Consider the following 56,049-nt stretch of genomic DNA (forward strand, 5'->3'; position numbering starts at 1 on the left):
CTTCTTGAAAGGCTTTCCACTAGATATTGGAACATTGCTGCGGGGACTTGCTTCCATTCAGCCACAAGACTATTCGTGAGATCGGGCACTGATGTTGGGCGATTAGGCCTGGCTCGCAGTCGGCGTTCCAATTCATCCTAAAGGTGTTCGATGGGTTGAGGTCAGGGCTCTGTGCAGGCCAGTCAAGTTCTTCCACACCGATCTCGACAAACCATTTCTGAATGGACCTCGCTTTGTGCACGGGGGCATTGTCATGCTGAAACAGGAAAGGCCCTTCCCCAAACTGTTGCCACAAAATTGGAAGCACAGAATTGTCTAGAATGTCACTGTATGCTGTAGCGTTAAGACTTCCCTTCACTGGAACTAATGGGCTTAGCCCAAATTATGAAAAACAGCCCCAGACCATTATTCCTCCTTCAAACTTTACAGTTGGCACAATGCATTCGAGCAGGTAGCGTTGTCCTGGCATTCGCCCAACCCAGATTCGTCTGTCAGACTGCCAGATGGTGAAGCGTGATTCATCACTCCAGAGAACGTGTTTACACCACTCCAGACGACGCATGGCATTGCGCATGGCGATCTTATTCTTTTGTGCAGCTGCTCGGCCATGGAAACCCATTTCATGAAGCTCCCAAATCAAATCAAATTATATTTGTCACATACACATGGTTAGCAGATGTTAATGCGAGTGTAGCGAAATGCTTGTGCTTCTAGTTCCGACCATGCAGTAATATCTAACAAGTAATCTAACCTAACAATTTTACAACAACTACCTTATACACACAAGTGTATAGGAATGAAAAAGAATATGTACATAAAAATATATGAATGAGCGATGGCTGAACGACATAGGCAAGATGCAGTAGATGGTATAGAGGACAGTATATGAGATGAGTAATGTAGGGTATGTAAACATTATATAAAGTGGCATTGTTTAAAGTGGCTAGTGATACATTTATTACATCAATCTTTTTCATTATTAAAGTGGCTAGAGATGAGTCAGTATGTTGGCAGCAGCCACTCAATGTAATGTGATGGCTGTTTAACAGTCTGATGGCCTTGAGATAGAAGCTGTTTTTCAGTCTCTCGGTCCCCGCTTTGATGCACCTGTACTGACCTCGCCTTCTGGATGATAGCGGGGTGAACAGGCAGTGGCTCGGGTGGTTGTTGTCCTTGATGATCTTTTTGGCCTTCCTGTGACATCGGGTGGTGTAGGTGTCTTGAAGGGCAGGTAGTTTGCCCAACGAACAGTTCTTGTGCTGACGTTGCTTCCAGAGGTAGTTTGAAACTCAGTCGTGAGTGTTGCAACTGAGGACAGACGATTTTTACGCGCTACGTGCTTCAGCACACGTCAGTCCCGTTCTGTGAGCTTGTGTGGCCTACCACTTCGTGGGTGAACCGTTGTTGCTCCTAGACGTTTCCACTTCACAACAGTTGACTGGGGCAGCTCTAGCAGCGCAGAACTTGTACGAACTGACTGGTTGGAAAGGTGGCATCCTATGACGGTCCCATGTTGAAAGTCACTGAGCTCTTCAGCGGTCATGGCAACGGAACATTTAGAATGAACGACCATAGACAAAAGGACTTAACGACTGGGTCGATACTCTGGCAATCGAACCGAAAGAACGAACAACCAGCCGACTTGGGTAGTAACCCTAGATTTGTGTCGGGACTATATCTCGTGGAATAATTAAATAGTATGAATAAATTCATCAAAATAATGTTTAATGAAAATATGTCAATCATTATTTGAATATGTTGGTAATCCGTTGTATACAAATGATAATGCCATCGAAGCCGGTGTTTGGAGGATATATTAGCATGGTTTGCTAATAATACCCGTGGCAATATATCCTCCAAACACCGGCTTCTCTGGCATTATCAGTTAATTAAAATATTATACAACTTATCAGTTTTATTTGAGAATCTATGTTAAGGAATATATACTGTATATAATGCTAAATGTCACAGCAAATTCTCCAATGTTAAATAAACTCTGACAGTGCTAAATTCAACAATGTGCCAGTGTCTATACGGGTCCACACTTTTTAGTGTTAAATTAACACTGTGCTTAGTGCTGCCGCTTTTATATCTGTCAGTGTTAGGGAATACAATAACACCTCATATAGTATTTTTAACAGTAGGAAGTGTATATAGTTTACACCAATGGTGTTTTGCAATAACACCTCATATAGTATTTTTTACCATTACACGAAGAGGTCCATATTGACAGGACATTACAATAATATGTACAAGTCTTTATTACCACATGCTCTTTCGTAAGCATTTATTTAGAATTGGCAGTAGACATGCGTAAACTTTAATTAACATAACCACAGACCACTTAAAATAGTATAACACTTCCACTCACGGGTTGCCAAAAATAATTTCTTGAAAGCCACACCCCAACTAAGCCACGCCTACAATATAATTTCCCAGTGTGGCTTGTATTTTGAAATGAATTGTAGAGTTACCACCCATGACTGGATTTGTTAGTGGTTGTTGAATTTGTTCATTTTCAAGACATGGTTGTTGAAATCATTCATTTTCAGTCCTGTGCACTTCACCAAGTGAATTCCTACTGTCAGGGGAATGTTATCATTAAAATTGAATTGTTTATGAAAATACATTACATAATGCCTTACTTTTATGGCCAAGTTTTACACAAACACAGTGGGGTTAGGAACCTCCTGGTTTACAGGCCACACCAGGCCTGCAAGTCTCATTATGCTGTCTTACAAAGGGATGAGTAATTCCTATTCGAATCTAGCCAGAGTTAAGACATCCAACAGCTGGAATTTTTATTCACCCATTTTTATTCACCCGCAACCTGCATTCAGAATGACTGTCAGGGATAGGAGCATTAATAAAAGGAGACTACCTATACCATTTAAACTGGAACAACCATTTCAGTAACAGGTGCAATAAATCAAACTGATTAGATTAGTTTAGTTTATTTATCTTTGTGTAGCATAAGATTTTGAAATGAATCAATGTACATGCAAAAACACTGACATTAAAAACAATCCTTTTTTTTCTGCAGTAGAGAATGCTGGGAAATATGATAATGATGGGAGTGAATTTGATGGTAATGTTTTACTCTCCACAGAGTAAAACTGACACAATCACACTTGAAACTGGTTATTAACACCAACAATGGGTTTATTTTAAACCACAGATTCAATTTCACTCTTGAACCAACAGGTAACTGTGGTCAATTTGCTGTGTACTTTCCCTCTTTAATGATATAAAGCAAGTTGGCTATTTATGGATTACCTTCCATAATAATCTGAAATGTCAGATAATAGCTCAATCAATTGATTAAATAAAGCCTTAAAACTTATCTGGTATGATTAAGCAAAATGACGTCCAATAACGGCACAATTCTTGAGCCTCCCGGAGAATCAGCTTTCCTGTTCACATTTTGCCCAATCTTGCCACCCCCCTGCATAGCGTTGTACGCTAGAAGAGATAAAAGGGTTGAGAATAAGTGAGCGATTAATGTTTTAAATAACTGATATAATGAAACAGTCCCTGTTTTTCATAACTACAGCATAATAAGTAAATATTTCCTTGTAATTGATCAGATGTTTTGGTACTGTATGTGGCACTTCCCCATGGTGCTGAGCATGCTGGGTAAAGCACTGATGTGTAAGGAAGTGAGATAAAACAGGGAGTTCCCTAAATGGGCCTTAAACAAAATTAAGTCAAGCTGAATTGTATTTTCTACAGCATGAAAAAGCCTGACATGAGGAAATCTCTAAAGTGAGAAGTTATTTCGAGCCTATGCATTTTGTCAATATGATATAGGCCTGCAATGTATAGTATGGTACTACTAGTAGTGTGTGGATAATGCAGTCTCTCACTCTTTATATCCTAGAGAGACGGCTTGGTCTAGGGTTTTTTGGCTCCTGATCCCAGCCAGGCAGGAAAAGACAATGTGGTCTGTCGGCTGGGGCATGTCTCCACCATACTTCTCCTTGAACTCCTCAGGGTTCAGCTGGAGGGCAATGTTCACCTGTCCCACTGAAATGGAAAAGAACAGTATACAACAGAATTGCGGCATAAAGAGTAGACTTTTTTACACAATTGTGTCCTATGTTTAGAATTTCTATCTGCAAATCTTATCAGTAGCCTATGTCCCTAACAGTGTCCTAGGAATGTCAAAGAGTTTGGTGGAAGTCCACGAGAGCTACTAGAAATTGTCATAACGTGTTCGTTTGCATTGAAATGCATTTGTTTTTGTTCCAGAAAATCATATTGTAAAAGGAAAAAGGAGAGCCGCACAAAGATGCAATAATTTAATAACCAACGTTTTGACAGCCAAGTGGCCTTCATTAGGATAACACTGCGGATCACTAGTTTATATATACTGAACAAAAATATAAACACAACATGCAACAATTTCAATGATTTTACTGCATTACAGTTCATATAAGGAAAATCAATCAATTGAAATACATTCATTAGGCCCTAATCTATGGATTTCACATGACTGGGCAGTGGCGCAGCCATGGTGGGCCCGGGAGGACATAGGCCCACCCACTTGGGAGCCAGGCCCAGCCGATCAGTTTTTCCCCACAAAAGAGCTTTCTTACAGACAGAAATACTCCTCAGTTTCATTAGCTGTCCGGGTGGCTGGTCTCAGATGATCCTGCAGGTGAAGAAGCCGGATGTGGAGGTCCTGGGATTGTTTGGTTTCTATGTGGTCTGTGGTTATCAGGCCGGTTGGACTTACTGACAAATTCTCTAAAACAACAGACACGGCTGATGGTAGAGAAATGAACATTAAATTCTCTGACAACAGCTCTGGTGGACATTCCTGCAGTCAGCATGCCAAATGCACACTCCCTTAAAATGTATACATCTGTGGCATTGTGTGTGACAAAACTGCACATTTATGAGTGGCCTTTTACTGCCTCCATCACAAAGTGTACATGTATACTGTAGTTTGAAAGGACACACACAGGTGTCTGTAATCGTGGCCGGTTGAAGCTTGACTTCATTGGTGGATTTACAGATATAAATAGAACATATAACAAAGCATGAATGATTACATATGATCATAAGCAAACAGGAAAACGTTAATCCAGAGGCAGCGCTCCTAGTGGCCGGGGACTTAAATGCAGGGAAACTTAAATCAGATTTACCTCATTTCTATCAACATGGTAAATGTGCAATCAGAGGGAAAACAATTCTAGACCACCTTTACTTCACACACAGAGATGCGTACAAAGCTCTTCCTCGCCCTCCCTTTGGCAAATCTGACCATAACTATCCTCCTGATTCCTGCTTACAAGCAAAAAATTAAGCAGGAAGCACCAGTGACTCGGTCTATAAAAACGTGGTCAGATGAAGCAAATGCTAAGCTACAGGACTGTTTTGCTAGCACAGACTGGAATATGTTCCGGGATTCTTCTGATGGCATTGAGGAGTACACAACATCAGTCACTGGTTTTATCAAATAGTGCTCCGAGGACGTCATCCCCACAGTGACTATACATACATACCCCAACCAGAAGCCATGGATTACAGGCAACATTCACACTGAGCTAAAGGGTAGAGCTGCCTCTTTCAAGGAGCGGAACTCTAACCCGGAAGCTTATAAGAAATCCCGATATGCCCTCCGACGAACCATCAAACAGGCAAAGCGTCAATACAGGACTAACATCGAATCGTATTAAACCGGCTCTGACGCTGGTCGGATGTGGTAGGGCTTGCAAACTATTACAGACTACAAAGGGAAGCACAGCCAAGAGCTGCCCAGTGACACAAGCCTACCAGACAAGCTAAATAACTTCTATGCTCGCCTCGAGGCAAGTAACACTGAAACATGCGTGAGAGCATCAGCTGTTCCGGACGACAGTGTGATCACGCTCTCCGTAGCCGATGTGAGTAAGACCTTTAAACAGGTCAACAATCACAAGGCCACAGGGCCAGACGGATTACCAGGACGTGTACCGCGAGCATGCGCTGACCAACTGGCAAGTGTCTTCACTGACATTTTCAACCTCTCCCTGTCTGAGTCTGTAATACCAACATGTTTCAAGCAGACCATCATAGTCCTTGTGCCCAAGAACATGAAGGTAACCTGCCTAAATGACTACCGACCTGTAGCACTCATGTCTGTAGCCATGAAATGCTTTGAAAGGCTGGTCATGGCTCACTTCAACACCATTATCCCTGAAACCCTAGACCCACTCCAATTTGCATACCGCACCAACAGATCCACAGATGATGCAACCTCTATTGCACTCCACACCGCCCTTTACCACCTGGACAAAAGGAACATCTATGTGAGAATGCTATTCATTGACTACAGCTCAGCGTTCAACACCATAGTGCCCTCAAAGCTCATCACTAAGCTAAGGACCCTGAGACTAAACACCTCCCTCTGCAACTGGATCCTGGACTTCCTGACGGGCCGCCCCCAGGTGGTAAGGGTAGGGAACAACACATCCACCACGCTGATCCTCAACACAGGGGCCCTTCAGGGGTGCGTACTCAGTCCCCTCCTGTACTCCCTGTTCACTCATGACTGCACGGCCAGGCACGGCTCCAACACCATCATTAAGTTTGCTGATGACACAACAGTGCTAGGACTGATCACCGACAACGATGAAACAGCCTATAGGGAGGTCAGAGACCTGACCGTGTGGTGCAAGGACAACAACCTCTCCCTCAACGTGACCAAAACCAAAGAGATGATTGTGGACTACAGGAAAAGGAGGACCGAGCATGCCCCCATTCTCATCGACGGGGCTGTAGTGGAGCAGATTGAGTGCTTCAAGTTCCTTGGCGTCCACATCACCAACAAACTAACATGGCACCAAGACAGTCGTGAAGAGGGCACAACAAAACCTATTCCCCTTAGGAGACTGAAAATATTTGGCATGGGTCCTAAGATCCTGGAAAGGTTTTACAGCTGCACCATTGAGAGCATCCTGACGGGTTGCATCACTGCCTGGTATGAAAACTGCTTGGCCTCCGACCGCAAGGAACTACAGAGGGTAGTGCGTACGGCCCAGTACATCACCGGGGCCAAGCTTCCTGCCATCCAGGACCTCTATACCAGGCGGTGTCAGACGAAGGCCCTAAAAATTGTAAAGACTCCAGCCACCCTAGTCATAGACTGTTCTCTCTGCTACCACACAGCCAGCGGTACCGGAGTGCCAAGTCTAGTTCCAAGAGGATTCGAAATGGCTTCTACCCCCAATCCATAAGACTCCTGAAGAGCTAATCAAACTGCTGCTACTCTTATTATCTATGCATAGTCACTTTCAGAACTCTACCTACATGTACATATTACCTCAATTACCTCGGCACCGGTGTCCCCGCACATTTACTATGTACAGGTACACCCTGTATATAGCCCCGCTATTGTTATATACTGCTGAGGTTTCATTATTTGTTATTCATACCGCTTACCTTTTTTTGGGGGGGGGGTATTTTCTTAAAACTGCATTGTTGGTTAAGAGCTTGTAAGTAAGCCTTTTACTAAGGTCTACACCTGTTGTATTCAGCACATGTGACAACTAACATTTGATTTGAGATGGAATTTGGCTACATTGGCCTACAAACATTATTTATAAAGACTATCAAAAACACAAGAATCACAAGAATGGCTTCAGATCAAACTCTACGTCATATTGTACCATGTTGCAGCACATTTTACAATATGCAGATTCGTTCTTTAGAGGTTGAAGTCATGAGACAGGTCCTAATGAAAAAGATAACTCACGAGGTACGTTGATTGACCCCGGGATGTTTCCGTACTCTCGGAGTTCCCACGGCTCCCGGACAACTATTACTACACTTGTTCGGGTTGCGAGTAGTTTCTTTAATGTTTCGTAAGAGACATCAGTTTCTGGCATTTGGGATGAGCTGAAACTACGTAACACGTACTCTTTGTGGGTGGCACGGATATCTGAATGATGTAAAACAACGGTTGTTGACTAGTGAGCAAAAATAAGCATTTTGAATTAGTTTTATAGTGTAAAAGCGTCAGTACAAAAGTTTAAAATTAGGCCTCTCATTTTCAACTTTGCTAATTACACAGCCTTAAGATTAGTTATTCATTTCAACACATGCCAAGCAGACTACATGATGCACATCGGGAGTGAGTACCCAATGTGTTTGACAGTGCTCTTCTTGAGGCTGGAATCGCTGCAGCAAGCTTTCTGAGCCATGTCAATATTTACACATGTAACTAAATCAAAGGTTTCAAAACGGCACTACTGTATTGTTATGCGTGTTCACTGCTCCAGCACGGTCGTTTTCTTCTTCTTTGGGTTTTATGACGAACTACACCACCAACTGGACGGGGGTAAAACATTTACAAAATAAAATTCAACCCCTCCTGTCTCAGCCTCCAGTATTTATGCTGCAGTAGTTTATGTGTCGGGGGGGCTATGGTCAGTCTGTTATATCTGGAGTATTTCTTCTGTCTTATCTGGTGTCCTGTGTGAATTTAAGTATGCTCTCTCTAATTCTCTCTCTCTTTCTCTCTCTCGGAGGACCTGAGCCCTATGACCATGCCTCAGGACTACCTGGCCTGATGACTCATTGCTGTCCCCAGTCCACCTGGCTGTGCTGCTGCTCCAGTTTCAACTGTTCTGCCTGGGGATATGGAACCCTGACCTGTTCACCAGACGTGCTACCTGTCCCAGACCTGCTGTTTTCAACTCTCTAGAGACAGCAGGAGCGGTAGAGATACTCTGAATGATCGGCTATGAAAAGCTGAGGTGCTGACCTGTTGCACCCTCGACAACCACTGTGATTATTATTATTTCACCCTGCTGGTCATCTATGAACATTTGAACATCTTGGCCATGTTCTGTTATAATCTCCACCTGGCACAGCCAGAAGAGGACTGACCACCCCTCATAGCCTGGTTCCTCTCTAGTTTTCTTCCTAGGTTCTGGTATTTCTATGGAGTTTTTCCTAGCCACCGTGCTTCTACACCTGCATTGCTTGCTGTTTGGGGTTTTAGACTGGGTTTCTGTACAGCACTTTGAGAAATCAGCTGATGTAAGAAGGGCTTTATAAATTTGATTTGAACTCCATGCGGGAAGCAAAAATTTACATAAATCCACACGCACTTGGATTTAAGAAAGGAACAAACATATATACATTCCCGTCCCTTCAGTCTTTGTGTTATGGCGTGTACTGGAGGCGAAGTCAGGTGCAGGAGAGCAGAGTATAGTTAACAGGCGCACATTTATTTTCCGTTCCAAAACGAGAGCACTACAATAATCAAACGCGCTCAAAACACGGAACATAAATAAAAGACAAGCGCATAAATCAAACACCACATAACATGAAACAATTACACACAAAGACATGATGGGAAACAGAGGGTTAAATGCATGTAGATTGATTGGGGAAATGAAATCCAGGTGTGTATGGAACAAGTCAAGACAAATGGACATATGAAAAATGGAGCGGCGATGGCTAGACAGCCGGTGACGTCGATCGCCGAACGCCGCCCGAACAAGGAGAGGAGCCGACTTCGGCGGAAGTCGTGACACTTTCAAAAACTGAAATACCCTACTCAGGCAGAGAAAGTATGGGTAAGTGCATACTTGGAGTGTGTCTGAAAGTGGGCGTTGCAAAAAAAAGTGGGTGGATCAACAGCCATGGGTGTAACATCAGTGGGTGGATCAACAGTGATGGGTGTAACATCAGCACTCCATTATTGGTTAGACCAGCCATAGCCAGGTGCACCGTGGCTTAATGTCACCCGGAGCGAGCGGACCACAGGGGAGTGCCATCACTTACCCCTGGTTCTAGGGCTCCTTTTGTGCCTGCTTGCTTCTCAAGTTGTTCTTCCTCCCTTCTGCAGATCCAGAACCAGTCCCAGCACCAATCCAGATCCCATTGGCCGGTCCCAGCACCAGACCACGAGGTGCGGAGTAGGGAACAAACACCAGACCTTCACCCGGAGCAAGCGGACCACAAGGGAGTGCCACAATTGACCTCCAGGTCTAGGGCTCCCTTGTGTCTGCTTGCTCTTCAGGTTGTCTTTCCTCCCCTCTACAGATCCCGACCCAGCCCCAGTTCCCAGGGCTGGGTTCCTGTTTTCTCAGAGGCCCACAGTCCCAGCACCAACCCCTGGATTTCCAGCCATGTTACGACCACCATTTCTAACCTGGCCCCAACACCAACCCAGGTTTTCCTGGTCCCAGGCCCAGCACCAACCCTGGACAGAGCACTGACCAACCAGAACTGCCACCTTCATCCAGAAACTGCCAGCTCAACCCTTCCCCTCCCCATAGACACATTGTGGACTGACTGACGGACTGAATTGACTGACAGATTTTTCTCATTCCTGTTTTTATTTAATGATTGCTTTGTTTCTTTTCTTTTTTCCCCCTCTTTACTTTCGTTTGATTGGATGACTATTTGGTTTGCTTAATTTTAATTGATTACTTATAGTTTGAATTGTTGATTATTTTGAATTTTGAATTAATGTTGGACTGAATTTTTACTTGTTGAACATTTTAAACTGTAATGAATTTTGGAATAACTCTTGCTGCTGGTGATTCTCTGATCCACCTCTATGCAGTCGACACCATTCTGTATACTTCTGGCTCTTTGGACACTGTGTTAACAAACCTCCAGACGAGCTTCAATGCCATACAACTCTCTTTCTGTGACCTCCAACTGCTCTTAAATGCAAGTAAAACTAAATGCATGCTCTTCAACCGATCGCTGCCTGTACCTGCCCGCCCGTCTAACATCACTACTCTGGACGGTTCTGACTTAGAATATGTGGACAACTACAAATACCTAGGTGTCTGGTTAGACTGTAAACTCTCCTTCCAGACTCACATTAAGCTTCCTATTTTGCAACAAAGCATACTTCACTCATGCTGCTAAACATACCCTCGTAAAACTGACTATCCTACCGATCCTTGACTTCGGCAAAGTCACCCAACTACCTCATCCCCATATTGTTTTTTTGCTCCTTTGCACCCCAGTATCTCTACTTGCATCTTTCATCTTCTGCACATCTATCACTCCAGTGTTTAATTGCTCAATTGTAATTATTTCGCCACTGTGGCCTATTTATTGCCTTACCTCCTTAATCTTACTTCATTTGCACATATTGTATATAGTCTTTTCTATTGTGTTATTGACTGTACGTTTTTTTATTCCATGTGTAACTCTGTGTTGTTTGTGTCTCACTGCTTTGCTTTATCTTGGCCAGGTCGCAGTTGTAAATGAGAACTTGTTCTCAACCTCCCTACCTGGTTAATAAATAAAAATGTTTACATAGCAGGTTAAGATAACTAATGTAGCAGGTTATGAGAATTAACGTGGCAGGTTAGGATAATGAGGATACGGTTAGGAAAATGGTTAGGTTTAGCTAAATGTAGCTCTTCAGATGCAAAATCGTTCAATCTCAGAAAGTGTTCAATTGCAAAACAATCAAGTACCGTCCTTCTAACTGACATGCGCAACATTGCGCGTGCGCCGAAGTGTACGTATCACACAAAAGACAGTAAAGCGAACTTCTCAAATCAAATATGTAGTATGTTTACACAAGCATATGTATTTCCTTTAACCTGTCACACATACGCTGAACATACATATTTTTTTAAGAATAAAGCCCCATAATTTACTTTCCTACCATCATAACTTCGCTTTTCCTGCTAGCTGTGTTTAACCTGAACGAGCCACCGTATTGCGTCGCCATGTTGACTTCAGCAATTTGACCATGTGACTTTTTGTGGGTTCAGATGCTAGCTTTCGATGTTCCCGACAGTTTTAGAAAGTCAAGATTATAACTGAAACTGTATTTTGCGTTTTGGACATTAGCTACAAGTATTATATGGACTTCATTCGAGTTTCTTGTCGTGTATGACATACAATAAAGTTCTCAATCGTTTGAAATAAGCTACAACGCTACAGTGTGTTGACATATTAGCTACCTAGCTAACTTGCTAGCTCATTGGCCAGTTTAAGGGCAAAATCAAAGAGGTGAGTGGTTTCATGTTAGCAACATCATATTTTTTTAATCTTCAGAGGCATTGTGGCATGCCAGCTAAGTAGCTAGTAGTAAAAACGCTTTTAAAACCACGAACTCCCAAGTTAACTTGGCTAGCTAACGTTACAGTCTATATGGCGACCAATTTGACAGTACTAGTAGCTACCTGTCACAGCTACCTGTCACGTTAGTTAACTTGTCATGCACTGCGTTAGCTAAACGTCACCGTGGCTTGACTTGGTTTTATATTGTTATATTAAGTGTAACCCAGTTAAAATAGATTTGGAAACACAATTAAACGTATTATTTTGTGTTTTTGTAGCTATGGCCTTCTACAAAATAGAGCTGTGTCATATGCTTTTACATCATGTAGAAATTGATGACTGTATAAATTAGTTGAATGAACCATTGTCGACATCTTTACAGAACAAAACAGATTTCAGCTATTGTCGTTTATATTATTGTGTGTGTGACTGTGCCCTCCTAACGTTAGTTCACTCTGAAGACCAGGCATCATCAGTCTGGCCACTTTACAGCTCTTACCCACACTAGATTAAACGAATTCTAATTTTGGTGGCAATTCAAGACCATGACTATGTGATTCTTTGAATCTGGTGGTGTGTTGGGGCTGGGCTGAAACAATAGCCTGCACATACAGCAGCCCATCAATGCCAGAGATGCCCAGTAAGTAAGTAACCTTGTACGAGTTAGAATAGATATCCTGTTTTTGTAGCGTGAGGCATGTTGATGAACAAGTATATCCCCTGGACATGACGCTAGTCTATCGCAGGTCCTTACCCCCAATCTATCTACTTAATGGGGGGTGCCAAGCAGAGACACACTGGGTCCCATTTTTACTGGCTTTGGTATGACTCGGTCAGGGATCGAAATCCCAACCTTCCAATCTCAGGCGGACACTCAAACCACAAGGTCACTGAATTGGTTAGAGTTGCCCAGCAAAAGCTCTTAGATTTGCCTTCAATGTTTTCTCTTGGCCCGGTTGGTTTTGGGCACTGCTTAAAACCCAGAGTAGTACTGATATTCCTATGTCTCTCCAATCTACAGCTACAGATGCGGCTAAAGGATCCCTTCTCCTTGAAAGCTGCCGACATGACTAAGCGGACTAACAAGCCGAGGAAGCCTCGAGATGAGGAGTCGTCGGACGAAGTTAGCGGTAAGATCATGGGAAGCTCATGCTCCCTGTTGTGATGAAAAAAACATATGTTTCTATATAGGCTGCCTAAAGAAGTTTAATTGACCCAATAAGCCTTCTGCATGTTCTGCTCTAGTAATGGCTAGTCCAATCATGTCTGATTCATTCTATGGCAGGGGATTCGTGTAGTTCAGATTATGCCTTTATTTGACATCTATTGTAAATCTTGGTCATTAAGGGATTTGTAGATGCTGGGTTAGCGAGCAAAATCTATGTGACTTCGTGCTCCTCAGGGCTGACCTGCCAGCATGTCAGCAAGGCGGTGGACCTGAGCTCAGTCAAGAAGGCAGTGACCTCGAGCATGTGGTCGATGTGTTCAGATTGCCTGAGGGAAAGGACTATGATAGATGGAGAGCCAGCCAGTGGCCACGACATCCTCGTATGCCTCAAGTGCGGCTTTCAGGTGAGCTTGGACTTTGAAAGCTTTTATCTAAGGTGGGAGGATGAAGGTTTTGTCAATATTTTGATGTATGAATTGCTGCACTTGACATGTGTTTCAGAAATTAAACACTGTTTGTTTCATTTGTAACAATCTGACCGGGAAAGTGTATGGATGGTTGTAGCCTATCTAAGAAATGGTGATCCAGTGATCTTTACCCCTTTCACAGGGCTGTAGCCAGTCAGAGAGCCAGCACTCCACCAAGCACCACCAATCCCTCCACCCTGAGTCCCACTGCATCACCATCAGCCTCGGCACCTGGAAGGCCTGGTGAGGACCCTACAGCAATACATGGAACATACAGATTATTACAGGACAACACATTTATTTTTACAGCCATTCTGCCGTTCCAAATAGGCTAATGTAGCACTATTCCTTTCCCTTTGTGTTCGTTGTAAGCAGAGGATCTTGAACTGAAAAGTTATTTGAATATTTACGTTTTGCCTCAGAATAACTCCAGTAAATGTTGTGAGCAGTAGTTATTCACACCACCTCAAAGAATGACAATTCCGTATCAGTAATCTGATGGCTTTGTTTGTTGCTCTCTCTATCTCTCCAATTCGTTCACAGGTGTTTTGAATGTAATGAAGAGCTCTCCACTCACTGCAATAAGAAGGCTTTGGCCCAGACCCTGGACTTCCTACAAAAGCACTCTGTCAAGGCAGCCTCAGGTAACCCATTCAACACACCTGACAAGGCCACGGGTTGCCAGCCACTCAATGAAAGGTGATCAATTTTAGGTATATTTGTGTAGACTAAGAGAACAGCAGGCTACCACCTGAAATGAAAAGGGGTGGGTAAACAGTGCTATACCGTACAAGGTGCTACTACAACTCCCACTTCTTTTAAAATTTAAATATGAATGTTTCTTGGCTTTGACAAAGGCGCTGGACTGAATGAAAAGCTGAAGAATTTAATAAATGAGTACCACTATCCCAAAAAAAAGATTCTGTCTTCTAAGGCTAGAGCCTAGATTTCCAAGAAGCCACTTCAGCTTCCTTTCACTTCTGTGTATTTTGAGTGCAATTGCTATTGTTTTTTTTACAATATGTGCTAATACATAGAGATACAGGTTATTACTGAATGCAGAAATCCTCTGTGGAGACTCTTCTCCTCTACAAACTAACATTGGTGCCAGTAACTCCATTGATGTTCACCTGAAGGTGTGGAGTTGATTGCAACACACCAACTCCCCCTGGTGGCCAAGGCTTTTTGGATTCCAGAATCCAGACACCTTTTTCTTTGCAGCTGTGGCCCATAAAATTGTTAACTAAGGATGTGCATCACTACTTTCATGAAAGATTCGATACACATCTAGCTGCATGGGCTCCGATATGATACAGGAATGATGCGTTTTACTTAGAAATGATTCGGTTTGATTTGGGGTGCGAATTAATGTGAAGCGATTCGATGCACTAAAATGTATTGCATTAACACATTTCTATTTAAATTAATTTCTGCTGCTGAAGGGAGCACAGGAACTGGATCTGTCTGAGGTTACTTCTTTAAGCTGAGTGGCCCTCTCTCTCTCTCTGTGTGGGTGTGTGTGTGTGTCCATGGTGTGTGTGTGTGTAGGCAGCTGAGCCCAGACTGAGCATCTACCACCCCACTATCAGATTAGGGGTGGTGGAAATGTATGCTTTTTGTCCCCCTACTTTTTATCTGAAATCACCATCACCCACTAATTAACTTGTCATTTTTACAGATTCAAAATGTTTTGAGCTAGTACTATGTCAATATTTATATTTAGAAATTAGCATGGCATTTAGCCAATTAATATTATTTAGCTTTGGATTTTACCCTGTCTCGAAAGCGAATGGTTTAGACAGGGTTCGTCAACTAGGTTATGTCTCGGGCCAATTTCTTTCTGAGCTAATAGTCTGCGGGCCAGAACATAATTAGTATATAAGTATGTTAGCACAATTAGTTGGTCTACACTACAAATTGAACAACATTTTTAACACATCTGATTAGTACATGATAAATTCAGTGACAATAACATAATAATTTTGATCTGATCACGCTCATAAAATCACCATGCCTCTATTCAATTATTATTTTTGTCTTTTTCTGTGTGTTGATTGGTGGGGAAAAACAGGTCTACGTAGCCTACTGTAGACTACACTACTTTTTCTAATGTCAACATTTGTTCAGAACAATTAGCTTGATAGCAAGAGAAAATGTCGCTCTCAAAAAGTATCAAAAGAAAAGTGGATAATGAAAATGGAAGTTTCAGGGAAGATTGTACAGAGAGATATGCGTTCATCTTACCATATTTTCCCAATGCCAAGCCAGTGTGTCTTAGTTGCAATGAAAATGTCGCTGTTTGCAAAGAATTCGATCTCAGACATCATTATGAATCTCAGCATGGAACTTTCAAAGTGGCCTTCCCGACCCAGACAGAGGCCCGACGCAGAAACATTGAAGCCTTAACTGCAAGTTACGCACACTGCTTTTTGGGTATTCTGTCACTTAAACAGGTTAAATCTGCAGTTACAAGGAAGAGGGAAAACTGTTGTGGACATGGTGGATAAACTTGAGGCCTTTACTTCGAAGTTTGAGTTGTTCGATTTGGACTTGTCATCTGGAAGGCTACTGCACTTCAGCACACTGAAGAAACGACTGCAGGCCGCAGTATTGTCACAGAGGTGGTGGAAGATTTCATCGAGCACCTGAGGGACAGCTTCTCCACCAGATTTGAAGACTACAGCATGCCCAAAGATATCAGTGCGTTAGTACGTGATCCTTTCACAGTCCGCCCAGGTGGAGAATCCTCCTCCCTTGCTAAGAAAACGATACTCTCGCTGGATGAGGCCTCAATTCAAACTGAGCTGATTGAATTCCAGACATCCAGTCAAATCAGGGATGCACTCAGGAATGCCGAGTGCTGTGTTTTGGGTGGGATGCTCAGAGGAATACAGCACAATAAATAAACTTGCATTTTATGTGCTAACAATGTTTGGATTGACTTACACCTGTAATAGTACTCATTTTCCTCTGTACGCAATATAGACTCACGACAGGAACCGGCTTTCACATAAGTCAATCGAGGTCAAAAGCACATCCATCTCACCCGACATCCACAAGATCGTGACCGAGGGAAAATACTACTTTTCCGATTGAGTAAGTAGCTTAGTGGCCTATATGACTGTATTTAGTAAATATTAACATTATCGTGAGTGCTTATCCAGGGATATTTAGGTCTCAAGCTGACAGGATTTTCTGTTTGTTCTGTCGTTACGGGAACAGGCTATCCCGATACCTTTTTTTCTTTTAAATTATTGTTTTATTTATGCTACATTTTTGTCCGGTTAGGCCATATATTTTTTTTTGTGGAAGATGCTGTTAAGCGTCATAGTCTAAGCCTACCTCAGCCAGTTGTTATTTTACATAGGCATAGGCTCGGAAGAAATAGACTCCAATTAAGCCCTCTTGTTGTTTGTGAAGTCAAATTAGAATGAAGATTATTGTTTAAATGAATTACTCGACTGGTGTACTTTTTCTCTATGTTGCCGTGCAACACTTCCATAACAAGTTAGCTATATTATCAGCACCAGGCGCTGTTCACCTCCTATTGATTGCACTGCGGTTGCAGCTTTACGTTTCAGCAGCACAACAAAATGTTCCGCTGCCTGCTTTATTAGTTGACTGTCTCCTGCATTCTCTCCTTATGAATTAGGTTAAAATGTAACTTTTTCATTATTTAGGTAGGGTAACTTCCATCTTGGGACATTGCATTTGGGAGTTTTTGCATCTCGGGTGCGAGATAAAAAATAAATCAAAAAATATATATATATTATTTATTTATTAATTTTTTGTTAAAAACATATTCATAATTAATTTGGGGGGCCAGTTGGGGAACCCTGGTTTAGACCGTTTGGAATTTAATGTCTGACCAATGAATGCGAAATGATTGCTGTCCTTTATGAAGTTACGCTGTTCATGTAAAAATGACCAAATACACTGACACTTTAAAGCAAAACTATTTCTTATGATGAACCTGAACAATCTAAATAAAATCTGAATAATTGAAAACCCCAATGGCAGTTGGATCGGAGTTGCTGCTTCCACTCCCGTAGGCTACACAACTCCGGTAAAACTCCAGTACAATTGTCTACAGCGCATTTGGTAACAGTGACCTAACAATTTACATTAGTTGTCACTCAACTAAAACAACACTGTGTGCACAGTTGTTGTATGCACTTACATGCATAAAGGTTCGATAGGCTACTAAATGAAGGAGAGGACGCAACAGTTCAGTCACAACAGATTTTTAAAATGTTGTATTTATTTTTGGAATAAAACAATATGAGTAAAAAACATCATTAGTGAAGGCGATTCTTAACATTTGAATTGGTTTTCTGACCGATGCATGCTTAATTTGGATCGGTTTGTACTGCAACAGATGCACTCATATCTTACGCATCAGTCCCCGGTTCAAATGTTTATTGGTGAGTCATTACATCCCTATTGTTAACCATCATGTTCCGTATAGGTCAATAATCCTCTGAGAATGTTGCATGTAATAACAGAGGTATTACTGTGCAAATATGTATACTAATAATTTGCCGTGATTGCATCAGGTTCAAGAATGTTTTCAAAGCTTTGTTACAGCACATTTCTGCATTTAAAATATGCACTGAGGTGTGTTTTAAGTTCACGGAAGCTGTGATGGCCTCCCCATTCATGTTGGTCAGGGCCACAGTATGGCTTAACTGCTGACATCACTGAAATGAAAAGCTGCTGTTTGGAGGCCACACAGGTGGCAACAACTGAAAACTTGTAAAGCTGATTCATTGTACAGCTTTTTCTCCTATTGAAATGATATGTAATAAGCGATTTGGTAAATTATTTTGTGAAGGGGCTTGTACAGGATTCATTTCCTTGGACATTTCTGTATTCTGTCTTTTCTGCACTCACCATGACTGTTTCCTGATTCTGCCTCTTCACAAAAGTGGTTTTGTAGCCTAGCCATGCGTATCCCACACTGTACAGACCAAGCCAATTCCACCTTATCCCAGCCAGCTGAGCCACCCTCACCCAGTCCACCACATTCTCCTAGACCCCTACCCCCATCTCCCGTATGGTAGATTCACATTCCTTGTGATGCCCTGTTTAATAAAGTTCCCTGGCCTAAAGACTACCAACTGCCCTTACTGATCTGCCCTGTGGATGTCTCCTGCCTGTCCTGAGCCTCCTACCTCCAGCTCTGCTGCTCTCCCTCCCGCCTGCCCCATGTTCATGTCCAAGCTTAGGCTGGTCCACCACAGTCAGTCAGTCAGGCAGGCTGTAGTGTTGCGGGAGTGACGCTCCAGTTCCCTGCCTGTGCCGCATGGCCACACTCATTAGTGGCATTATTCGCTTGAGCGACGCTCCCCGGCTGGGTTCCCTGAAGAACGAGAGCAGCTGTGTGGGGTCCGGCCACTGAGCTGAGCCCCCCCCCCCCCTCTCTCTCCCACAATCCCTCCCACCTCACTGTGCCCCCTGTCCAACGCTGCATGTCTCAGCACCTCTGGGAAGGGCCTGTGGGTCATGCTTGTGGGAGCCAGGGTCCAACAACGACTCCAAAGTGCTGGAGATAAACAGCTGCAGCGCGTTCCCAGGGATGAACACACTCAATGACTGGACACACACACACACACACATTCCTTCAATTGACAAGCATTTCGCTTTACCCACAATAACATATTTTAAACACGTGTATGTGACAAATACATTTTGATTTGATTAGAACTGTATAGAATGTGTGAATAGGTACATTATATATATTTTTTGGTATCTGAGTTTGTTTGTGTTGGGCTTTACAAGTCTCTTCCTGTGTCTTAGAAATCACAGAATGGTGCTGTACCTCCAGTATTATTTCCCCAGCTTCAAGGGCACTGCGGTTTGAACATACCAGTATCCAATTAGATTCTCCAGTCCTCCTCTCACTAGCCTTGACAAAGCGTACAGAACTACACAGAACTGAAATTCCATCTTGTTCCCTCATAAATTACTTTCACTCTGGTTGTGATGGCAGATATGGGCATTCCTTTTCATGAAACATGGTGTTCTCTCTAGATAACTTCCTGTCACCCATCTACTCACTCAGTGGAATAGACAAAACCTGCACGATGCATCAGTCACATGTCGATGTCCCTGATCCTTTGTTTTTTGATCAGTCCCTTTGAGTCTGTGGGGGTGGCAGGGGTCCAGTGTTGAGGGGTCACAGAGGGTGAACACTGCTGGGCGCCAACATCCCTCCCTTTACCTTTACATTACCTGTTACCTTTCTTCCCACCTGATTGTTCCACACTGGCTGGGAGAGAAAACAGGCAGCCATTGTTGTTGTGAAAATGGACTGCTGCTGTCAGATGGGGAGCTGGTGAAATTGCATTTCTGCTTGAAGGCCAGGTTTTTAGGCAGAGTCTGTTTTTGTATTCTCTTTTTACCATAGACCCCAGGCACAAAAGAGCCCCAGCAAGAATTTTTCTAAATCCATAATAGTTTTTACAACAACAGCTCAGGGAAGAAAGAAAATCTATTAACTGTACTCTCTCACCAACAAGGCCTTCAGCTCAAGTACCAGAGTCCCACTAAAAGGAGACATGACCTCAGGGAGCTAGTCTTCGGCTTTTAACACAGCTGGGGTGTCTTTGTGGAGGAAATTAAAATGTTTCCTTTGAATAGGCATCAGAGCTTGGTGCTCGCTGCGTTTTGCCCATTATTTTCTGGTAGTGAGAAATGTTTCCCCCTCTCTTTTGTTATTAGTGTACTTGCAAGGACACACACAATTGTATGGAATCTTTACTTATTACTATTATACTATTATATTTTTCTTCCACATGCCTACTCATATACCGAAACCGATGGCTATACGTTTAATAGATTGCTTGTGCTTTTTGAGCTGATACTTTTAATTACATTTTTAAGACCAGCATACAATCTCATAACGTCTCTATGACCACAATATTTCAGTATTTAATGGTCAATAGAATTTTTTGAACCACAGCTCGATTTCTAAAGCTGATGACATAGAAATGGGGATTCTTCAATACCAAACGAGAGAACCCATGTCAACTTTTTTAAAGGGACAGTGCAGTCAATAACATGATTTTCATGTTTTCTTAATGATATTTCCCCACTATGAGGTTGAAATAACTTATGATAATGCCATTTTAATAGTGTAAGAGCTTTTTGTATTTGAATTTCAGCATGTTTAGGTGGGATGGAGTTTTTGGCCCACAGCATGACATTACAATCTGATAGTATTATTCTGACAAATGACCATGTCATAATTTATTTGCATAATGTATCCTCGTACTTTGAAGGGGTAAGCGGGGTAGGCTCTAGACTAGAGTCTAGTTGATCCTATCTGCCAATCAGGGCTGTGTATGTAGAAATATTGATATTTGTATCGACATACCGACGCGATCAGTGTGACGACCCTCCCACTCTGTCTGCCGAATTCTTTCTCTTTGCTCTTGTTTTCCTTAATAGGATGTCGGTGGGCGGAGCCGGGAGGGTCGTCAGAGAAATGGGACATACCTGGGCTCGGGTGTGTCCCAGGATAAATGCACCTCTTCCCCATTCAATGGGGGAGACTCTCTCTCCATGCAGACACTTTTATAGATTTTGTTGTGGTATTTTTGTGGCCTTTTGGTTGTTTGCTTTGGCACCTTTCAACACACCGCATTATCACATTTATGCATGCAAAACACTCACCTACATTACTGATTACACACACCATTGTTAATTGTATCGAGTTCACTTGAATAAATATATTTTGTTATTCCTTGTCTCCACGTTGTCTCCCTTTTGTTACGAACTTCGAGCCGGTTCGTGACAAGCGGGGGCTCATCCAGGATAATATGGTTGGTTCCTAGACATTTTGGCGTATAGCATTTTGTTGCATTATGATGGATTAATACTAGTGTTGTTTGGCTTACTAGTATGTGTGTTGTGTTTGGGAGAAAACGGGGAGTTAACGTTAAATTCTGTAGGTGCTTTGTTTGCATCTTTTGTTAGTTTTTGAGTTTGGTAGGCCCAGTATTGGTTGCCTTTGTTTGTTTTTTGGTAAACTTGCCACTGCGGTGGATAGTTGTGTGCTGCGTTGGAGAGAGTACATTGGTTAGTTTCCAGGCCCCTGCCCAGCCTGGAAACTCTTGTGCTACTCGCTGTTGGGACATCGGTCTGAGGTGAGTACAGTCGGCTGTGTACCTCAGCGGGAGATTTGGATAAGGTAGTGATACTTGCTACCCAGAGCTCTATAGCCTTTTTCCCCTGTTAGGCTTAGCAATGCGTTTCATTTTGGAATACGTTGAGCATGGTTATTTTGTTCTATTTTTGTGTGGTGTCTGTGGACTGAGCAGTTGTCTCGGGGGCACATCCGTGGCTTGGGGGAATCTGCCAGCGTGCTGGGTGGTTTATTTCCTTGCCAGCGGGCTACAGTGCGTAATTACCCACCGCAATTCTGCACGAAGACTAGGGTTGAGTTACTGTAGGTTTTGGGGAAGCTCCATATATATCTCATCTCTCTTCTGTGGTGCCCAGTGTGATTGTCACTTCTCTTGTGGTCCGGTCTATTAGGTTAATATTGAAGGCTAATCTGATGGAGAGTGTTATTCTTGAAGTTACCACTGGGGCAGCCTCTGCTGAGGACTCGCCGTCTCCCCGTAACGTTACAATGGCCACTCCATCTGTTAGTCCTAGTAGTCTTCTTTTTGAACAGCAGAAAGAACTGCTTCTGTTACAGCTAGAGCATGATCGTGAGAAGCTAGAGCATGACCGTGAAAAATATGAAAAGGAATTGGAATTTAAACAGGATTTGGAGCGTGCTAAAATCAAGCTGCAACAAGAGCGACTAGAGCTGGTTAGGGAAGTTAAGCTCTCAGGGGAGAGTTTGCTCTGGGAAGGTGACACAGATTTACCTAGGGGTCGTTCCTCTTTTGGTCGTGCCCCGGACACATTTTGATATCGTTGGGAACTTACGGTTGTTGCCTAAATTTAATGAGATGGACCCTGAGACATTCTTTTTGTTATTTGAGCGTGTTGCTGACGCTAGGAGTTGGCCTGATTCTGACTGCACTTTAATGTTGCAGTGTGTTGTCTGGTAAGGCGCAGGAAGCATATTCAGCTCTTAGTGTAGCCGACAGTGTCAGTTATGATAAGGTTAAAATGGCTGTGTTACAGATTTATGAATTGGTCCCTGAGGCTTCCCGCCAACGATTTCGAACTTTAAAAAGGGATAATAAACACTCATGTTGAGTTTGCGCGAGAGGTATCTTCAGTTTAATCGCTGGTGTTCCGCCTCTGCAGTTATGACTTTCCAAGGGCTGTGTGATCTGATTATGCTAGAGCAATTTAAGGACACAATCCCTGATCATATAGCCACGTACATTAACGAACGAAAAGTAAAGCCTACCGCTGAAGCTGTGGTTTTGGCGGACGAGTATGTTTTGACTCACAAAAGTGTCTTTGCAGAGCCCTGTATTTGGAGTGAGTGGGGGTGTTTGGAGATATTTGGGCCTCGCTCACCGAGATACTTTGGTTCACGGGCAGAGATTCAATCAACGAGGGTTGAGCCTGACTCCCGTGGTAAAGCTGACTTTGGTCAAGTGTGTCACTACTGTCAAGGTTCAGGTCATTGGGAAAACGAATGTCCGGTTCTCAGGGCTAGGGGTAAATTCAGTACGTGTGCTTACGTTAAATCTAAGCCTACGGCGTTGGCTGCGCCTGTTCCACATCAGTTCACTCCTGACACATTGTCTCGTGCTCAAGGTGATGTGAAAGTCCATATTGACCCAGACTATTTACCTTTCATTACGGAGGCTTTTGTGTCTGTTAGGAAGTAAGACCCCAATGCCAGTGAAGATCCTGAGAGACACAGGTGCCTCTAAATCGTTTGTGTTGGAGTCTGTTACCCTTCTCTGCTGAGACTGACTCGGGGAATAGTGTTATAATTAGGGGAATAGGTTTGAACACACTGTCAGTCCCATTGCATAAACTGATGTTGGATTGTGGACTGGTGACAGGTGAGGTTGTTGTGGGGGGTGCGTCCTTCATTGCCTATTGAGGGTATCAACGTTATCCTTGGGAATAACTTGGCTGGTGAGCGTGTATGGCCTGTCGTTTTTTCCATCTCTAGTGGTTTCCGCTAAACCGTCATTTGTAGGGATTCCTGATGAGAGTACGCAGAGTTTCCCAGAGGTGTTCTCTGCGTGTGCAGTGACACGTTCTATGAGCCGTGGCGACCCGGTCGTTGCTCCGGCTAACGAGAATACCACAAAGAAATTTGTCACTACTTTCCCTGTTATCCCGTTATCTGTACCCCGCTCCGATCTATTCAAGGCGCAACGGGTTGACCACACATTAGAAGAGTCGCGTGACCAAATTGTGCCTGTGGAACAGTTGGGAGATGTCGCCCATGGCTATTTTCTGCAAGAGGATGTCCTGATGAGAAAGTGGGTGTCTCATGGTAGTTGTTTTCTGGGGGAGGCGATTAGTCAGGTTGTTGTACCAATTAAGTTTCGTGAGTTGGTTTTGACAACTTCCCACATTGACATTTCTGGACATATGGGTGTGAGGAAAACCTACAATCGCATATTAAGACATTTTTTGGGGCCTAGGTTAAAGAGGGATGTTTCTAAGTTCATCAAAACTTGTCACACCTGTCAATTAACTCTAATTTCACCTCTAATCTGTTTGGTCAGGTTCTCCAACAGCTCCATATTAAACACAATTTGTCTAGCGCCTGTCACGCGCAAAGTCAAGGAGCGCTGGAACGTTTCCATCAAACACTTAAGTCTTTGAGAGCTTATTGTACTGAGATGGATTGGGAGGAGGGGTTGCCTTGGTTACTGTTAGCCGCTAGGGAGGTTTCACAGGAGAGCACGGGGTTCAGTCCAAATGACCTTGTGTTTGGACATGGGGTGCGTGGACTTCTATCTGTTTTCCAGGATGACTGGAAGTCTCCCGAGCCACCTCAGTCCCTGTTATCTTATGTGTGTGATTTCTGGCGACGCCTGTACGCCGCTGGTGAAATGGATAAAGAGAAGCTAATATCTTCACAGGAGAGGATGAAAGGCATATTTTTATCGGCGAACTGAGCCTCGTCACTTCAGTCCAGGTGACCAGGTTCTTGCTCTGCTGCCAATTGTTGGATCTTCTTTCAAGCCAAGTTTCAAGGTCCATATACGGTAGTGCGCCTGTGCACTGAGCATTTAAATGGCAAAAGGAGGCTCAGGGAAATAAATAATACAAATATATATTTTGAGTTATTTTAATGAAAAACACAGTGATGATTTAAAAAATAAAGTGAAAACGACTGCGTACGGGCTCTAATATGGCTGCTCCCACCTCAATTTTGCCATTCATACAAAATATATTCGCTATTGTTTCAGCGAAAACTTTAACTTTCTAGTTACCGGTGTTATTTTTTGTGTTTAGAAAGAAGAAAGCTTTCACCGGGTACAGCAAATGTTTTTTTTTTTTTCTTGACAAATAAACACAATTTGTACTATAGAAATATTTCCCTCCCAAAAGAGACAATAAATACCATATTGTGCAATGCATTCCAGTTATGTAATGGAGCTAGACACTCTTTCTCTTTTTGACATTTTGGTTTGATGTGTTCAGCCTTTTTCATCTAGGACCTTCAGCCATGAGAAAACAATCTATTTATTCTATGTGCCCATATACATGGCATCTCTGAAAGGATACAACTCAACTCTTACCATGTGACATGTTGGATAACCCTCTAACCCTGTAGCGTTACATTTGGCTAGATTTTCTGTTTTTTGTGGGCCCTGGTCAACCCGTAAGACCCTTGTTTAAATCCAGGGTTCCTGTTCTACATGTGATGTAGTGTTGGTCTACAGTCAGTCTGGGTAATGTCCATAAGAAAAAAGCTTTTACCCTGGTGGTCCCTTTTATGAAGCTAATCAAGGGTGCTTCTGTAGTTTTTCCCACCACTGCACACTAATGTAGGCAAGCAATGTGGCCAGCAACAGCTTGGAAAGTGTGTGTGTGTGTGTGTGTGTATTTGCATGTGTAGGTTTAACATAGCAGTGGGCTCTTTTGGCCTCAGATGGCAAGAAAGCAGGCTTTTCATGCCCTGCAGTCACAACAAATGTACAAATTAATAAGACATTTGGTGTTGCCCAGCCTTCCCCTTGACTGCCTGTTTACTGCTGTATGACGAGAGCTGTCCTTGGCTCTCCACTACGGTCCCATTCTAAATTGTGAAATTAGTCAAACATGCCTCTTACAAGTATCTGCTTCAGTGTTTTAATGTGAGGACACTGCTTCATAGGCTTTTGAGGAAGTATGTCAAATGAGAGGTCATTTATCTTGTCTGTTGATAAGTTAGGTTTTGGATATCAATTTTTCTTTAGCCTAGCCCTATGCTGTGGCTGGTGTATTCAAGTTTTCAACCATAGTTACAATACTCTGCTCTAGACTAATAGCTACTGTAGTGATTATTCTATGTCAACATCCCGAATATGTTTCATACAGCGCATCAATCCAGTGAGTCTTGTAAATTCAATTTATAGTTCAAAATTGTTTGTGGTGGAATGGCGGTATATTTGATCATATGAATAACCTCTATCGTCTTGACAGATTTGCAATTTATTTTGTGAACAATTGTTTTTATTAGATTACAAAGGCAATACAAAAATGTTTTTTTTTGCATTTTCCAAATTTTTAACCCCGCCACCCTAATCCCTAGCAACGCATACTATAAAAAATGTGACTCCAACATAACCACGTCCTGAAAACAAGCCAACCATTTCCTTATATGAAGGTCATGTGGTGGCAACCAGTGCTGAACAAGTTTTTTTGGCAGCCAAATCTTGCACTGTTTGTTATTCAGCTGCATACCTGATCTGTCATTAACAGAAGAATTTGTTCAAGGGGTACAGTTTTATCAATTGTGTCAGAGAGAATACTGTCCTCCAGAACTCATCAGGACAATCCCATATCATATGTTTATATGTGCCAAGTGTATTGCGGGAACATAGGTCACAGTTTGGGCTTGGAGTCTGTTTTGCATGAAATCTTACAAGTGTTGTCAAGTATGACCAATGAGCTTCAAATGTATAAACTGATCGTTTGGGTTCTTTGAGTGAAATATATTCTCCTAGACATTCTCCCAATCAATAGCCACATCAGTAGTCATATCCTTAAACCCACGCTTTAACAATTGAAAGATCTTTCCGCTTTAGTAATTGAAGATGAGAGTAATTAACTGACACATCAGAATTAATTTTTACATTCCCGTCCAATCACAGGATGCCTTCCCAAACGCATACCCCATGAAGCAGATGCTAAGCTACATGACTGTTTTGCTAGCACAGACTGGAATATGTTCCGGGATTCCTCCGATGGCATTGAGGAGTACACCACATCAGTCATTGGCTTCATCAATAAGTGGATCGACGACGTCGTCCCCACAGTGACCGTACGTACATAAGCCATGGATTACAAGCAACATCCGCACTGAGCTAAAGGCTAGAGCTGCCGCTTTCAAGGAGCGGGACTCTAACCCGGAAGCTTATAAGAAATCCCGCTATGCCCTCCGATGAACCATCAAACAGGCAAAGCATCAATACAGGACTAAGATCGATTCGTACTACACCGGCTCTGACGCTGGTCGGATGTGGCAGGGCTTGCAAACCATTACAGACTACAAAGGGAAGCACAGCCAAGAGCTGCCCAGTGACACGAGCGAACCAGACGAACTAAACTACTTCTATGCTCACTTCGAGGCAAATGGCACTGAAACATGCATGAGACCAGCTGTTCCGGAAGACTGTGGGATCACGCTCTCCGCAGCCGATGTAAGACCTTTAAACAGGTCAAGATTCACAAGGTCGCAGGTCCAGACGGATTACCAGGACGTGTACTGTGACCAACTGGCAAGTGTCTTCACTGATATTTTCAACGTCTCCCTGTCTGAGTCTGTAATACCAACATGTTTTAAGCAGACCACCATAGTGCCTGTGCCCATGAACACTAAAGTAACCTGCCAAAATGACTACTGACCCGTAGCACGCACGTCTGTAGCCATGAAGTGCTTTGAAAGTCTGATCATGGCTCACATCAACAACATTATCCCAGAAACCGTAGTATTGCACTCCATACTGCCCTTTCCCACCTGGACAAAAGGAACACCTTTGTGAGAATGCTATTCATAGACTACAGTTTAGCGTTCAACACCATAGTGCCCTCAAAGCTCATCAATAAGCTAAGGACCCTGGGACTAAACACCTCCCTCTGCAACTGGATCCTGGACTTCCTGATGGGCTGCCCCCAGGTGGCAAGGGAAGGTAACAACACATCTGCCACGCTGATCCTCAACACAGGGGCCCCTCCTGTGCTCTGATGACTGCACAGCCAGGCATGACTCCAACACCATCAATAAGTTTGCCAATGACACAACAGTGGTAGAACTGATCACCGACAACGACGAGACCGCATATAGGGAGGAGGTCAGAGACCTGGCCATGTGGTGCAAGGACAACAACCTCTCCCTCAACGTGATCAAGATAAAGGAGATGATTGTGGACTACAGGAAAAAGTGGATTGAGCACGCCCCCATTCTCATCGACGGGGCTGTAGTGGAGCAGGTTGAGAGCTTCAAGATCCTTGGTGTCCACATCACCAACAAACTAACATGGTCCAAGCACACCAAGACAGTCGTGAAGAGGGCACGACAGAACCTATTCCCCCTCAGGAGACAGAAAATATTTGGCATGGGTCCTCAGATCCTCAAAAGGTTCTACAGCTGCACCATCGAGAGCATCCTGACTGGTTGCATCACCGCCTAGTATGGCAACTGCTCGGCATCTGACCATAAGGCACTAAAGAGGGTAGTGCGAACGGCCCAGTACATCACTGGGGCCAAGCTTCCTGCCATCCAGGACCTCTATACCAGGCGGTGTCAGAGGAAGGCCCTAAAAATTGCCAGACTCCGGCCACCCTAGTCATAGACTGTTCTCTCTGCTACCGCATGGCAAGCAGTACCGGAGCACCAAGTCTAGGTCCAAGAGGCTTCTAAACAACTTCTAACCCAAAGCCATAAGACTCCTGAACAGCTAATCAAATGGCTACCCAGACTATTTGCATTGCCCCTCTCCCCTCTCCACACCACTGCCACTCTGTTGTCATCTATGCATTTAGTCACTTTAATTAACTCTACCAACATGTACATATTACTTCAACTAACCGGTGCCCCCGTACATTGATACTGTACCGGTACCCCCATGTGTATAGTCTCGCTATTGTTATTTTACTGCTGCTCTTTAATTACTTCTTACTTTTATTTCTTATTCTTATCCGTATTTTTTAAACTGCATTGTTGTTAGGGGCTCGTAAGTAAGCATTTCACTGTAAGGTCTACACCTGTTGTATTCGGCGCATGTGACTAATACTATTTGATTTGAGTTCAATACATGTATTTCCCCTAGATTATCAACCCCTTTTCCAGACCAGACTTGACTCAAATGCTTTAGTACCTGAAGTAACAGCCTGGTTATGCCACAGAGGAGTATGGAGATGCCTCTTCCAGTTACCACCTATTCACTTCTCAACCCTCCTGAAATTGTATTTTGTATTGGAGATAATGGGACCATAATATAACATGCATTTCTTAATAGTTATACCAGAAAATAACACATATTGTAATCTAATAGGAAAAACGAGTACCTCCTCAATAGTTCTCCAAGAGACTGATGTAGACTGATCGAACCATGATCTAAGTAGGCGTAACTGGAAAAACTGGTGGTAAATATAAACATTTGGTTATGCAATTCCCACATTTCCCTTCGGTCGTTGTAGTACCTCAAACAGGATCTTTGGATGTTTGGAATGACAAAGGTATTTACGTACAGGTTTATCAATCCTTACCCAATAACCTAGTAGCGGAAAGAGTGGGATCATCATTGCTTAGGAAATTAATACGTGGCTACATACTCATCTTTATGGAAGCAACCCTTGTTTGTAAGGAAGCGGGCAACTTTTCCCAAATGTTTAGATCTTGTTCAACCTCTTTTGTAAATGTTCTCATAATTAAACTTCACCAAACCATGCAGAGATGTTTTGTGTATTAAATATGCACTATGCAGAAATTGCTAAAATTCTAATAGTTTGCCTAATTTCAGTTTATGTGACAAAACAAGCAAGTATAGTGTAGAGGATTATTGTACCATCTAAACCACTGTGAAATATATATTCCAATAACCAAAAATATTGTATTTTCATCTGTTTGGATGTGGTGTACAAAACCGAAAGTAAAAGACGCAAAAACAAAACTTAAGAACGGGAAGCATAGAAATAGCGCACATAGAACAGATCTATAACACACGTTTCTATGTGAATTTGGCCGGGTCGCCATAAAAAGTTACATATTGCAGCTTTAATGCCCAAATAAGTGGACTGGGTTTTAACAGGATTTGTTGAGTGAAGTGAAACTTTCTTGGCTGTTTCATTGATCAACATTTAATGCTGATTTATATCCTGACATCAATTTGTAATCTTCAAATGTGGATAATAAAGATGAGATTGAATTCTCAATATCTATCATATCTAAGAGGATATCATACGTGTATAGAGATATGAGATGATGATTTAATCGGTATAGGAGAAGCAATTGCATTCTGCCTCAAATGCGGCTCTAGAGAGAGAATGAATGTCGGGGATAAGCTGTCGCCTTGTCTACATCCACGAAAAATAGGAAATGGACTTTATTGTATGTCATTTGTAGACATCATGACAAAAAGTTTAGCGTACGAACCATATCCATAAAATGCTTTCCCAAACCAAATTTCCTTAAATCCGCCAACAATACTGCCATTTGAGCCTGTCAAAATCCTTTTTGGCATCTAGTGACAGCACAGCGCACGGTGTGTCCAACTGTAGTTTCATGTATTCCGTGCATTAAATGATGGACTTAGATTTGCGCTATTGAATTTTTGCAATAGCTTGTGTCCACAAATTCCGATATAAATGAAACCTCAATATGAATGCAACATTCAGGCTTGCCTGCTTTCTGGTCCAATTCCTTTCAAGTTTTTGGAGATATTTTTGAAAATATTTTTTCATAAAGAAAGCAAACAATAGCCATTTTTTTTCTCTCACTTGTGTGAAAAAGAGCTGGGAGTCGAGAGAGTCAGCAGGAGGGGGGCAGACAGGAATCGTGATCGTTTAGTCTGCCCTGGGGACAAGCTCCACAGTGTCACTGCTGCCCATATTCGGTGGCTGAGCAAGAAGGGCCAGGTGGTGGTGCCGAGCGCGGCACAGTCAAGCGTGGACGCAGCGCATGCTGACATTTTGCCTTCCCCGACTGCTGCAGGGGGAGGAAAAATATGCTTTTCCATATGCTTGTGCTCGTTGCACCCCCTTCCCGGGTCCCTGGCAGATGGCTCCCTGAACATTGTTTACCTTCAGTGGCGGTCCCAGATGAAGAATGTGTCCATTGGCATTCCCATTCCGTCCAGTTTTCCCCTCTCTCTTTAGCCAAGGAGCCGGTCGGAATACTCTCTCTCTCTCTCACACACACACACACACACACACACTTGTATAAACAGGTACATTCTCACAAAGCTACATACCCATCTCGTCACATATTCCCCATCGCTTACAGATTCCAGAAAAAATGTATCGTATTTCTCTAACTTGTTCTCTCATTCTACCAGGAACTACACTATCCACACTTGTTTGCAATGTGTTGTGTAGTGTGGCCATATGGGCACCTCCCTGATGTCTGTTTAGTTCCAGACAGACAGACCTCCAGATGTTTCCAGTGTGGCGGCTGGAGCGACAGATGCTTTTGGCTGGACTGGGTTGGACCAACACTCCATTCAATGGTCCCAAGGCGGAACCCTGCCCCGCTTGGTCACAGAGACCATCACAGTGCCAGGCAAAGAACATCCATCTGCCATAAATCCGAGTAATTATCATCAATATTTGATGATTGACATTCTCAGTCGATGTTTTAGCTGGATCACTAACTGATTCTGGGAGACCGTCCACATCCTCAGCCTGCCATAGTTACACACTTGTCCTGATCTCTGTTATGGGTTTACAAACTGGGTCATACTCAATTGTAGTGATGGGGGGGGAATCATGATATTATATTGATATTTGACTAAGTATACATTTGTAAAATACATTTATACTTGGTAGCGGTAGCTAGCGCTAGTCGGCTGTACCTGCGCCAACATGTTTCATCCTATAGCTTGGTCTCCATCTTTTTAAAGTCAGCCAACATGTTTTCAGTACTTATTTCCTTGACTGATCAAAACAAATTTTCTCATGGTCTCTCTTGTCCCTCTGCAGCAGACATATTCTGTATAGTGAGCAATATGTTTGGAACATCAAATCGCAATAAAATCACAGTGTCGAATCGCAATACATTTAGAATCATGAGAATCGCAGGGAGCATTTCATCAGGGAGCATGTGCAAGGCCTATTTTTGTTTTTTGAGGAGAGAAAGGGTGGGCAGGAGGGTCGGTTGTTTTCACAATGAAAACTTTGGGTTAAGGATAATTTTGTCCATGTCTCTCTCACCTTGGCCTTGTCATGCTGGGTCAGAGCCAGAAGCGGACTGGCCTCATTGGCTTGGGGATCAGGGCAGCAGCAAGGGGTCCACTGCTAACTGAGCCGTCTGTCTGGAAGTGCTGTTGACAGATACCAGAATACATGATCCTGAGTCCTCAAGGTAGCTTAACCTCCTCTAACCAAGCACATGCTGGTTTGGTTTACTTATGGTACATGCAGCTATGGCAATCTCCATTTGATACCATTTATATGATGAAATAGGTAGGTGCTGCAGGTAGCCCCGTATCCTGTCACCCAAATAATAACAATGTCATATAATTATAGTCATAAAGATAATGTCACATACTGACATTGAGGACCTAAGATGATCACATTTCTCATGTCTTCCCCATTTTTAGAAAATTTCAAATCAACAGAGAGAGACTGACAAAGGCATGGCCACCCACCTTTTCCCCTCTCTGGTAGTGGTGTAACACTGATTAAGGTACACATGAGAAGTGTGCGTTAATTCACGGTTAAGCAGCTTGCTGTCTCCCGGAGCATGAAAGAGAAGGGATAAATTGTGTAAGTGGTGTGAGTTATGGGTTAGGGGTTAGGGGAGGGGGGAGGGGCAGGAAGGCAAACAGGCACAAAGGGTGCTTTCTCTCATCTCAACAGCCTTGGGTCCTCTCACTTGTTTTGTTCATTAATGCCTAATGTGACGGAACAGCACTTGTCTCTCCCTTCACAAATGACACTAATGACAACAGAATAGGAAAGGATGGCCTGTAACGTTTGTACTAGGTCCTAGCATGACAGGTGTATAAAATCAGGCGCACAGCCATGCAATCTCCATAGACGAACATTGGCAGTAGAACGGCCTTCCCTGAAGAGCTCAGTTACTTTCAACGCCGCACCGTCATATGATTTCACCTTTCCAATAAGTCAATTCGGCAAATTTCTGCCCTGCTAGAGCTGTCAACTGTAAGTGCTGTTGTTGAGAAGTGGAAACTTATAGGAGCAGCAATGGCTTAGCCGCGAAGCGGTAGGCCTCACAAGCTGACAGAACGAGACCGCCGAATGCAGAAGAGCGTAGTGCGTCTGTCCTCTGTTTCAACACTCACTACCAAGTTCCAAACTGCCTCTGAAAGCAATGTCCACACAATAACTGTTCATTGGGAGCTTCATGAAATGAGTTTCCATGGCCGAGCAGCCACACACCATGCGCAATGCGAAGTGTTGCCTGGAGTGGTGTAAAGCTTGCTGCCATTGGATGCCAGGAGAACGCTACCTGCCTGAATGCATGGTGCAAAGTTTGGTGGAGGGGACAATGGTCTGGGGCTGTTTTTCATGATTCGGGCTAGGCCCCTTAGTTCCATTGATGGGAAATATTTATGCTACAGCATAAAATTACATTATAGATGATTCTGTGCATCCAACTTTGTGGCAACAGTTTAGGTAAGGCCCTTTGCTGTTTCAGCATGACAATGTCCCCGTGCATAAAGCGAGGTTCGTACAGAAATGGTTTGTCGAGATCGGTGTGGAAGAACTTGATTGACTTGCACAGAGCCCTGACCTCAACTCCATCGAACACCTTTGGGATGAATTGGAATGCCGACTTCGAGCCAGGCCTAATCCCCCAACATCAGTTACCAAACTCACTAATGGTCTTTTGGCCGAATGGAAGCAAGTCCCCGCAGCATCTAGTGAAAAGCCTTCCCAGAAGAGTGGAAGCTGTTATATCAGCAAAGGGGCGACCAACTACATATTAATGCCCATGATTTTAGAATGAGATGTTTAACGAGCAGGTATCCACATACACTACATGACGAAAAGTATCTTCTGCGTGTGTTTTTGTGTTTGATTTCATCAAGACAACCATGTATACTTAATGATGTCAGATGTGTCAAGAAGAAGTATCTTATCACTCTTTCGCCTCTTAGGGGCCCGATTTGCACTGTGTTTCAGTGAGAAAGGTTTCTGACTTTCCTAAAGTGTTTCTTAGCATTACATCCCCCTCGTTTTGTAGATAAGAATTTTGTAGAGAGATGTACTTAGTTTGTCTCAGCCAGCCACACCCCATGCTTTGAGTGTTAGACTAGTGCACAGAGCTGTCAGCCTCCTGACTACTCCCCAACTATAATCCCTCAGTGCTTGTCCCTGCTGGCCTGCTCTGCACTGACGACTGCCTCCCTCCTTGCTGAGTTGGGACGGTCATGGAGGAGTAACAGCTGGACCAGAGAGCCGTCTCTCCCTAAACAGCGGAAACTTCTCCAGCTGTCATCTGCTCTCTCCCATATGGCCCATCGCTCCTTCCAGCTGCAGCCCTGGCCTCCCGCACTTTAACCCACTTCCACTGCAGAAGACCATGTTTGCAGTTTGCTCTGGTGTCTGTGTGCTGCTGGGACCGGGACTGGCCCTCACTAAGAAGCTACCCCAGCACATAATGGGTTGAATGCAACCCCTGTCTCCCTGAACAAACTATTAGGCTCTGGTCTCACAGGAGATTGAGAGACACTTTAGGTGTTGTTTTTTCTCTGGCGACCTCGGAGAACTTGGTTCGTACGTAAAGTTTCAAAATGCTGCACCGAGCTACATCGATATGGACAAACTCTCTTGCAAGGTGACACCATGCGGGGGAAAAAAACGTATCACATTTTCACTGCACTTGACATACTAAACGAACAGTAAGCGCATCTTAGCTAAAACATTAGTCAGTGCATATACAGTGCATTCGGAAAGTATTCAGACCCCTTGACTTTTTCCACATTTTGTTACGTTACAGCCTTATTCAATAAAAAAATAAAAAATCCCTCATAAAAAAACAAAGCCACGAGGTCGAAGGAATTGTCCGTAGAGCTCCGAGACAGGCTTGTGTCGAAGAACAGATCTGGGGAAGGGTAACAAAAAAAATTCTGCAGCATTGAAGGTCCCCAAGAACACAGTGGCCTCCATCATTCTTAAATGCAAGAAGCTTGGAACCACCAAGACTCTTCCTAGAGCTGGCCTCCCCACCAAACTGAGCAATCGGGGGAGAAAGGCCTTGGTCAGGGAGGTGACCAAGAAGCCGATGGTCACTCTGACAGAGCTCCAGAGTTCCTCTGTGGAGATGGGAGAACTTTCCAGAAGGACAACCATCTCTGCAGCAATCCACCAATCAGGCCTTTTATGGTAGAGTGGCCAGATGGAAGCCACTCCTCAGTAAAAGGCACATGACAGCACGCTTGGAGTTTGCCAAAAGGCAACTAAAGGACCATGAGAAACCAGATTTTCTGGTCTGATAAAACCAAGATTGAACTCTTTGGCCTAAATGCCAAACGTCACGTCTGGAGGAAACCTGGCACCATCCCTACGGTGAAGCATGGTGGTGGCAACATCATTCTGTGGGAGACTTGTCAGGATCGAGGGAAAGATGAACGGAGCAAAGTACAGAGAGATCCTTGATGAAAACCTACTCCAGAATGCTCAGGACCTCAGACTGGGGTGAAGGTTCACCTTCCAATTGGACAGCGACCCTAAACACACAGCCAAGACAACGCAAGAGTGGTTTCAGGGCAAGTCTCTGAATGTCCTTGAGTGCCCCAGCCAGAGCCCGGCCTTTAACTCGATTTGAACATCTCTGGAGAGACCTGAAAATAGCTGTGTAGCGACGCTCCCCATCCAACCTGACATAGCTTGAGAGAATCTGTAGAGGAGAATGGGAGAAACTCCCCAAATACAGGTATGCCAAGCTTGTAGCGTCATACCCAAGAAGACTCGAGGCTGTAATCGCTGCCAAAGGGGCTTCAACAGAGTACTGAGTAAAGGGTCTGAATACTTATGTAAATGTGATATTAGTAAACATTTCTGAAAACCCCCGTTTTTGATTTGTCATTATGGGGTATTGTGTGTAGATTGATGAGGGGGGAAACTATTTAATACATTTTAGAATAAGGCTGTAATGTAACAAAATGTGGAAAAAGTCAAGGGGTCTGAATACTTTCCGAATGCACTGTACATTTCACCTGTTTAACACTTGCATTTGAAAATGTCAAGTACTCATTAGTAATCGAATACAAACCATGAATCGAGTGCTCGCGTCCAACTCTAATCTACAGTTGAAAATGACAAAAACCTTTGTATATAGGAGTAAAACAACTTTTCCTTTTTGTGCCTTGCAGGAACAACATCGAAAATGATCAAGCTTAGAGAGGAGCCCAGCGACTATGCAGACCAGTCCAGAGGGAAGAGTCCGGTCTACAACAGCACACTGGTCCCGGTCAAAGGCATCAGCAACCTAGGAAACACCTGCTTCTTTAACGCAGTTATGCAGGTGCGGTCATTATGAGATTGGTTTGTATACCGTAAACATTGATGAGGCTGCTTATGAAATGCAACCGTCGGGATAAGGTCATGTCGAAGAGTCTTTACCACTGGTGTAATTAGAGTACTATTTATAACTTGTCAGTAATGTCCAGATCAACTAGCCCATGTCAGCTAACATTTTTGTTGCTCGGTTTGTTAGCCCGTAGATATTTTTGTAATGTTTGAGTCACTCAAATATCACATGAATAAACATTAGACATGGCAAAATGTATAGAATTGCAAGAAAATTAGCTTTAAACCTGCAAAATGCTCTCTGCACCTCATGACAAAATGTGTAGAATTGCTGGAAATAAGCTTTAAACCTGCAACATTTTCTCTCCCTCAACAACCCTGGTCTAGGGAACAGTGTACTGTAAACATGGCGGCTGGTCAAACTGGCATGTCAAGTGCTGCTCCTCCCTACAGTAAAATACCATAACATACCAGCCTGGGGCTCCCGAGTGGTGCAGCATTTCAGTGCTTGAGGCGTCACTACAGACACCCTGGTTCGAATCCAAGCTGTATCACAACCGGCTGTGATTGGGAGTCCCATAGGGCGGCGCACAATTGGCCCAGCGTCGTCCGGGTTTGGCCGGTGTAGGCCGTCATTGTAAATAAGAATTTGTTCTTAAAATCAACAACACATGAAAGGCTTGTATAAATGTCTTTACAATACAGCAGTATAGGCAAGAACAAGTTATGCATATATAGTACACGGGTATGTTATATGCGTATGTGTGACTCATCTATCCACAGGAAAATAGGACTGGTATGGAACACGTTCTCTATGTTCCAGTGTGTGTTGTCTGTCTGGTCTTGGGGAATTGAAACTTACATTCCCTTCCCGTTTTCCGCCATTTTGTTAATCACCTGGAGCTCTCTCGTGATTGAAACCAGACCGAACATTCTTCCTTTACATGTTTTTTTCTCTCTCTCTTTCTATTCTCATTGGCTCCTTCAAAATTGCAATTTTGCTGGTGAAACAATATAATTGTCAGAGAGAAAGCTCACACTGCTGAAGCCATTGTGTCTTTTCCATAGCAACTGTCTTCATTGCCAGGATGTGACAAAACAACTGTCGTTTGAAAGGGAAGAAAGAGATGATGCAGTAATATGATGGGACAATGGTGGCTCTGGGCAATCCCTTCTGTGTTTCAGTCACAGCTCATCGTTTCTTTGGAAAGGGCTTTTTTAGCGTAATGATATTTAGGCTAACACCCGCCAGTTTCTCAGAATTAATCGAGATGTTTTCAATTGTAGACTTTCCAGTTTTACCAATCATTTTTTTTGTTGCATTTGTAATATTTTAATGTTTTTTATTATTTTTTGTGAAGGGATGATGAAATAAAAAGGAAGAAGTGCAGGAAGATGTTAATTCATGATTCTTCTAACTGATAAGAAATTATTCTGTCCTGTCCATGCAGGTTAAAAAACGATGATGACTAAATGAAGTGAACGGTAATGGGTTAATAATGGCTGATTTCTGTCCATCAGAATCTGTCCCAGACTCACATGCTGAACGACCTGATACAGGATGTGAAGGAGAAGGGACACAAGCTGAAGATCTGCCCCCCTGCCGAGTCAAATGTGGTACGTTCCACGCTCATGTGCTTGGTATAGTCCAGTCCACCACTATAGTCTTATACTGTACATGGCACAGGAAGTCACTTATTACTGTCTATATGGGTGGTTCTTTTTATTATTAGCATAACAGGCTATCGTAAATATCCCTTGAGTCATGTTGTAGCCCCCCACGTCTCCAGTCATCTGTAGAATGCAGTCAAGCCCCTTCAGGCTTTCCATGGTAGTGCAACACTGTATGAAATACATGCCTTGTCTAACACTCATATGTTCTCTCGCTCACTCTCTCCTTTCCTGGGGTTGTCCTTCAGGGGGCATTGATGGTGACTCTGCCCAGCCCAGAGCCCCTGACCTCGTCCATGTTCCTCTTCCTACACAGCATGAAGGAGTCTGGGAAGGGCCCTGTCAACCCCAAGATCCTTTTCAACCAGCTCTGCCAGAAGTAAGACTATGTCCTGCATTAATCTTTATTTTATGTGTTGGCCGTCTTACAGCATTAGTGTTGATGGTGCCGTAACCCAGTATAGGCTATTGTATAGGCATGGGTGTGGACTTAACCTGCTTCCTGTGCTGGTCCATGCTAAAAGATTTTTTATGAAAAGAGCATATGAGGGCTGCCCTGTAGGGTGCCAGAGGAGGAACTACAGACCTGTAAAAGGTTGGCTAAAGCTTTCATAGTTATATTCTCTTTAATTGTGTACTAATGACAAACTTGATCACCAAGAGACATCAATAGTTTTTGTTACCATCAATTCCTTACTTGATTGATGGAATCACCACTGCGCAACATTGTAGAAACATTGTGCTGTGGTTGCGGCGTCGGCGATGCATCAATGTTAGACACACAGCCTCATATGCAGACAAGCTGCCCTGCTTCATAGGTTAGAGGTCAGTGTGGCCCAACTGGTCTGGCACTTCTCCATTGCCGTGACAACAGTCAACCAAACAGTACAGGCAGAGGCCACAGCTCTTACCTGCCCTGTTGTCAAGCTGCCATGGCGACCACTTCAGAGAAGAGGTTGTCTCAACCTGCTGGACCCTACCAGCACCTGGTCCATCCAGTCTTCAGTCCACCCTGCTCCCTAACGCTGCTCAACACTAAACCATTAACACCAACGCACTCCACACAGAACGAACAGTAGACCTCACTGCACAAAATGATCTGCTGCGATCTGCTTCCAGCTGCAATCAAAACAGCATGGCATGTCCTTGTTCTCTTTAACACGCCGCACCACCTGTGTTCGTGTTTGAACTTGAGGATAGTAAACCGGCTGAGTGGCTGGCCCGGCCCGGCCTCCCAGTTTCATGGTGAACGCTTATGAACACGGTCACCTTTGAACATGCTGAACGGTTGGTTAGGTCTTTCTTTGAACGTGTGGTGAATGGTTGGTTGGCTCTTGTTGTTGGAACATGGTGAACGGCTGGTTTGGCCCAGGCTGGCTGTAGTGTGTGCGGCCTGTTGGGTTAGGTAGGACCAGGCTCTGTACAGTTGGCTGTGTCTGGGTGGGATGGGGAACGTTCGGGTGGCTGGAGCGCGGAGACGGTTGGCCGCCTGGGTGCCTCTGGTGTGTCCCGGTACCCGGGCTTTTATCTGCCCAGGTGTGTGTGTGTGTGTGTGAGAGCAATGCCACCCCTCACCTGGTACCACCTCACCCTGCATTGCGTATGCACTCAGCCGGGCATACACATAGGCACAGCATGCACGTACACAACACACATTCACCCAGTAGACCTCATTTCATGCCCTTCCTCACGCTCACTTGCGCATTACACAGACCCATGCCTTTATTCAAACCCTTCTTCCATGCACACATTCACTCGACACATACAAGTGCACGTGCTACACACATCATCGCATGTTTTTACGCACACATATGATTTGCCATCGCTCTCCCGTCCTTCGCAAACAAGCTCTACATCTCTCTCCTCATTCTGTCTGTAACTGCATGTCAGTGGGGCAAGGGTCAAGAGTAGCTCCTCTATACAGGAACATTCTCCTGATGCTGATAATGATATTTCTCCTGCCGCGTGTTGACCTTCGGGATGTCTAAAGCCATATACACACTAGGCTGTGTGCATGTCCAATCCTCGTCTTTATTACCCGAGGTCTCCTAGCTCAGTGGCGTGTTGCCGGCCCTGACCTGAGAATGTGCACCCTAGTGCTTTACAACACACTGGTTGGTTAAACTGGCTACTTGTGTAGGACCCCACAGTGTGTGTGTGTTTTTTTCTTTGGTATTTAAGACAGATTGAGCCTAGTGTGTTGTTGTGTTCACCCTTGACCAGCTGAGTCACTCCCTGTCTGGCCTGCTCTTCTGGTTGCCCCACTATACCCAACGCCAGGACCCCTGTGCCAGCTGGACGAGTCAGGCTCGGACCAGCGCCAGTCCCAGTGGTTTGGAGGGTCAACACCACACACACTGTTTCTGGTGCCAGTGAGAGACTCGGCTTGTACCCAGACCCACCGCTAGGCCTATGCTGCTGTGGTGGGGGATGTGTGTATGAGGGAAAAAGCTCTCCAATTTATTCTGATTTAAATAAAAAAAAATGTCATATGACTTTGGGCAGTCATTAAAGTTTCATCTAGAGAATCTTGCCTATGCTTACACAGGAACACTTTTACTTCCCTTTTTCCTTACACTAGCGTTCAGTTATGAAATAATACACGCACACACTTGCACAAATGCACTCTGCGAACGTGCGTACACACTAACTGACCTTCTTTCATGACTTGTAGGCTATTTTCTTTTTACCAACCTGTGTGTAAGTCCAACGCAGTAGGAAAATAGCAGGGTTCAACAATGAGCAGGCAGCCACACAAAGGCACATGGCCACACAGGCCTGAACATGCATGGCAGATCTCCTGCCGCTGAAGCGTTGAAGAGCAGGCGTTCTCGCAAGGAAGGTCACATTCAGCTGGTCTCACAATGCCTGATATAAATCATGTCCACAGACCTCCAGCTGCCTATGCAAGGCATTCAATTGTATTTCTGATGTTACGTATCACGCTTTTTGTCTGTCCTTGTGAGGAATAGTCTACATGTGCATCAAAGCTGAGACCGAGAGATTGAGAAACAGCTTCCATCTCAAGGCCATCAGACTGCTAAACAGCAATCGCTAACTCAGAGAGGCTGCTGCCTACATTGAGACCCAATCACTGGACTCTAAGAAATGGATCACTAGTCACTTTAAACAATGGCACTTTAAGTAATGCCACTTTAATATTGTTTACATATCTTACATTACTCATATCACATGTATATACTGTATCTTATACCATCTACTGCACCTTGCCTATGCCGCTCGGCCATCGCTCATCCATATACTTATATGTACATATTCTCATTCACCCCTTTAGATTTGTGTGTAGTTGTTGGGGAATTGTTAGATTACTTGTTAGATTTGTGTGTATTAGGTAGTTGTTGGGAAGGATTAGATTACTTGTTAGATATTACTGCACTGTTGGAACTAGAAGCACAAGCATTTCGCTACACTCGCATTAACATCTGCTAACCATGTGTATGTGACCAATAAAATGTGATTTGATTTGAAAAGATTCAATACACTCATAAATGTAGGGAGGTGGGGGAAGAAAGCTGCATTCGATAATGTGGGTATGGCAGGAGAGCGAGACGTTGCTAGGAAATAGGCCTAGACTTATTAGAAGGAATGTCTTTCATAGTTGATTGCATGTGGCACTGTGACCCTGTGAATGTGATTACATATGAGGCAGGGTGTTCTGTAAGTCAGATAAGTGTTGATTTTTATGTTATAGATGTTTTTTTTTTTAAATTTTACATGCATGATAGATGAGTGTTTTTACATGCTTATGCTGGATAGATACAGTAAGTGGCTTTTATTATGTAAATATGTGTGTCAATGTGAAAGCGACTCAATGTATATGATTTTTATATGTTGTATTGGAAGTGTGTGTGTGTGTGTGCGCCCCTCTGCCTGTCGAGGTGGTGCAACGTGCCGGGGTTGCCTTGCGTCTGGTACTAACTCATCCGCTGTTAATTGTGTTAGCACCGCAGCTGTCTGCATTGGTCAGGGCCAGATTGGGAGCAGCGCTACAGGGCCCTTCTGCCTCTCTTCCACTGGGATGAGCTTCTAGACTGCACCGTTCCCACTGATCCCTTTGGAGCTGCTCGTCTGCCTCTCACCCGTCGCTGTTCCGTTCCCGGAAAAAATACCCCAAGACTGCTGCGTGCCTCTCTCTGTCTGTCTTTTAATCCCAATTATCACTGTGTGCCGACCAGATTCTGTACCAGTCCGACCCGCTTTGTGTTTGAGCTGTTAGATAAGCAGAGTTGCGGATGAGTGTGTTTGGCATGCATACAAGACACTATTTGCTTGATATAAAGCCATATTCCTACTGTAATCCCCATTTTTGTAATTTCCATTTTTTATATAAGAAAACATGCTTTAAAACACTAATTTTGTACACATTTGAAGGAAGATATTCTGTTATGTTTTGGCATCTTTAAAGGGGATGAAATGAGGGACACGTGATTCCCTCCGCCCCCCTTACGTGTGGCAGAGAGAGTGCAAAGAGGTAGAGACAGAGGTAGAGAAGGGGGGCTGAGTTGGTCCTCTAGACCTCCTGCTCATGACCTGTGTTGGGGGCAGGTGGCCATTCGTCTCTCCCCCAGCTCCAGTCACCCATTCTGGGGCTTGACGTCAACATCCATCAGCACATGGCAGAGATGATCCAGACTGTAGGCCCATCCACTCTGCTGCCAGTTAGAGGATGAGTACCTCTGTTCTGATTGGGTCTGGGAGCTCGCCAGGAAGAATGGTTCACCAGTTCAAAGGGGTGAATCGTTTGGTTTCATTTGCATTGCAGGCCAATCTGAACGGGTCATTGGCCTGTATGTAGAGAAGATATGACATCAGATCAGGATGCTATACTTGGGACAATGAAGCCCCTACAATGCCTTTTAGGAGGACCCATTTCTCTGTGGAGAGCTGCTCAGGGGCGTTATAAAATAGGACATACAAACATATAGGCTAACGCCCTTAGAACAAGTACCAGTATTCTGGTTATCCAGTGATCAAGACGGTGATCATTGTTATAGATGGTCAGATGCTAAACTGGTATCAAAGAGGCAATGAATGTACTTGTCCTCCTCTATGACCCTGTGCACTCAGATAGCATTGGGTTAGGAGTGGTCAGTGGTTCTCTCAGGTCAGCTGCATGTTGTCCTGCCAGCCTGTCAGGCCAACCTGTTCCGTGGCTGGCACTGCCCAACAGGTTGTGGTGGTGGCTCTGGCCCTGGCTGCCCATCTGGCCCTAGCATCTGTCCCTACATCTGTCCTGCTGTGGCCAGGGACAAGCTCAAGGAGAGCCCCCTCTACGAGTGCTGGGGCATGAACACGCAGGATTTCCACTGGCACAATCACCATACGTTTTCTCCCGTAGTTACATGTACTGCTGGGGAATGATAATGATGGGAGATATGTGTACTCTAGACAGTAAAGTGCTTTCTATTGAAGAAATTCAGAATTGGCTTGCACAGTAAGCCCTACAGCCATTTTCACCTGCAATGTCAAATTTAATTTGTAAATACTTGCACAGGTCTTAAAGTTAGCTACGAAATGAAAGAAATTCCATTAAATAATCAATGTGTCATTGTTATAGGAGATGCCTTTAACAAAATCAGTCATTTTCTTTTACTTGGAATCTTGCTTAACACACAAAGCCAGGAGGAGGTCATTGTCTGGGTACGCATGTGTATGTGTTTGTGTGACCCTAACTGGTTTAATGAAAGCTTTGGGAATGAAACAATAGCTGCCTTTAATCACCAGAAAGCTGCAGAGAGGAGAGGAAATTGAATGGATGAACCAACGAAAAGTCCTTGAGAAAAAATAATGGCCTTTCTCCACTCTCATGTCTCTGTATGCACTATTGATACAGCTGATTGCTTTGTGCATGTGGTTGATTGCTTTGTGCATGCTTCTGAGTGTGTGGGTGGGTGGGTGTTTGTGTACAAATGATTTGTGTTTGCCTGTCCTAGATTTACTCATTTTATAAACTATAAACAACGCACATGTGACTGGTCTAGCTTAGCGGTAGAGCTGCCAGCTTCAGACCACGTGTACCGACCCTGGAGACAGGGTTCGGTCCGCTGTCCACCTCTAACTTTCATCCCTCTCAACTCTCTCCCTCTCTCAAGATCTCTGTTAAAAAAACGGAATTACGTTTACACAAGTGTGTGCGTATGTGTAGACATTTGACATGGTTACTATGTGAGTGTATGTGTTCTGACGAAACTGTGTTCTGTCTGTCTCACCAGGGCTCCACGCTTTAAGGGCTACCAGCAGCAGGACAGCCAGGAGCTGCTCCATTACCTACTGGACTCCATGAGAGTAGAGGAGACTAAGGTGAGACTAAAGACCCACATTACAAACACCACATCCTTCTTCCACTCAGCCTAGTACCATGGCTCCGTCTCTGTGCCAGTGGCTGTGTTTGAGATCCACACTTACTGAGCAGACTGACCGATCTACAAATCGTAAAGAGTAGTTATTTAGGAAGCCTTTTTTTAAATATATATATTTTTTAATGTAGATCAGTCAAGTGACTGAGCAGAATGTATGCTCTCAAACACACCCTGTGTCTTGTGAAGTATGAGTATGATGACATAAAGCCATTACTCTCTATGTCTGTCAACGGTGTCTATGATGGCTGCAGCCAAGCTACATGTAGGGTGGTGTCCAAGCTAGTAAGAGTACGCAAAAGAACAGGCAATGTTTTGATTGCAATTGAGAAGCACACTTCAATCGCCAACGTAGAGCAGGCTGAAAGCCATGGGAGACATTCACCTGTGTGCTTGTGGATGAAAGTGTGCAGGGTTTGGTCTTTGCCTTTGCTTCTCGGCCAGCCATTGTCTTTTAACCTTATGGTACCATATTGTCTGGCAAGTGCAGACTGCCCCACCCCCCCATTCAACAATTAGGGGGAGCCCACTGTGGGCCCGGCCCAGGGCTGAGTCAGTTGGCCCCTCGGCCCCACCAGCGACTCAGCCAGGCCCAAAAAGAGGGGAGAGTAACGGGTGTGGAGTGGAGTGGTCAGCCCGGGGCCTGGGACAGGGGGACAAGGGTACAGGCTGGGACTCCCCCCTGGTTCTTTTTAAACTTGTGAACACTGACAGTTGTGCCACTTACGGGACTTGCAAGTGGCACGACATGCGTCATTGTGTGATCTGGGAAACACGCAGCTGTGGGTCGCCCCATTGTGCTGGAGGGTCACCCCCCCTCCCCCGCTCCAATCAGGGAGTCCGAGAGGGAGGGGTAAAGGAGGGAGCTGGCCCTATTCACACATTCATTATACATGCGCTCAAACGTAAACACACGCACATACGCTTATATGCATTTGACATCTACTGTCTGATGAATTTACAATAAATTTACCTGCAAAAATGTGCAATGGGTTCGCACTAGAGGTCGACCGATTAATCGGAATGGCCGATTAATTAGGGCCGATTTTCAAGTTTTCATAACAATCGGAAATCGGTATTTTTGGACACCGATTTGGCCGATTTAAAAAAAATATATATATATAAAAAAATATATATATATATATAAAAAATGACACCTTTATTTAACTAGGCAAGTCAGTTAAGAACACATTCTTATTTTCAATGACGGCCTAGGAACGGTGGGTTAACTGCCTTGTTCAGGGGCAGAACGACAGATTTTTACCTTGTCAGCTTGGGGATTCAATCTTGCAAGCTTACGGTTAACTAGTCCAACGCTCTAACCACCTGATTACATTGCACTCCACGAGGAGCCTGCCTGTTACGCGAATGCAGTAAGAAGCCAAGGTAAGTTGCTAGCTAGCGTTAAACTTATCTTATAAAAAACAATCAATCATAATCACTAGTTATAACTACACATGGTTGATGATATTACTAGTTTATCTAGCGTGTCCTGCGTTGCATATAATCAATGCGGTGGCATTCGCGAAAAAGGACTGTCGTTGCTCCAACGTGTACCTAACCATAAACATCAATGCCTTTCTTAAAATCAATACTCAAGTATATATTTTTAAACCTGCATATTTAGTTAATATTGCCTGCTAACATGAATTTCTTTTAACTAGGAAAAATGGTGTCAGGGTATATGCAGCAGAGTCAGGGTATATGCAGCAGTTTGGGCCACCTAGCTCATTGCAAACTGTGTGAAGACTATTTCTTCCTAACAAAGACAGCCAACTTCGCCAAACGGGGGATGATTTAACAAAGCGCATTTGCGAAAAAAGCACAATTGTTGCACGACTGTACCTAACCATAAACATCAATGCCTTTCTTAAAATCAATACACAGAAGTATATATTTTTAAACCTGCATATTTAGCTAAAAGATATCCAGGTTAGCAGGCAATATTAACCAGGTGAAATTGTGTCACTTATCTTGCGTTCATTGCACGCAGAGTCAGGGTATATGCAACAGTTTGGGCCGACTGGCTCGTTGACACAACATTGAAGGTTGTGCAATGTAACAGGAATATTTAGACTTATGGATGCCCCCCGTTAGATAAAATACGGAACGGTTCCATATTTCACTGAAAGAATAAACATTTTGTTTTCGAAATGATAGTTTCCGGATTCGACCATATTAATGACCAAAAGCTCGTATTTCTGTGTGTTATTATGTTATAATTAAGTCTATGATTTGATAGAGCAGTCTGACTGAGCGATGGTAGGCAGCAGCATGCTCGTACGCACTCATTCAAACAGCACTTTCGTGCGTTTTGCCAGCAGCTCTTCGCATTGCTTCAAGCATTGAGCTGTTTATGACTTCAAGCCCATCAACTCCCGAGATTAGGCTGGTGTAACCGATGTAAAATGGCTTGCTAGTTAGCGGGGTGCGCGCTAATAGCGTTTCAATCGGTGACGTCACTCGCTCTGAGACCTTGAAGTAGTTGTTCCCCTTGCTCTGCAAGGGCCGCGGCTTTTGCGGAGCAATGGGTAACGATGCTTCGAGGGTGGCTGTTGTCGATGTGTTCCTGGTTCAAGCCCAGGTAGGGGCGAGGAGAGGGACGGAAGCTATACTGTTACACTGGCAATACTAAAGTGTCTATAAGAACATCCAATAGTCAAAGGTATATGAAATACAAATGGTATAGAGATAAATAGTCCTATAATTCCTATAATAACTACAACCTAAAACTTTTTACCTGGGGAATATTGAAGACTCATGTTAAAAGGAACCACCAGCTTTCATATGTTCTCATGTTCTGAGCAAGGAACTTAAACGTTAGCTTTTTTACATGGCACATATTGCACTTTTAATTTCTTCTCCAACACTTTGTTTTTGCATTATTTAAACCAAATTGAACATGTGTCATTATTTATTTGAGGCTAAATTGATTTGATTGATGTATTATATTAAGTTAAAATAAAAGTGTTCATTCGGTATTGTTGTAATTGTCATTATTACAAATAAAAAAAATAAAAAATTACATAGGCCGATTAATCGGTATTGACTTTTTTTGGTCCTCCAATAATCGGTATCGGCATTGAAAAATCATAATCGGTCGACCTCTAGTTCGCACTCAAAAAGATTATTTTCACTGCATCAGGGATGGCGTACACAGACGTTTCACTGCATCAGGGATGGCGTACACAGACGTTTCACTGCAGCAGGGATGGCGTACACAGACATTTCACTGCAGCAGGGATGGCGTACACAGACGTTTCACTGCAGCAGGGAGGGCGTACACAGACGTTTCACTGCATCAGGGATGGCGTACACAGACGTTTCGGCTTTACAGCCTTCAGTGTGTAGATACAATTTTATTTTAATTCAAAACAGCATTTGTAAAGAACTGCCGATGAGCAGCAGTTGCTTCTAATCAGGTTTGCCACTCATCTGCCATAAATTTACCTGCACAGAATACACAACCCAACAAATATTGTATACACATAATTTTTTCGGTCTATGACACTTACACATTTTATTTACTCAAAACAGAATTGTAGATACATTCATCGTGTTTAGCTTGCACCAACTCAAATGTCCTCACCTGCATGGAATCAGCCCAAACAAACGTGCAATAAAGCACACACACACACACACACACACTGAGTGACTGGCCATTTCTCCCATAGCCTGTCACCACCAACCTAGGAGTTTTTGTTTTGATTGCCCATTTAGTATCAGAAGTCTAAATATGCTAATTGCACACAGTCAATTATCACCAATTAGCTGAGACGTTGGGTACAGTAATGCTCCCTCTCAGGGCATGGCCTGTGCTTCTTGGCCCATCTTAATTTAGTTTACACCCCTCCAACCTTCCCTTCCTCACCCCGCTTCTCTTACCCTGAGCCTACACACTACACATTGGGGGGTCCTGATGGTGATTCATTAGTATGGGGCTCAGCAGTGTCTGACTGACTAGGGAGAGGAGTACAGGAGGGGTGCAGGGGGGGGGGTTGCAGAGCTGGGATTAACCAGGCTTTTGACCTAAATAGCCAGTCCAGTGCGTGGGTCCGGGGACAATGGGGGCGACTAGTCGGTTACACAGACCACGGCCAATTATCTATTGATTGGTGGTTTACTGTGTTGGTGCCTCTTCTTCTACTAGCCGACACACTCACTGACCATGTCACCTTCAATCACTGCCCACGGCCACGCCACCGAGACTGTCAGAGACGGCTGGCTGACACACTCCACACCAACACATGCGCAGTGTACACACACACACACATACGAAGTACACATACGACCGCTGTACACACCCCCACATGCAGTACATGCACATATGGCGCACACACACATAGAGAGAGCGAGATGCAAGTGCACATTCAGATGCTCTGGAAGAAGTTTGTATTGGTTTACTAATGTGTATTTACAAACACACTCATTTTTGTAGTGGTTTCAGTTCCTTGGCTTCCCATGGTAGCTGTTATATGAATCACCCTTTGTTGTATAAATCCTCCATTTTGTAGTCCTGCATTTTTCTATCTACTTAAGTTGCATTTATATGAGATCAATGTAGTGTTTGACATTCCCAGCGGATCAAAGCGGGCATTCTGAAATCCTTCAACAACCCCACAGAGAAGACTGCAGATGATGAGACCAAACGCCAAGTCAAAGGTTCCTGTTCCATTCTGACACTCAGTAGTTTTGACCTAAATCAATAGCGCCATCTTGTGGCAGCTTTATGTACTGTTCAATGGCTTACTATGGAAAAATACCTCAACCACAGGAGGCATGTTTCATGATTAAACATAGGCATTGATTAAAGTACATTTATTCTGAATGATTGTCGCTGAGTTTTGTTGTTTTTACGTGCCTAACCTGTATCTCCTCCTTGTCTCAGCATACGGGAAGGAGGGTGTGAAGATGAACTTTGTGGATCGCATCTTTGTGGGGGAGTTGACCAACACCATCATGTGTGAGGAGTGTGAGCATGTAAGTGATTCATTGCCTGTCTATTCTGTTTATGGTTACTGGAATCTGTGTGTGTGTATGTGTGTGTGTGTGTGTGTGTGTGTGTGTGTGTGTGTGTGGTCAACCACTGAATAGTTTGGCTGTATTCCTTAATACTTAATGATTTAATTATACAACTACAGTTATAATAATAAGATATGCCATTTAGCAGATGTGTTTATCCAAAGTGACTTACAATCATGCTAAATACATTTTATGTACGGGTGACCCTGGGAATCGAAAGCACAATCCTGGTGTTGCAAGTGCCATGCTCGACTGAGCCGTATGTTTTGTGTGTGTCATACGCAGTTAAACCATTATAAACCACTTCTCAATGAGCAGTGTTCATATTTCCGTAAGACCATAGTTGTTCCCAGCTGAAAGCCATGCCGTACTTTGATTGTGAGTGTTATGGGTGCCTGTCCTCTGTCTCCCTCAGATCTCCACAGTGAAGGAAGCCTTTATTGACATCTCCCTGCCCATCATTGAGGAGCGGGTGAGCATATCTTTGCATTCGTTTTGCAATAGTGTCCAGTCCGGAATACTGCTTCTGCCATGTTGGTCATATGTGATAAGTGTACAGTTGGTTTCATCTCTGTCTTCGTGTCATGTCCTGGTGCTGTTCAGATGTCCAAGCCGTCCAACCCGGGCAGGACTGGGAAAATCAGTCGGGAGCAAGAAGCTCACGTCTCCCACGGTGACGAGACGCTTTCCGCAGTGCTCAATAAGAACAGCAGGAAACTTAGCGGACAGGTGTGTGTGTTCTTTGTGTCTGTGTGTAAATGTAGTTGGAGTCAGTGGGTGGGTGTGTTTTGCTGACTGTGTGTGTCTACCTCCCTCAAAAGCAGCAGCAGGGCCAGAAGTCTCCTGGCTCTGTGGAAGAGAAGGGGGCAGACAGCCCCTCGGACCACCCCGAGGAGGAGTCTCCCTCCGTAATGGCCCGTGCTGCAGGAGGTTCCAAAATGGCCGCCACCAGCAGCCTATCTGATGGCAGCGAGAAAGACTCGGGCCCTCAGGACAGCAGCAATGACGCCGACAGCGAGGCCTCGGAGAGCGAGTGGACGCCCCGGCACTCCTCGGGCCACAGCCATGGTGGCAGAGGGTCCACCCCTACCCAGTCTCCCACCCCTGCTACCCTGTCCGCCCTCTCCCCCAGGACCCAGCTTGGTGGTGCTGTGGAGCAGCTGGTCAGTGCAGTGCATAAGATGAACCTGGGCCCTGATTCAGCGGACACACCCTCTACACACTGTCCTGAGGACCAGGGGGAGCCCCAGCCTCAACATCCTCAACAGTCTCCTCACTCCCACCACCAGGGGGCATTCCAGGCCCTGTCCCACAGCTATACACCCTGCTCCAAGGAGTGCTCCGTTCAGTCCTGCCTTCACCAGTTCACCTCGGTGGAGCTTCTGATGGGCAACAACAAGCTGTTGTGCGAGAGCTGCACGGACCGCCGGCAGAAACAACTGCGGAAGAGCACCTCAGCAGGTTAGTTAGAACACATACACCGTTTGATAGAGAACTTGTGCTGGTTTGAAATATATACTTTTTTATCTGACCTTTATTTAACTAGGCAAGAAAGTTACGAACAAATTCTTATTTACAATGACGGCCTACCCCGGCAAAACCTGGACAATGCTGGGCCAATTGTGCTATGGGACTCCCAATCTCGGCCGGATGTGATACAGCCTGGATTCGAACCAGGGACTGGAGTGACGCCGCTTGCATTGAGATGCAGTGCCTAAGACCGCTGTGCCACTCGGGAGCCCTCGAGAACCACTGTTAAAGACAATTTGTTGAGATTCTGTCCTAATAGTGACAGCAGTAGGTGATATGGAAATGCGTGGCTATTCGGCACCTATCCATGTCATGCATTTACACAGATATTCAAATGCAGACATTTAGGCTACACTGACTTGTATCAGGCAGAGCAATCATGTATTTGAAAAATGATCATTCACAACGTGACATTGTGGTGTCTATGTGCTTACAGACAGTGGTGTAAAGTACTTAAGGAAAAGTACTTTAAAGCACTACTTAAGTCGTTTTTTTAGGGAATCTGAACTTTACTTAACTATTTAGATTTTACACAACTTTTACTCCACTACATGCCTAAAGAAAATAATGTATTTTTCACTCCATACATTTTCCCTGACACCCAAAAGTACTCATTACATTTCGAATGCTTTGCAGGACTGGAAAATGGTTACTATAAAGAATGTGAAGTGATTTTTACTTTTGATACTTAAGTATATTTTAGCAATTACATTTACTTTTGATACTTAAGTATGTTTAAAACCAAATACTTTTAGACTTTTACTAAAGTAGTATTTTACTGTGTGACAGTCACTTTTACTTGAGTCATTTCTTTTTGTTTTTTCTCTTAGTTTTACCCAAGTATGACAATTGTGTACTTTTTGCACCACTGCTTACAGAGAAGAAGTCTGACAAGGTGTACACCAGCGCTCGCAAACAGATGCTGATCTCTTCGCTGCCCCCGGTGGTCACTCTGCACCTCAAACGCTTCCATCAGGTTAGCATATTACTTCATGCATTATTGTACACCTCTTTACGTTATAGTATATGATATATCATGTCCGTTTGAATTACGTTGTGTTCTCCTGTTTATCTAAATTGTTGTTGTGGTCATGGTGTAGGCTATTACTGTGTCTTATTGTGTGTTGATATCTTTGGGGTTGATTGTGATTTTGGTTGTGTGTGTGTGTGTGTGTGTGTGTGAAGGCAGGGATGAACCTACGAAAAGTCAACCGTCACGTCAACTTCCCTCTCATCCTGGACCTGGCTCCGTTCTGCTCGGCATACTGCAAGGTACTAACTCTTCTTCACGTGAAAACAGGGACAATATCTTTACTAAAAACCTTACACTGAAATGAATATGGGTCCTTGGACACTGTAGCTCAAGTACTTATCAGTATTTGTGCTTGTAATGAATGGTTGAAAAGATAGCAATAGCTCAGATGCTCCTGTATCTGTCTGAGCTCTTGGCACTGCTTACTGTCTCATCCTGAGTTCATTTTGGACAGAACCTGGTGGCGGGGGAGCGTGTGCTCTACAGCCTGTATGGCATCGTGGAACACAGCGGGTCGATGCGCGGGGGCCACTACACAGCGTACGTAAAGGTCCGCTCGCCCCAGAGGAGAACCGAGCAGCCACAGCGCAGAAACCTGGCAGGTAAAAACGGTCTCTTTAAAAACGGTCTCTTTGTCTGTCCATAAAATACTCTCTATTCCTTTACCGATTTTGTGTTAAGAGTCTATGTCAATACATTTACTTGAAAAAAAGATTTTTATATATCGACCAAAGCATCGAATTGTATGATTGTAAAAAGTATGTGTCGCCTGTACATACAAACGCACTGTATTTGTGTGAAGGCCTCACTCCGCGTAACCTTGAAGGCGGCATTTATGAGAGAAAAAGCGCTGTAGTGTATATAGATGTCCAGTGTTATATAGATGTATTTTCTCCTGTCCTTACTCAAGGAGAGCGCCTGCCATTCAGCGACTGTAATGAAAATGTCTTTTGTGACAGAGGTCTGTGTGAGTAGTTGTCCTCGCTGGTAATTAACTAGTATAGAACTTGAGGTGACATTGTCTAGGCAGCAATGGTGAGCCACCATAGAGAGGTCAAAAGGACCTCAGTAACCACCGCTGTCGTCCACCATCCATCTCCTCATGTCAAACATCCCTTCTTACAACGCTCATCTTTTTTTCCTCTCATTTTCTTCTCACTGCTTTTCCTTTTCTCTTTCGCTTCAACACATGTTTTCCTCACCTTGCTGTAACCTTCCGTCAGGTAAAGGCTGAAATACACTACACGACGTTTGCCCGGTCTACGGGCTCTAACCATTAGAGAACCTCTGACATTTAACAATTCAGTCAAGCCAAATCGTAGTGTACACCCGGCGGCCTTAACGGCTGTACAATTAGGAAACTCGCACTTGGTGATAATGGCTGATTTTAAGGCCGAATATATTCAATATATTTGAAAATTGTCGGGACACCGTAAGTGCCCTTGAGAGCCATCAACCGCAAATCGAGTATGCGCTTACACTTTATGGGCCGTGGCGTTACGTTTTACTACGGTTTGCTCCGATTTCCTCCGATTTCCAAAAATGCGCCGGGATCCTGTAGATCAGGCTAAAAACCTAATGTCCGTCCAGTTTAAGTTTAAAATAGACTTAGCACAAACACTAAGTGTAGTGTTGTTACAATTATGAAATGTGCTTGGTCTAATTTAATTGTCTTACCTACATACCAGTGTTGCTATGAACGTCTTTGTCCATGCTGCTCCTCATCCTGTCACCGTTTCTGTGGTAAGCTAGCCACAGTCGTTGGTTTCTCACAGTAACGGCTCCTGGAAAATCTCCATCTCTTCCCATTAACCAAAGACCCTTACTGTGTTTCAGGTCCAAGGGAAGCAAGCAGTGCTACACAGGGTCAGTGGGTGTATGTAAGTGACACCAATGTCCAGACGGTACCAGAATCCAGGGTCCTCAACTCTCAGGCCTACCTGCTGTTCTACGAGGAGATGCTGTGACTGCCAGAGCACGGAGCTACCCAGAAATCGTTGGTCTCTCAGGAGACCGGGGAAGAGGGGGAAAAAAAGAGAGAGACCTGCTTTGGGTATACCACTCTCTAAACTTTGACTCCCAAGAGCATGAAACATGGCACGCACTACATGATGGGATTTGTAGGCCATCCGGGACATGCATTACATTGATGTATACTGGACTGCTCAGCATTGAAGGGTTACCACACTGTTCGTGTCTCGGTCCACTTACTGAACGTCCCCATACAGTCGCTCATACTTCTGTAGGTGAAAGAGACTGAGTGAGAAAGCGAGAGAGTGGCAGAATAGTATGTTTAATTAGCACAAATTATACAGAAAAAAGTGCTATGTTATTTATATTTTACAGCCTGCTGTGGTGAATACGAATTGTATTTTTTGTAGAACATGCGAATGTGTGACTATCATTAAATGGTGATTGCCAAAGAGTTTTTGGTAAAAGAAATAATGTAAAATTATGGAGAACATACACAAAAGACTTAAGTGCCAAAAGAATGTGATCTCAAACTATTCCTGAAAGGAGAGGTCCATAATGTGGCAGGACATCCGAGTGTTTTTCAGACCAATACATTACTGTGTTGGTCGGCACAGTTGTTTTCCCCAAATCTATTGCACCAGTGTGCATATTTAAATCTCTAACCACACGGATACAAACACATTGCGATGTTTAACAAAGGGACATTGCTACATATATGATTGCCAGCTCGTCGGACAATAAACAGTCATTTTCATTTCATTAGTCTTTTTATCCCATATTTTCTGCTGTAGTTAAACTAAAGGCAGTGAATGTGTTGATCAATCTTGAGATTCAAATGTGTCTCACCATTTATGTTAATCGTTCTGCAAATATTTTGGGGGGGGATGAAATGGAGATATTTTATCTGTCGGTTGTTGGGACATTGCATTTACATTTACATTTAAGTCATTTAGCAGACGCTCTTATCCAGAGCGACTTACAAATTGGTGCATTCACCTTATGATATCCAGTGGAACAACCACTTTACAATAGTGCATCTAACTCTTCTAAGGGGGGGGGGGGGTTAGAAGGATTACTTTATCCTATCCTAGGTATTCCTTAAAGAGGTGGGGTTTCAGGTGTCTCCGGAAGGTGGTGATTGACATTGCCAAATTATTCTGGTGAAGTGAAGGATTACTATAAGTAAAGATACAGTTTGATTAATTTCTTTCAAAACAAATAAATACTCAGTGCCTACACTCTAGGATTATTACGCTTCTGCATGTTAAGAACAAATAATTACAGTGAACACATATTTGCTTACAGACAGCTTGTGTGAAATGTATATGCAAAACCATGAGAATTTGGTGTTTTACCACAATACTAAACTGTATATAGATATGGTGCCTCAGGCTACAGTGTTTATCTTCAGGTGTTCTTTTCCTTCTGAAAATGTCATTCGATTTCAATAAGGAACTCGGTACACCGTTGGGTTATGTGAAATCATATATATATCGAAGAGAATAAATCTAATTTATGAAATGGGAAACCAACAAGGCTCAGTTTACATGTTCTTATTTTGGTTGGATGTTTGAATCCCTTTTTCCCCCAAAGGAAAGTACTTGATAGTGGATGAGTACGGCTGTTGTTTTTGCACTGGAATTTGTATCATCCCTCTTTACTGCGTGAAGACGGTGCCGGCCATTAGTCAGGGGCTGTCACAGTGAATCCCATAGTGCCATATTCATTCTGTCGGTGGTGGCGATGTGCCGTGACGGGTGCAAAGCAGCGCTGTTTGAGAAACATGTCGTGAGCTGGTGAAGAGGAGGTGGGTGTGGAATCAGGAAAAGGGCAACGTCTAAAAGTATCCCATCGTCCACCCTCCTGGTCCCATACACTGTGACATCCCAATCACGCTGTTAAAACATTCAGAGTGTCAAGCCACCCACCAACAACACAGCACTTTTTTAAAAATGTATTTTT

General features: G+C 43.8%; 1 protein-coding gene across 2 annotated transcripts; it reads left to right on the plus strand.

Annotated features, from left to right (window-relative positions):
- Positions 1–11,734: 11,734 nt before the first annotated feature.
- LOC139573980 (ubiquitin carboxyl-terminal hydrolase 45-like) lies at positions 11,735–54,846 on the plus strand. Of its 2 annotated transcripts, none has more exons than XM_071398021.1 (18): positions 11,735–11,985; positions 13,058–13,166; positions 13,439–13,608; positions 13,814–13,914; positions 14,215–14,315; positions 36,324–36,475; positions 38,002–38,097; positions 38,400–38,530; positions 44,385–44,472; positions 49,109–49,190; positions 49,417–49,508; positions 49,966–50,022; positions 50,154–50,279; positions 50,372–51,011; positions 51,959–52,056; positions 52,266–52,352; positions 52,568–52,715; positions 53,950–54,846. In XM_071398021.1, exons 2-18 carry the CDS (start codon positions 13,064–13,066, stop codon positions 54,078–54,080), a joined length of 2,403 nt encoding a protein of 800 aa, XP_071254122.1. In that variant the 5' UTR covers positions 11,735–11,985; positions 13,058–13,063; the 3' UTR covers positions 54,081–54,846. The 2 variants fall into 2 exon arrangements, with proteins under 2 accessions (XP_071254122.1, XP_071254123.1); XM_071398022.1 differs by having other exon boundaries at positions 50,375–51,011.
- The last annotated feature ends 1,203 nt before the right edge of the window (positions 54,847–56,049 follow it).

This window comes from Salvelinus alpinus, chromosome 4, assembly GCF_045679555.1.
Source record: "Salvelinus alpinus chromosome 4, SLU_Salpinus.1, whole genome shotgun sequence".
NCBI classification, from domain to species: Eukaryota; Metazoa; Chordata; class Actinopteri; order Salmoniformes; family Salmonidae; genus Salvelinus; species Salvelinus alpinus.

Excerpts from the sequence above, each read along its gene's own strand:
- LOC139573980 (XM_071398021.1), top strand. The coding sequence starts at position 13,064 with ATGCGGCTAAAGGATCCCTTCTCCTTGAAAGCTGCCGACATGACTAAG. Across the intron at positions 13,609-13,813 it reads GCCTCAAGTGCGGCTTTCAG|GGCTGTAGCCAGTCAGAGAG; the intron begins GTGAGCTTGGAC and ends CCCCTTTCACAG. Across the intron at positions 52,716-53,949 it reads ACAGCGCAGAAACCTGGCAG|GTCCAAGGGAAGCAAGCAGT; the intron begins GTAAAAACGGTC and ends ACTGTGTTTCAG.